The 72,089-nt window shown below is 42.1% G+C and overlaps 1 protein-coding gene and 1 pseudogene across 6 annotated transcripts; both read right to left on the bottom strand.

The window, feature by feature from the left end:
* Nucleotides 1-613: 613 nt before the first annotated feature.
* On the bottom strand, nucleotides 614-19,570 carry OGFRL1 (opioid growth factor receptor like 1). Of its 6 annotated transcripts, none has more exons than XR_016395121.1 (8): nucleotides 19,192-19,570; nucleotides 14,772-14,858; nucleotides 14,313-14,394; nucleotides 12,597-12,675; nucleotides 12,441-12,507; nucleotides 12,191-12,336; nucleotides 2,622-7,906; nucleotides 614-1,716 (listed from the first exon to the last, which is right to left on the bottom strand). XR_016395121.1 is itself a non-coding variant. In XM_022590450.3 (7 exons), the coding sequence occupies exons 1-7, from the start codon at nucleotides 19,420-19,422 to the stop codon at nucleotides 7,240-7,242; spliced, it is 1,359 nt and encodes a 452-aa protein (XP_022446158.1). In that variant the 5' UTR covers nucleotides 19,423-19,570; the 3' UTR covers nucleotides 614-7,239. The 6 variants fall into 6 exon arrangements, 4 of the variants coding, with proteins under 4 accessions (XP_022446158.1, XP_022446159.1, XP_089777859.1 ...); XR_002646942.3 differs by having other exon boundaries at nucleotides 614-2,840; nucleotides 6,762-7,906; XM_022590450.3 differs by having other exon boundaries at nucleotides 614-7,906.
* Nucleotides 19,571-44,777: 25,207 nt separating this feature from the next.
* Nucleotides 44,778-46,591, bottom strand: LOC111183289 (coiled-coil domain-containing protein 112 pseudogene; annotated as a pseudogene).
* Nucleotides 46,592-72,089: the final 25,498 nt, after the last annotated feature.

The following is a 72,089-nucleotide window of genomic DNA, read 5'->3' as shown; positions in this document are numbered from 1 at the left end:
AGGTTGCCTTCTGACATTTGACCCTTGGGGAAAAGCAAACATCTCTATTTTCTGTTACCAGAATGTGTCCGTTCTTCCCTTAGGATGATAATTGCTTGTGTGCGTTGCTCTCTCCCTAAACAGCTCATCCCAAAGGCTGCAGTTAAAATCATGCTTGCTCGCCACCATGGCTGTGGTTTGTTCCCTCTCTCTCTCTGAGTTTCTCAATTATGCACAATGTGATTTCATTCTGACTCTTACTAGTTTGTTCTTAGTTCTTTCATACGCTCTTTTCCCGCCTCTACAGGTCAGCGCAGGCAAGCTCCAACGTGATGCCTTTCCTCACCTTCATCCCCGCTGTCCTGCGGCATCTCGAGCAACGTGCTCAATCGCATCTCACAGCTGCATTTTTCTTAATCAAAAAATTGTTGTTAGAAGACCAGCTCTATTAAGTGAAAAAAAATCTGTCCCCTCCATGAGTTATTCATTTTCAGTCATCTGTATTAAATATACTTTTAAAACTTTGCATTAGAGAAAACTGAGGAAAAGAGAGAACAGTAAACATCCAGGTACTTACACGTGTGATCTGCCCTCCAAAATCTCCTGACAAAAATAAATGCCTGTGTAAAGAAGATTTCACTCTTCAAAATACAATATTTATTTTAGGGGATAAAAGGGAAATAATGTTGATCTCACACCATAACCATAAAAACAGTCTAATCAGAGAAAAACAGCAAAGTCATTTGTTCCAGCTCTTTAAAAATATTTTAATCATGCAAAATCAGCATAATGCTAAAATGTTAAGTAAGATGAAGTGGCTTTCGGTCGTTTCACAGGATGTATATTTGGCAATAGTTATTAAAAATAACAGAACTCTAAATATATAGTTTCAGAAACGGTATTTTTAAATACAGCAGTAAACAACAGACACTACTGCACTTTATACATTTTCTGGCATAACACTGCCATACAGTTACAGGATTATAAAATAAGTGTTTCATAGTACCATACAGATCCAGAAACTGGTTACAGCTCCTACCACATACACATGGTATTGGTGTGCACAGACGTGCACGGCGTTCTGTAATTCATCCTGCAGGAGATGACAGAGCACAGAGAAGGCCCACGGCTGCTGGACAGTCAGCGCTCATGCAGGAAGGAAAGCACACATCTTTCTAAGAATCTACCCATTTTCCTGAAATACTCAAAATACAAAGGACACAATAGTTTCCCAGCTGAAGCGGTGACTGGACCCAGTTAGCCGTCTATCTTCTTAGGTCACACGGAAGAGGAGTGGACAGCGCACTTGGGAAACACGGAAACAGCCTTCTTATAAAAAGGACAGGGCTTCCCTGGTGGCGCAGTGGTTGAGAGTCCGCCTGCCGATGCAGGGGGCGCGGGTTCGTGCCCCGGTCCGGGAGGAGCCCACATGCCGCGGGGTGGCTGGGCCCCGTGAGCCATGGCCGCTGAGCCTGCGCGTCCGGAGCCTGTGCTCCGCAACGGGAGAGGCCACAACAGTGAGAGGCCCGCGTACCGCAAAACAAAAACAAAAGCAAAAAAGGACAAAGAACAAAACGCTTGTCAAACCCTTGCTCTGGTTTGTTGCTCTTAACTGTGGTGCCACACGAGGAAGGCGCCATCGCTCTCGCCGGCGTGGGGTAGACAGTCACATCGTTAGAAACAGCCTAGCGCGGGACCTCCTTTCCGTCTCTGCAGCCACTGCCTCCACTTAACTTCCTGTCAGTAGAACCACGGGCAGAGGAATTAAACCTGGTGGCACATCATGTGATTATTTCTCTCAGTCTGTGAAAGGTTTCCATCTACTGTGGAGTAAGCGGAATCCGGGCTGAAAATGCGAGCATGAATGGGATTGCTTCCCATTCACACCAGTCCAGATCTCCCTGGCACGGATAACACCGAGCACGTTCCCACCGTAAAGCTTCTGCATCCTCATCTATTCCTCATTCCAGTAAATTCTGGCACTCCACAAACCTACAGTCAGTTACATCTTTATTTCTATAGTGAGTTTCTAGTGACCGTTTCTAACTTTTTGTTTCGATTGTTATTTTCCTCTTCTCCACATGAAACTAAACCCACCAGCACTGAAAAAGGTGTTCATCTGACCAATGACTGCAGACCTTGGACACTTCTTAGGACCAAAGCTTATTACACAACGAATCTCTCTAGTTCATGTAACTGTTCCACAAACTCCATTATAATTTAAAAACAAAAATATGATAAACTTTATAGCTTCAACATATTTTTCATATTAAAATAGATAAGGTTTCTGATTTGTCTAAAAAAGGTCTCTCAGCATAACAAGTGCGCACTGGTGCCTTTTCCCTTTCACTTCGTCTTTACACTAAATCATTTTATGGAGAATTTTATATAGAGACCTCTGAAAGAACAACCCCAAATAATTTTGGATGGAAATCAGAAGTTTTGAACTGGCGAGAGGGGTAGGCAGAACTGGTATTTCAATGTTTCCCGAGACAGAAAGATTCAGCTGTAATTTACATAGCAGGTGTCCAACTGCTCACAATTTCCTAAACAACCGCAAAATGGTGACGAATGAATTATAACAGGTATTTTATGAAAATTGATACCCAGTGAAACTGTGCATGAAGTCCAAGGTGGCCCACCTTCCTCAGAAGACAGCGATCACGGGGTCCGACACCCTCGGCATCCAGGGGAGGCTCCGGAGACCCCTCCTCTACTGGAGAGGATGCAGCCCAGTGTACGTGCCCCTTCACCAAGACGCCCACTCTGGTTCTCAGCCACCTCCCCATCTCTGAACTCAACCTCCAGGCAAGAGTTTGGGCCATAAAACGAAGCAGTTAATTGTATCCTCCACGTGAACACTTTAATTCAAGGAAACAAACATATTAAGAAGTTATTTCCCACAAGTAACTAAAACAATAAACTTCTCAACAGATGAGGGAAAAAGCAGAAGATGACAAAAAACATTCTCTCTAACCTAGGGAAAAAGCAAGAACAAGTACTGTTTAAATGTTTCTAATAAAACTACAGCATAAAAGTCCAAATTAATTTCAGATTCCTCCAACTATCTACTGGAATTAAACTTTTAAATCATTTCTCTAGTAGAATGCCATTCTCTACATCCCTCTGTACCTAAAAGCAAAAGTAAAACACAGATTAATATTACTTGTAGTAACTGAGAGATGTTTACAATGAAAATTACAGGGTGTAGCAAAATTAGGCAGAAGCATAAATAAATGTAACAATGAAGTTAATCTTTCTGCTGTAAGATCTTACTTCTTTCTCAAATGTAACACATTTTTGAACACTGTGGCTAGTACACTTCCTTTTGAACTGATGTTACTGATACAAATGGAAATGTCTCCAAAATGAAAAAGCACGAAAGTAAATTTCATTAAATTAACTGATCTTCACGGTTTGGAATGTTTCTTATGGCAAGATTTTATAATGAAGTAAAAATTTAAACTTCTGAATGAAAAGCATTCACATTAGTTAAGGCACATCTGGACACCTCCAGGCATTCACATTTATAACTATATTATCTATTATTAACTTCGGTAATAAGGAATTTCTAAAACATGGTCTGTCCCTAAGCACAGTCTGCTGGGTGGGCTGGAACAGGCAAAGAGGCAGGATGTGCTCACTGTCACCCTAGAGATTACTCAACAGATATGCTCATGGAATAAACACTAAAGAATTCTAAATTGAAAGGAGTCAACCCTTTGTACACCCCTAATTTTCCAGATCCTACTGACCCAGGCCATCATTTTCTACAGCTGCACCTACATTTGAAATGATTCTTGCTTGTCTAACTTCGGCCTACCTTACACTTAATGGATATACCCCAAAGGAAAAAAAAAATTGGAACTTTTTAAGTGGGAAACAAAATAGAAATCTTCAAAACTACTCCTATAACAAAGAGTCCCCACTCACCCCAAATAAACTTGAGAGACCCACAGATGCAATTACAATCAAGCAAGATCAAGAACGCCCTTCTTGTCTCAGGTTAGAAAATAAAGCTTTTAGAAGAGCCTCAATTATAGAAAGACAAAGAAACTGGCTTGATTTAGTTACTCAGTAGATTATACACTCAACCATAACTCTACTATAAACCTGGGAAATTTAACTTTAAACAATTAAACAAATATTCCCTCTCCATCAGTTCAACCAATTTTTGACAACTCGATAAGGAAGTTTACTTTCTAAAATGATTTTTTAGAGAGTAACTCAAATGTAATACTGTACTACAATATTTTTCCTTTTTCACCAGAGCATTCCTTCTGTCAGGTTAAACTGTAAAAACTAGAAACAAAGTAGGTAATTTTTAAACATAATCTTTATATTTTTAATACTTAGCAAAAAATCTTAGAACTTCTCTGGTAACTCCAGAGTCATAAGTTTTGTTTTCTCCTTGAAACTGAAAAAGGTTGTTCCTCAAAACTAAAATCCAAAATAAAACTATACCAAATAATTTTTGAACTGAGAACTGTACATGACTTAGAGAAAGCAGACATATTTCCAGTTCTGTCATGATTCTTTTCAGTTTCTTATGAGATTGAGCATGAGGACGTATAATGGTACAATACTCTTAATGTTATAAACTTTTTCTCTACAGAAATATATCTTTTCATCATATATCACTTTACAGTATTTCAAAATATTTTCACATATATCGTCTCCTTTGGGATATGAAAGCACAAAATATTAGAAATATACTAGACTAACCAAGCGGTGTAACATCTATTTGCCTGAAATGCAAATTAGTATTTTATCAATAGCCAATACTTAGTATATTCACAGTCCATGGTACAATGATAAAGTCTATATATTCACAAAAATTCGATAAAGTTTCTAGTCATTTGGCCATGCTCCACTGCGTTTTTATAACAGCTTCTTAGTTTCTGCAAGCACATGGTAGTTCTTAAAAATACAAAACATCACAGTCAAACCCAGAGGGCTGTTTCATGTCGTAACACACACACCTAAAGACACACCTACAGGTCTTATTGTAAAACTATTGAATGTACAGAGTATTCTTAATAGAAAAAAACTCTAGACGTTCATAATTTTTATCTGCAAAAGGAATGCCATCCTCTCACTTGTTTCCACTGAAGAATTCTCTCATAAGTTATTTACAGATTAAGCGTGGGAATCATACCGTTTCACGTGAGTCTGCGTTTCAGAACAACATGGTAGAAAAAGGCCACTGTTTTAAGTGGAAGCCAGGCAGTTTTCCCTTGAGACTAAATATTCTCAAATTAAACAGTACAATCTAATCAAACCCCTAATTAGGAATACGCTAAAAGTTAAATTATTGAATGAAACATTTTTACTTCTAAGGGTTCTGATATACTCTTAGTTTCTAAGTGATTTAGATGATATCCATCTCTTTTAGTATCTGTCCACTTATTAATATTTTAATATCTGGTCACAAAATTTTAACATTATGCACTTAGAAGGTGGTGTGAACATTTTATCATGTGCGCAAAATTGGTAAGGTATTTCAAATGAACCATATTCCTACAATTCAGCCCAATGTGACAACCTACTCTCACGCGCTAAGCTGTAGAACTGTTTATTGAGCTCGATGGGGCCATTAGAGGGTCCATGTGAAAAAGCAAAGAAATGGAAATGCAAAAGCAGAATGGTTTCCCCAAATCCTAATGCTCACTTCACAAAACAGTAGAAAGCAAAAACTGTCACATTGTGAGAAATGATAGTGAAAAAATATTCTATATTTATTGGAATACAATATATAACATGAGCGTTCCTAACATTCATATAAAATAAGTCAGATTTGAGCAACCATGCTGTTTCATGTAAACTTCAAGGCAATGTAACCCTTCTAAAGCATACTACTTGTGTGTCTATTTTCTAGAAACCCTCTGCTAAAAGTCCTCTGGTCAATAAAAATAACAGAAGATGACATAATGTGATTTAAAAATAGGACATAGTAAAAATTCTCTGAGGGTTAAAGTGACTAGAACTTCCCTTAAGGGCCTAAGAAACACACAAAAGCCAATTCCTTTCTAAATGAAATGAAGTGAAAAAAAATTTTTTCTGTGAATTGCTTTCACTATATGTGTACGTATGCTCTGAAGTTCTCACCACAGTGTTTGACTGTTTTCGAATGTCTAATAATCAGTAATAACAGTATAAGCAAGAAAGTTATTTGCTCTTACCCAATATTAACACATTCAGTGCTTACTAAAACTGAATATACGGGATGTCCAGTCTGTTCTCAATTTCGAGCTTTGACAACTTAGAGAGGCAACAGATTATATTTTTTCTAAAGATATACTGTGGACTAAGCCACACTAATGTCATAGTCTACATAACGCTGAGATGTTCATGGTTTTAGGGACCACTGCCTTGTTGCCAGTGCCAGACGCGTGCCTTTTGAAAACGAATAATTTCCTTCCTTAATTTTTTAATTCTTTAGTCATTTGCATTCAGAAACAAGCACCAAATCTGTACAGAACAGCCACAGAAGGCAAAATTCTCTTCTTGGACTTTTGCATCAAAGCTTGTTTTTAAGCACTTAACACAGAAAACCATTTTTATTATTTTAAACAAATTCTTGAAATAATACAGCCGACAGTTCCCTCTACGCCACGTAAATGTCACTGTAGTAGATCATCCGAACGTACACTAGAAATGCACGTGCCCGCCGACACAGGTGGCCAACGAGGGAGAGAATGGAGAGGGGAAGAGGAAAAACAGCAGGACCGACAAACGGGGAGGGGCAAGTATATCTCCCCAAGAACATCCATCCCACTTACCAGAAACTAAAGATAAGCATGCTGAGGTGCTGTAATGAAAAAACTCCCAATTTCTTCCGAATACATCTGAGAAGACCAAATTCTTTCTCACAGCTTAAAAACAAAGGAATCCAGAAAACGGGCAAAGGGGTGGCAACCTAACGAAATTATCCACTTGATTTTCTTCATGTAGAGCGGAGTCTCTCCAAAGAATTTATTTGCTGTATCGAAGACTACATGGTTATTTCCAGATACACTGAAAATAATTTAAAATTGTTGTGTACTGGATTCGAAAACTCACGTCCCCGAAGTGTTACAGAATGCATTCGTGAATTGGGTCCTGTCTTCAGACTTCTGGTTAGATATTAAATTCACTGTCATCCAAAATCAAAACCAAGTGACAACTAAATGCTTACAACAGAGATCACCAACAGACGGCTACCCTCCGAAACGTGGCCTCTGTTCCTCACCCACACGGGTCTGTGGGCTTCCTGATAATTCACTGAAAGAGTGCGTCATCGTGGGAACCTGTCTCTCCGGGACTTTCACAGTCCTTGTTACGGTTTTCACGCTCTTCATCTTTTTCAGAGGGAGACGCACTCTCCTTTTTCTCCAGCGCATGCGCAATTGTCTCTTCTGGTTGAGGACTGGAATTGTCGGCATCACCCTCTCTCTCTGGGTCTCCTGACCTGGCAGCTTCGCTGCCGGCCTCTGAGCTGGGCCAGTCTGTCTCCTCCTCCGGCTCCCTAGGTGTCACTTTTTTGTCTTCGGCAGCTTTGCTATTTACACGCCCAGCTGCGGAGGGATTTTTGGAGTCCTTGGGTTTTTTGTGCATAGACGTCTGGCTGTGATGCCCCGAGGTGGGCGGGGCGGGGGTCTTCGGGGCTTTGCTGCCCTCGGGCTGTTCCCTCCTGGGTGGTCCCCAGATAAAATTCTCCGAGGGCGTGTAGTGTTTCTGGGCGAACCGCAGGAGTCTTCTCCTTTCCCTTCTGTCTCTAATTGTGTACACGAAATACTCCAGTGCGCTCTGTTTAATATTGGGGATGGTATTTTCCACAAGAGCCTCATGAAGAATAAATTTTACAAGAGGAGATTTAAAACTTTCATATCCAAGCTCGCCGAGGCTTTTCAGAATACGAGTGATCCTTAAATAGTTGTGCTGAGACCTGGAAGAGGATTGAATACAACGAAGGGGGAAAATTAGGTGGCGGAAAGCAGGGGCATAAAAACCACTGGGAAACTATTTCTGATGGAAGAGTAAGCTGGGAAAACATGCCTTGTAATGACTTGGCTAAAAGTCATAGTAGACACCGCTAAGAAGAATAAAACAAGATGTGAAACCCCTGTACCTCAGTGTAACGCCAATCTATGTAAAACTCCAATGCATAAAATAAATTCTCCTTTTTCCTTTAGTTCTTTGTACTTGAAAAACATTTAGATTTTCAATGTATTCCCATGGATGTCGAATTGCTGTTTGTTTGTCAAATACACTGAGGATGACTATCTACTACACAAATGTATCATACCTGTCACAGGTAAACAGTGCCGAGCATTGGTTACCAGCCGAATGTACGACTTACAGGGTCAGCGGGCCAGCAGAACCCACCATATCAACCAACTCAGAAGGAAAGCAGCAGAAACCATTCTACCTCGCTGGAACAATTCTGACAAAGGAGGCAGAAGTGACTTATTTAGCAGAGCAAAGAGTATAGGCTTTGGAGTCAGAACCGAATTCACACCCTAGCTGTGCCACCAACAGCTACATGAAATCACGGCACCTCTAAGGCTCAAGTACCCTCATCTTTAACGTGGGGGAAAGGGCCCACACCTCACTGCACTTGTAAGCATCAAATTAGCTGACATATATGCAGAGCATGTGGAACTCAATAAATTTCAGACACTATTTAACATCAATATAATTATTGGTATTGGTATTATTCAGATTTGGTACTAAGGACTACCTTATGTGTACCTATCCCACCTTAATCGCCTCATTCTCTTCCGTCTGTGGCCTCTCTCTCACCTCCTCTTTCCCTATCACAGAATTTAAAATTTTACTTTTAATGGCATGGACTGCAAAGACTCCTCTTTCCCCAGATTGCACTAACATCTTTCTTTTCTTGTCCCAAAACTAAAGCCATTAGCAGATGAAAACTTTCCAAACCTATTTTGTCACGATTCATAATCTTGCCCCCCTACCTCACTCAGCCCAAGAGTTGCTTTATTACAAATACCTGGCTGCATCCTAAGGGAACCTTCAGGTCCATGTATTAATCATGTATGTCATCACCAGCCCGGGTTAGTTACTCACCCAATATTGCACCACTTATTCCCCACTTCCCCAAACCTGTCTATACCTCAGACACTGAACTTTAGACAAGCATCGCATACACCTGCCTTGGCTTCCACAAGTGCTTGGTATTCGCTTAGGAATAACCAGCAACTTATCTGGGAAGCATGGAAGAGGATACTGAATTATTTGAGGGATGGAAGGGCGTGGCTCCATGGCCTTATATTTTAAGAAGAGAGTTAGTTTGGACAAAACTAAACCCTTAATGATGTGGGCTCACCAGACGCTAGAAATGACAAGTCCAGCAGTTTTCATTATCTCCAGCCTCCTGGATGTTTACCAAAATAGTGTTCTCTTACTATTCGACTCTTTGAAGGCCAAAGGGTACAATGTAGCACAGATACATTTCGGTCTTATGAATCTGTATTTTTTAATAGTTAGGAAGTACCAGTCTTTTGAGACAATACAAATTTGAGTGAAGTTAAGACAGTGTCTTTATCAGCAAGGCTGATCCAATGTAGAGTTTGCATACTCTAAAAACTTGGTGGTAAAAATCCCGACATCTGCTTCATAAGTCTATGAGAAAGAGAGATACGGAAAAGCGGAAGAATGTTTTCCTTTAAAAATCCCAAAGAAAAAAAAATAAAATAAAATAAATAAACATCCCAAAGAGTTACACGACACAACAAAATTTACTATATTTGCAAGCAGCTCAGTTTCACATATCCAGTCCGGGATGAATGACCAAGATAAAATTTCTGTGCACACTTAATCTGTATCAACACGTTCTCCAATTAAAAAGGTTACATAACAGTAGAAAAGGACAAACACTGGGGTTGAAGAGAATGGAGATCAGGATTATAGAACAAAATTATACAAGAAAGAAATCGGGTGTTGCAGTACGATTTGAAATAAATGTCACAAAGAAATACAAAAAAAAAAAACACCCCACACTCCTAGAGTCGTGAGTAGACTTTGGGGTCGCGTAGCAGATCAAAGAGAGAAGCTGGGCTTCCAGACAGCGGTAAGGGTAGTAAGAAGGACTGAAGCTGTCAGGAAGAGCAGGTTAGCGAGGAAAGGACACACAAAAGCCAAGAACCAGGAAGACAGAAAGTAAAAGTGAGAGGGGATTCCAGGGTCTAAAATACAGCTCCGTAATCCAAGGTGATTACAAATAAAATTGGAAATCCATCTTCGTGGTTGGTCTATATGTCTGCACTCTCGTGTTTGAACATGTTTTACCTCTTTTAGTCATGGTCACTTGTTCACTAAACTTTATTTCACTTGATTTTCATCCAATAGTTTTTATCCGCTAGGCTACGATAAGTGTATTGAGTTCCCTGCTTACTGTGAAAAACTCAAGATGTCATACAGCTTAAAACACAAGTAAAAGCTGTAAGCAATACCCACGGAAAGGAAAAATGATGGTGGAAAGGGAGCAGCATGGGGCAGTAGGGGTCAGGTTCCCCTCCCCACACCAAGCTAGGACATCCCTCAACGACAGCCTTCAGAAGGGCGGCTTCCAGCTACTAATCGGAGGATCTGACAATAAAACCCCAAGGAGGATTTAGGCAGGCAAACCTGTTTTGTTCCTCATTATTCATTCAACAAACGTTTACTAAGTATGATTGCTATTCCGACCAAAACAAAACCAGGTGGAAATTCTCTAAAACGATAGTCGTGGGTACATGGAAGATGAGATGCTACCAGATCCTCTTCAAAGGCTGCCTTCTGCCATCCTTCATGTCAACAGGCTACTTGCACACAGCTTTCTGTGACAGTCTGACATAAGTGCTTAGAAACTCTGTCCAGAGATAGCTACCTGCATTGCCTAGGCAGAGGCATATATACTTCTGCTATAAGTGCTCTGCAGAAGTCAAAGTGGACTTGAGTTATGAGTTAACGGGTCTTCTCGTCAAGATCGTAATGCTTTATGCCCATATCCTGCGTGTTTTAGTGCAAGCTACCATTTTAACAGCGTTGATTATAACTAATAAGGTAAATGGAAGGCTTAAACGTTAATATTGTACCATACTCATTTTCCACCAGCAAGATAAGAGTTCCAGGAAAGCACAAAAAATTTAGTTAAGCAAAAATGCAAGAAATTCTGTTTGGGGCAAAGAAAAATTTCTTAGGTTAGTTTTAATTTTTTTTTTCTCTTAGTACTTGCCCAGTTCAGCTAATTACAATGTGCTAAAAATGTTTAAAGTTGGTTTTATAGTCCAGTGCTCATAAGTCACCCTATAATTAAAAAGAAAAAAAAAGCCAGTTTGCATGCAAAGAAAATAATAATAAAAAAAAAACCAACTTTGGGCATATGTGTTAATGAAAGTTATAAATATCCAAGCAAAAGAACATAGCAGGGCTTCCCTGGTGGCGCAGTGGTTGGGAGTCCGCCTGCCGATGCAGGGGACACGGGTTCGTGCCCCGGTCCGGGGGGATCCCACATGCCGCGGAGTGGCTGGGCCGGTGAGCCATGGCCGCTGAGCCTGCGCGTCCGGAGCCTGTGCTCCGCAACGGGAGAGGCCACAACAGTGAGAGGCCCACGTACCGCAAAAAAAAAAATATATATATAGCAAATCAATTCCAAATAAACTGGTAAAATTTTCTTCCAGGTGTTTGGCTTTATTAACCAAAAATGGGCTTCCGGTTTTGACCTAAATGGCGAAGATTCTAATTTTCCCTCTTTCTTAGTAAAATGTATGAGTACCTGTCAGTCTTATGAAATGATTTTTATATGTCATAGGCTTAATTCATGGATTTAATCTAAGAAAGCACTGTGCCTGAGAAGCGTGCTGAGCTAGCAGAATCTCACAACCTAGGGGATGGGTCTGGAAAAGTGTACACAAACAACAACCGCAAAGGTCAAGCAACGTGGTGTAAAGAGGGGGCGAGGCCACACTTGGCTGGGGGCAGCAGAGATGCTTCAGGAAGAAACAGCTCTGAAACCGAGCAGCCGCGTTTCTACCTGGAATGTCATTCTTTTTTGGCTGCTACTTTGTTTTGCTTTAGAATACAGAACAGGAATAAAGTGCATTTCAGACGAGCTTTTGAATTCAAATTCCTGAGCCCATCTGTTGCTTGTTCTATGAGCCACAGAGAATTCCAACCCGGGGAAAACACCATGCCAGCCGGGGCTGCACTGCGGGGCTTTACTTACTCGTTCAGGTGCTGAAACCTTTCCTGCCAGTTAACAGCCCGAGCAACATTTCCAGTTTTATCTATCAGTTTTATTCCAAAAAATTCCAACATCATTTTATAAGCCAAGAGGAATCTTCTAATTGCCTCTTTTGTTTTCTTGAATTCCTAATGAAAAAAGAAAAGCCAGCTGGGTGACTCGGACCTACCAGGGCCATCAAATGGCAATATAATTTGGCTAATTCACACCAAATGAAATGAGCTGGCCTTACCTCAATTTCATACGTAGTTAGTTCTTTAGCGTAAAAGTTCAAGCCTTGTTCTCTCAGGGGGAAAAGCCTACGTTTTAGAAAAATAATATTTTTATATTAATGTTGCCTGGGAGACACACATGATGAAACAGGTGCGAGACAGAGCACACGACTGACCATTGGATGTAGGTGTGGCTGTATTCCAGCTTCTCGTAATCTCCTTTCCACTTACTGAGAACTTCTTCAATGTAAACACCTAAAGAGGAAAGATTTAGAACACGAACCAGACGTGTAAAACATTGTTGGAGGCATTTTAAGACTGAATCGCTTGAGAGTTGATGTAATTTATATAATAAACTAGAATAACATTTTATGTGACCTTAGCTAAAACTTCAGACCTCCACCAGTCTTACAAGATTTTCAAATAACTTTTGTGATAAAGATTACAAAAAATTAATGCATTGCTTTAAGTTATCGCTCTAAATTACCACCTCAAACATAAATTCACTGTTAGAAACATAAAAATAATTGAGTTAAATACTGTCATTATCTCTATGTTCAATGTTTTTAATATTTTGAAGGCATTCCTTTGGGGAAAATCTTTTAAATTCACATCAGAGTCAAATTAGCTACCTATCGTTGCATTTCTTCAAAAGGTTTTCTTACTCCACGTCCTAAAAAACTAACTAATTTAATTAATACTATTTCAATTAGTAAATAAAGCAGTGCCTTTCTACCGTTAGTCAATACAACAGGGCATTTTTATCTAGAGGGCTCCTTCCAAAACAGGGCAGACTTCTGGGACACCAGAAATCAACTAAAGATAAGGGGATCTGGCCATTGCAGCAATGTTCTTACATCCTAATTTCCAACTGGTGCGTCTGCCAGTGCACAAATATAGGGAATTCCTTAGATATTCTTCAGCCAGTTAGTTCATCAAAGAATGCAAGGTCCTGCCACTCGGAGAGCTTTGCAATCCATGACCCTCGTTCCCTGACTCACGCTGCTGGGGATTTGGCTGGGTTTCCACTGAGAGTAAAGGGCAGCCGCCAGGGCCATCTGGTCATCTCACAGAGATAAGGGCTCTACGGACGGGGAGCAGCCAGCTTTCTGGTTTGACCTGGATAAAATGAGGGCGCCCACCACGAACCACGGCCTGGTGCCTGGGTGAATCATGCGTATTACCACGGAGACTGCACCCTCCCACTAAAGGTTTAGGAAAGATCCTGGGAGGGCAACTGTAGAGTGTGGAGGAGGGCCAGTATATCTGACAGAGTTGCGTGGAGATCTACAGTGTGTGCAGTTCCCTCCCTGGGATGTTGGAACGCTGAACTGGGGCTGCTCTAGCTCCCTGACCTTGAATCTGAAAATCGACAGGAAAGATTATTCTAATAGAAAAAAAAACCACCTTTCAATTATGTTCCAAAGATTTTCCGGGTTTGGCACAGTGAAAAGAACACCGAACTCTGGAGCCCAGATCCAAGTCTATGATCAAGTCTATGATCAAGTCGGTCATCAAGACCCAGCAACTTCATCTTTAAAATGAGGAAACTGAATTTGATCTCCCTTTTGGGTCCTTAATAATCTAATATTTTATGGTTCTCAAAATCTCCTCTTTTCCTCTCACAAAAATGGCCCCCACTACCTTTCAGATAGTAGCCGCCACTGTAAACAGGTGGTGGGAAGGATGGCTAATCCTCAAGTTACTCCCCCAGAACCTGTTGAGCAGATGCTCACAGCTCAGTGGTCTAGGACTCTGGGGACACAGTGGACGGCAGGGCAGAGTAAAGCCAGTCAATGAACAATGAATGCACCGACCATGGAATGAACAAAGAATGACTAGCGGTACTACTATTTAAAGTTTGCTTTTTACCAAGGGAGCGGATTACTCACCATCAGGCTTAAATGGAATTTTATTCTTATAAAAACGAAGGTTGCTCAAGTCATTTTGATATCGGATATCTTTGAAGTTCTGCTAAAGGAAAAAATAAATCAATCTCCAGCATATGGACATATAAAAAAAGGCACAAGGGGCTTCCCTGGTGGCGCAGTGGTTGAGAGTCTGCCTGCCGATGCGGGGGACACGGGTTCGTTCCCCGATCCGGGAAGATCCCCCGTGCCGCGGAGCGGCTGGGCCCGTGAGCCATGGCCGCTGAGCCTGCGCGTCCGGAGCCTGTGCTCCGCAACGGGAGAGGTCACAGCAGTGAGAGGCCCGCATATCACAAAAAAAAAAAAAAAAAAAAAAAAAAGGCACAAGGACCTTCCTTGCACATTTGCTCACTGGCACCACAAAGTAACAAAAACAGAAGGGAAATATTTTACATTTTAGAAAAAAAAATTCTATAGTCTTACTGGGTACTGGTGTCGGTATTTGTACAAATCCCTCGCAGCATAAAAACTTCTCTTCGGTTTGGCAGATACTTCAGTGGAATCAGCCTCCTAAAATAAAAAGTGAAATTCCATTTACGTGTTGAAGCAAGATAATTTCACCAAGAAGTTTCCAGAACAAACTTAAAATAATGAACATCCATAAAGAAAGCCTGAAAAGTGTGAAGATGTCCAGATAAATGAAGGATATTATAAATGTCCTCTTAATAATGCTTACAAGCAACATTTGTTGGCATTCTCGTTTCCTGAGTGGAAGCCAATAACATTTGTCCTAAGGTGTTTCACTAAATAAAAAACTTTATTATTCGCCAAAAGCCTATAGAGGCCAAATGTTATGGATCGGTATCCAGTAGAAACCTTAAAACCTTAGAATTCTTAAAACGAATTCAAGACCTATATTTTACCAGAGGTTACACAAGTGATTCTTTGACCAAACTTATTTTAGAATACTTTACATAACACTAAAAAAAAAAGTGTTAAGATAATAAATCAATTCCTCAAAGAAAACTGTCATTAATTTTGCAACGTTTAGCTGTACTTGGAAGTCAAGTAATAGTAATGCAAGGAAAGGGGGCTTTTAACACAAACTAAATAGCTTTCTAAATTCCACCCTTTACAGCACCATAACAAGTACACAAAGGTATGAATAACCTTCCATTAATTCAGTGATAATACAATGTGATTAAAGCTAGAAATTTTCAAATATATACACAGAAAGCAATAAAAGCTCTCAATTGGAATGAACTTCACATTACATTGCAGTAACTTATATGTGGTAGTTTACTCACACTATTTAAATTCTAAACCAAACTCCCAGCCCCATGGCATAATTTTGAAAACATAAGATACAGGTCAATAGAATCAGTTCGCATTCTCGAACTCCATGTATCAATACTATGATAACGTGCAGGAACGTGCTTCGGGTCCAGGGTCACGCAGAAGGGCAACAAGACTGGTGACAATGATGAAACAGATGACAAAGTTTAGGTCTGAATATTCATTAAGACCTTTGCCCCTACCCTTCTCTCCTCAGCCCCCACCCCCATCTGTGCTGACAGACTGGCATCCTCTAGGCAGTTTTCACACGTTTCTGAAGTGGCGTGATCCTCACTATTACTACAAGTACAGAGATACTTAACCAAACTCGCTGGTGTTTAACACTGGCTACTCTGTCACATTACATAAGCGAGGCAAAGCTTACGTTCTGGTCCTTGCCACACGTTTCAAAATAGCTCTGCCTAGCAGGTTTCTGGATCTATTTAGCCTGAGCTACAACCCCATGACTCATCATCCAACGTGTGTATAGAAAGCACTTTTCCATGCACAAAGCACATATATTATTTCCTTTGATTCTTGTAACACACCTGGCGGGCAGTTAGGAGTGCTTCCATCTTAGAAACAAGGTAACGCAGGCTCAGAGAATTTCACCAACACCCAGTGACAGCGGGAGAGTGAGAACCCCAGGCTCTGGGCTCCAAGTCTGACTAATTAGGTCTGAATCAGTTTCAGCTCCACCAAATGCGAAGGATCATTATAGACACCGTGGTGTCATTTCAACAGCCCCAAACTGGGAGTCAGGATACTTGGGCTGAGTCTTCACTCTGCTGCTGCTCTGTGAAGCTTTTAACTGAATCCTAGTTTGATCATCTTTGAAAGGAGGAGAATGACTCACACCCTGCCTATTTCCCAGGATTATCACGGGAACGCCCACCTCCTCCATCCTCTAAATGTGCCAACCTGCAGGCAATGTCCCTGCTCCCCCCCCACTTCCCGCTCCTTTGGTCTCTCTATCCCACCCCCTTTCACCTGCTCAGCCACCGATTTTGTTCCTTAACATATTATTCCTAGTTCCTGTGTCACCAAAATGTCCCTTTCTTTTTTTTTTTTTTTTTTGCGGTACGCGGGCCTCTCACCGTTGTGGCCTCTCCCATTGGGGAGCACAGGCTCCGAATGTGCAGGCTCAGCAGCCATGGCTCACGGGCCCAGCCGCTCCGCGGCATGTGGGATCTTCCCGGACCAGGGCACGAACCCGTGTCCCCTGCATCGGCAGGCGGACCCTCAACCACTGCGCCACCAGGGAAGCCCTGTCCCTGTTTTCTGGGTCATTTCCTTCAGCAAACATGCTGTAGTATCTCTCATCTTAAAACAAATATACGCAAATTGGAACTGACCCAAACCCCATCTGAATGACAGATCCATAGCTCTGCTCCCTTTCACAGTAAAGCCTCACTGGAGAGTTGCCCAGAGTCCCAGTCCGTCTCCTCTTCTCCCATTTACCACCCCAACCAGGCTTCCTTCCTCCGCATTCCATCCACAACCAAACGACTCTTGTGAATGCCACCTAACAAATTTCCATCTCACTGAGCATCCTTCTTGGTGCTCAACTCAGGCAACCTCCCAGCAGCATGGGGCCAGCTAAGCCCTGTCCTTCCTGAAACACTGTCACCTGCCACAGCTGCCCTGGTTTCCGTCCCATCTCTTCGGTCGCCCCTGGTCAGCCTCATCTCTGGTTCCCCCTCCTCACGTGCTCTCAGTGGAGGAGTGCCCAGGGCTTGACCACATTTCTCACGCTCCTTGACGACCCTGTATCTTCCCAGGACTTTCAATACCTCCACTCTCACATGCTGATGACTCCAGGCCTGGACTGAGGCTCCACCCGTAATTAACTACTCACCAGCTCCACTTGGATGTCTCATAAGATAGTAAACCCAAGAGCATTCTTGACCTAACCTCAGATGCCGCTTTCCCCCTAGACTTCCCCATCTCAGTGAATGGCACTGTCGTTTGTCAGCTATTCAGTTGGACTAGGAATACAGCAATGGAGCTGGTGAGAAGTCGTCGGTCTGGGATAGACTTTAAAGGTAGCTCCAGTAGTTCTTGCAAATGACTGTGGGGTGTAGGGAACACAAGAGGTGGACAGTCAAAAGCAGCATTAAAAAGTAGAAGTTACGTCAAAAAACAAACAAACAAACAAAAAGTAGAAGTTACATGGTGATACAGAGAAGAAAAATTAATCATTCAAGGGGAAAAGGAAGGGTTGGTGCCATTTACCATTTACTGGGGTTGCAATTAACTGACTGAAACATTAATTATAAAACTGTTTTATATAGATGGACCAGGTGAGTTGGACTGAATCTGAGCGGGTGTTTTGTGACATCCCAAACTTCTTCAGAAGGTTTCTTCATTTGGAGACAAGTGGGAGAGAAAAACACTGGAATACAGTGTCTCATACTTCCCTGAGGTTGAGCTCCCAAGGCAAGATGACCCAACAGCAAGGGGCAGAGTTACATTCACGACTCCAGCACGTCCGAAGTTCTGATGCTGGTGACAGGCATACTTGGGTTTGCACCTCTCTCTCTCTGGATGATCTTGGGCAAGCTTCTACTAAGCCTCAGTTTTCTCTAAAGTGGGGACTCCAAACAGGAACTCCCACCGCACCCCACCCCTGAAACTGCAGTTGATGGAAATGACCTGGATAGCATAGAGCTTGCACTAAGACTGTTTCCTCCTGACCCAAAAAGAAATGATCGTCAAGATGTAGAAGGCAGCCTTCCTATAAAATATACCGCTGATTCCTCTCCTCAACCCAAGAGCCCGTGGTTACATCAGATTTGGGGCTCCACTTCCCACCCTCATCCCCCCATGGCTGATGGGAAGGAGGGCCTGACCCGGGACCACCAGCCTGTCAGAGCTCCGCCAGGCGCACTTCTTCAGAGGCTTGGCCACGCAGCTCCTCCTTCTGAAGTTTTCTGGATTATTTTCAGTCCATCAGAGGTTAAAAGGGATATTTATCTCGTTACTAACCCCTCCTCCGAATTGTAGTGGGCAAATGACTTCAGCACAGCTGGATCAACAAGTCTTCTGGGTGAAACAGGAATTTTGAAGCGTGCCCTGAACTCCTGGGTTGGAAGGCCTGACTTGGAACAGGAACCCTGGTGTTTTAACGTCGGATGGGGACTCCCGCCTTAGGGAGACGGCTCGCTGCTCCATCGTAGTCCCACCTCATTCCGGGTTTTTTTTTTTTTTTTTTTTAACCAATAACACGCACTAGATGGGTTTTCACAATCCTCTGTTCTGAGGCAGGTTCCTCCCACCCCGCCTTCCATCACCCGTCTGCGGAGGCAGAGAAGACAGCCCTCCAAGTTGGGCTCTGCCCGGAGGGACCGCCTCGTCGCGCCCGCGCTCAGGCCCCAGGCCGGCAGCGGACGGCTCCGGGCGACCGCCGCGCGCAGGCCTGGGTCCCGGGGCAGCGGGACGGCGGGGGGAGGACAAGCCGCCCTGATCAGCCCCCGCCCAGGCCCCGCGCGCGTGGGGTCGCCCGGGGCCGCCCCCTTCCCGGCAACGTCCCCCCCATCCCGGCCCGAGGCCCCCCCCGGCCGCGTACCTGCTCGGCGCCCGCCGCCTCGGCGTCCCGGTCGGGCGCGGGGCTGGCGCGGGGCCGGCCGCCGGCTCGCTCCGGGGGCTCCGGGGGCTGCGCGGGCTCCCGCCCCGGGCCCTCGCCGCCGCCCGGCCCCGGTTCCTCGGGCTCGGGCTCCGAGTCCGTCTGCCAGGTGGAGTCGCAGTCCTCCACGGTGGTGGGCTCGCGCACGCCGACCCCGCCGAGCAGGTTGCCCATCGGAGAAGCGGGCGCGGGCGGGCGCGGGGCTCCGGACTCCGGCTGCGGCGGCGCTAGGGCCCGGGCAGGGCCGCGGCCAGGGCGCTGGGCGGCACCTCGGCGCCCAGCCCGCTCTGCCTGCTCGCGGCGAGCGGCGGGCGCAGGGCGGGGAGGAGCCCGCGGCCCCGGGACCGCCGCCCGCGCCCGAGCCCGCCCATCGCTCCCGCCTCCCCGGCCCCGCGCGCCGCGCCCGCCGCTCTGCCCCCCGGAAGGCCCGCCTCCCTCGGCCTCGGACGTGCCTGGGGGGCGGATCGGGGTCCGAGGAGGCGTCGCCGTCTGCGGGTTAAGTCCCGTCCACCCCTCTCTCCCGGCTGTTCCGGGAGGAAGACGGATTGGCCGCGGCAGAAGACAAAGCTGGTGGTGACCGGGCAGCACGTCAATAGAAACCCCGAGCTACCGAGACTGCATCTGGGCAGCCACCCAGAGTCCCCGCGGACCACAGAGTCAAAGCTGTCTGCTACCTCATCCAAAGAGCAAAAGCAGCAATAACCATCAGACTTTCACCTGCATCCGTGGATGGTTTCACTAACACCCACTCCGCATCTGTGCTCGGAGGAAAAACTCAGAATCCTCGGCCCCTTGGTCTGTTCTGTAAATGGAAGGACAGCCGGGGAAAACGTGTTTTAGAAGGACCTAAAGGTGAAACAGCACGATGGAACAAGTGACTCCTGTAAACTTTGCATTGTGGCCTCCGGCTACAGGAGGCCACGCCTGCACGTGCGCAGCCCGGCGGGTGCTCAGCTCACATCTACAGACTGTGGGCTGAGTAGACAGGTTCGACGTACACGTCTAAAGCTTCTTTCTAAATGTTTCGTGGTGAAATAGGAGACCACAACAGGGACGATGGGCTGTTTCTAGGGCGAGGATAGGTGAACAGGATGCCCATTCCACAGGTAAATCAGGACTGCCCGTCTTCAAGCACTATGGCTGTGGCTCTGCCCCTAATCAGTTTCTGGCCTTGGACAGGTCACACAGCTACTTTAAACCTAAATTTCCTATCAAATAGGACCCGATTTTCTCTTCCACGTCCCTTGCAGCCCTGACTTACTATGATCCACGAATGATCTAAAACTAATAAGTAACAGACACACAAATAGACCTGACACACAAAAAAGACTTGTTGGTCATAACGGTTTAGTGAAGAAAACATGGGGCAGGAGTAGGCCACATGAATAGAGCTGGTCCGATCTGGGAGTTCGGAGTCATCATCCAATAGCAGAGGACCAGAACACGTTGCAGAAGTAAATGCTGTCCGTCTAGCCGTAAGCATCCCAGAAAAGAAAGTCTAGTGATAGTTGCTGTGCCCTTGTGCTCCTGGTCTGGCTGTGTGTAGATTACAATTGGCCTCATGTTCTTTGCTCACCTCCCCTTGAGAGGTACAGTCTAACTCCCTACCCTTTGAATCAAGGCTGACCACAGGGGCTTGCTTTGGAAAACACACTGCAGAGGATTTTCCAGAATATCTGGAATTTGCAAGGTAAAGCCTATAAGGAATCTTGCCTCTTCTCCTGAGGTCTCAGGAACGTACTATTGTGTAGCCCTGAGCTGCCACATAAGAAGTTCCACTCCCCGGAGACTGCGGGAAAGGCCGCTGTGTCTGTCTTTTGGTCGCCAGTCCCGGCGAGGTCCTGCCTCCCAGCATCCCCTGCTGCACCCTGCTGGGTTTTACTGGATACTCCAGACCAGCCCATCTGCCCGCTGAATACCTCTCAGTGACCTCCACTATGGCCATACGGAACAAAGGAGCCACCCAGCAGAGCCCTGCTCAAATTCCCGACCCTCAAAATAGTGAAAACAATAAAATGGCTACTGTTTTAAGTCACTAAATTGTGCAGTAGTTACACAAACGATGGCACAATGAAAAATGTCTGTGAAAGCCTGTATGTATTTGTATGTATAACTGCTGCAATTGAATCTTTACCTTTTCCACCACCTTTTGGCAAAGGTATCCGTTTTTATAGGGCAATAGGATTTTGTGCCAAGTTGTGCAATATATTTTCTAAAGAATATAATTTTACATGAAGTATTACCAAAAACCTTAAGCAGTGATTTTTAAAAGTAAGTTTGGAGCAATAATTGATCACACTGTGTCCAATCTATGTTAAGAAAGTTAATCCTGGAGGTCTCTCATCTCCAGGTTCTGTATAGGAGTTACCCTACCGGAAAACCTAAATTTCTTCATTATCCCTACCTTTGAGAGCATTTAACATTCCCTCATTGACACTAAAGAAGTATGTCTTTGCTTCAAATAAAAAATCCAACACTTAGGGCCATGCACATATTAATTTATCAATACATATTAACTCTAATCATTATTCACCAGTATATCTTCAAAGAATATTGAACTCAGCAATTAAATAGATGTACATGGAACGAGGAGAAACTACTATCATAATGTCCTATTACAAAGTATAACTTCTGACTCCCTGTACCCAGAATCTACCCTAAGCTCTCCAGATACTATAGCCATGCTCCAGTGTAACTGTTTCAACCTTGTCATGGTTTCAACCATGTCCTTGAAGGGTAAGGCCATGGTCAGGAGGACATGGTACTTCAGGAACTAAACTTTTTTGGCTAGAATCCAAGATACATGTGACATAAATTTTTTTATAGTGAATTGTGTTTTAGGGACTTTAAGAAAGAAGGTTTATTGTTATAGAATTTCCTTTGAGAGCCTTTCATATAAAAGGAAAAGGTACATCAAAGGCCATTTTATCCAACCTCAGGAGTTAACTTCTCAGTAGCTCCCGGGAATTTTAGACCCATGGAGAAAGAAAAAAAAAAAGTTATAAAAAAATCACCCGCTTTTATCAAAAGCCGCTCTATTTCCATTACTTCCGAGGGGATACTTTTTGTTTTATCATTTTGTATTAAGAGGAAAAGTGTAGGGAGTAGATAAATGACATCCTGAACAGAAGTAGGGAGTCGGAGCTGCCCTGGCGGTGTCCATCACGTGTCCTCTGCAGCCCTTTCCAGGCCACTGGAGTATTTGGCTAAAACCCCAAGTATGAACGTACCATATTCAAGGAACCTAAGAAGCAAATGATTCTAAGATGCATCTTATACCAGAGATACTTAAATGTGGAAAACTGTACGTTCTACAATTCATGCAATATGGCGGTTTGCTACAAGAGAGGTTTAACATTTTTAAAGGACTCATTTATTTCTAAGAAATAGTTTACAATTCGGAGGCCAACTCTAGATTCATATCCAATACTGAGTATTTTCACTGCTTAAAGCCCTTTTTTCCCAATCGCACGAAAATTATTAACAAAGCAAAGGTAAAATGCTCATAGAATTTATGAGTATTGAATTAGTGGATAATAAGATATCAGTGGAGGTAAGCTGAAATTAATGTGATAAGAATTTGGTAATAAATCATCATTTGGATAACGAAACAAATAAATTCAGCCTGTAGACTAAAATTAGAGCCATGTTTAAAAAGTAATAACATTTGTTCAATAACAATGTTTGGAGTCCTTAGTTGAACAATTCAGCAGCATTTAGACCCATATTTTGGGTTTTGATTTAAGATGCTGTGCTGAAAATAGAAACTGAAAAGATCTTTTCTAGCCATACTTTAAGCAAAACATTCAAAATTTTTAAAGAAAATTAGTATAAAAGCTATTAAATATAGGAATTTTGACGTCAATCAAAAAAGGAAAAGAAATGTTGCCTATCACCTCCAAAGTTATTACTTATTTTCCATGAATAAAAATAGATACGTATCCCCACATTCCCTTTTTCCAATTATTACCATTAAGTATTTGTTATTATTTTATACAATTCTTTAAATTGTGTGGCCCTTTAAATTTATCTGATCACTTAAAAGCATTTCAGTAGCTGAATAAGAAGTGGATATGTAAACACATTCTGGACTTTTCCCCAGCTCAGGAGGGTGCTTGTTATTAAATTTACAGCCAAGGAATATGTGATTCTTGTGCATTCCTCCAGTCTTCCTCGGAGTTTCTGCCCTTCTCATTTACAGTTACTCTTAACCTTGTGAAAAGACTCCCCGAGGCATGTTGGAGGAATGGATCTCTTCCAGGCTTCTCAGAGCACAGGTGCCCCTATGAGGACACATCAGAACCAGCAGACGTGCTGTCACTGAGCCCAGGGACATGCCAGAGAGGATGCAGAGAGACCCAAAGGCAAGCATTCGGAGCTCTAGCCCAGGACTTAATGGCGCCTCAATATAGCAGAGGAAACGAGTCTTGCTTCTGCCCAAAGACAAGTATAGGCTGGCTAAGCCTCAACCAACCCCGGACTCTGGTCTGGCCTTCCATGAGATGGCTGTGCCATTTGGGAGGTTAAAGCGTCATTTCTCATAGACTGTCAGCAACTCCATTGGGAGAGAACTTGGGCCTGGGTGTTGGTGAAAAGGCACACTCCATCCAGATGACCATCTCTTCACAGAGAGGCACTGTCCTATTTGGCAACAACTGTTTCTTCCAGGCTTCAGAGCTCACAACCACCTTTAGATGAATGCCAAGGGATAGCTTTGTCTCAGTTTGAAACTTTGTTTTCTGATGGCTAATCATCTATTCTACCCCATTTCCGAGATAGCTCTAATCATCCCCATTTCTTGATATTCATGCCCTTGCAAAGTCCCTTCCCGCACTGGATGAGGACTGACCCTGTGTGGGCAATAAAGTATGGCGGACGGGATAGCACGTGACTCCTGAGGCTAGGTCACAAGCGGCATGGGGGCTTCCACCTTGATCCGGATCACTTGCTCTGGGGGAAGCCAGCCGCCATGTCCTAAGGATGCTCAAGCAGCCCTATGGAGAGACCCACAAGGAGAGGAACAGAGACCCAGCCAACAGGCAGCACAGACGTGTCACCATGTGAGTGAGCCACTTGGACGTGGGTCGTCCAGCCCAGTCATGCCTTCAGATTCTTGCAGCTCCAGCTGGGCGCTGACAATGACCACTCTAAAGCTGCGGCCAGATGCCAGCTGAGGCTTCCCTCCAACAATGAGAATGATCCAGCCTAGCTCTTCCCGAATTCTTGGCAAAACAGAAACCGTGAGAAAAACCATGAGTGATTATTGTTTTAAGTCACTACATCTTGGGGTGACTTATTACAAATCCCTGGGGTAACTGGAGCACCATCACCGAGTCAACACCAGTCCCCAGCTTCATTTATGCCACAAACTTTTACTGAGCATCTACTACATGCCAGGCCCTGGGCTAGGCTAGGATACACTGGATGCTCTCAATCCCTTGGGAGCACAGATGAGTAAATACAAATGGCCACAGAAGATCTTATAACAAAATCCTAAGAGAGTCCCAAAAAGGGGGTGATGATTTTCTTTCGTTCGTCAATAAGAACTATTCTTTCTTTCAATAAAATGTATTGCATGCATTCTGGGAACCAGTCACTGTGATCTGTGATAGACACTGGTGAAAACGCTCACTCCTACTCTCAAGGTCAGCATCACAGGCTGAGGAGATAATGTAGGGAAGGAAATTGAAGACGGGGGAGCTGAGTTTGGCACACTGTGACCTTAGTGAGAGCAGTTTCTGCAGAATGCTGAAAATAGATAATAAATTAGAATAGAAAGAGGAAGCTGAGCCTGCTTGGGGTAGAATTTTTTCTTCAAAAATGTTAGTGGCTGAGGTCAAAAGCTTGGTTCTCCTTCCCGCCTGTACCCTGGGTTCCGCCAGCCCTACTGGTTTCACCCCATGCTGGTCACTGCCTCTTCTTCGTGGTCAGCAGACTGAGATCATTGGAAACGCTGGCTAGCTTTTACTCTGAGAACTTCCTGGGTGGCACAGGCAAAGTCTGCAGGGCTGAGAGGCCATCCCAGCCACACAGGCCCAGGATCTCTAACTTGTCAGCATCACCCAGTTGACCTAAGGACTGAGACAGCATGACATCAGGGCAGGGGACACTAGGTACTGGGGTCAAAGCCCACTGCTTCCTCTCATATGTGATGGGGACAGAGCCGGGCACCCTCTAATCCAGGCACTGTTCTTTTAGCCCCCTTGTGCCTCTTAGACACTGGTTCTATCTGAAGATCCATCAGGGATCAAACGATCCAGGTGGATTATTCAGGGAGGATATTCCAAGTCTCTGAGAACCCATCCAACATGGGCTGTAGCCAGGCTGAACGCCCGCAGGAGGGCTGGAGGGTCCGCCAGCTGCTGACTTGTGGGAGCTCCAGGGCAGCTGGAAGAGGGCCCTGGGTAGGGCCAGGGGTGGATCGTGACAACATGACAACTGCGGGACGGTTTCAATTTCCAGCTACGGTCAGGCTGACTGTCAATCTCCCTCGATTATGTGAACACCTTGGTGGGGGACAGGCTCCCTTGGAAGTCCTTCTCTTTACGGTAATCGCTCATTGCAACCCAAGTCCATTTAATGCTGAGTCAGAATTTTGTTCTCAGAGGAAAACTCTATTTCTAAGTTCTTGAAGACACTCCATTGTTGCCGCAGGTATTATTTCTAAAAAAAGGCAGCAAATTGCAATAGGGTTGATAGTTTTCTTCCTCAGAGTTCTCTATAGTAGGTGATACATTACAGGCATTTTTAAATGCTCTCTAACAAATTATTAGATTAATGAACAAACAAGCCTAACCCAGTAGCAGTGTGTTCCTTTAAACTGATATCTATGACTTTCATCAAAATCTGTTAACGAACAGAGTATTAACACAAAGTTAACTCACCGAGCTCCTTGTCATTGGGAGCTCTTAGCAGTGCACGGATTTCAACTACAACACATTCACTCACTGATTGTAATGACATGATATCTCTAGCTGTCTTTGCCGTTACGAAAACACAGAAAGGGGTGATTTTTGTTTTGAGTTTCAAAAGTGTAACAAAAAATAAATGAGACAAACATTTAATTGTGTCTGTGCTATAGGTTCATTCAGAAATCCTTGGGGGGATCATAGACACAGCCCAGTCTGATCCCAAGTACATGAACCACAACTGCCAAATATAAAAAAGTAGATGCATTTTTTAGCTTCAAAATAATTATTAAGTCATCTTGTCATTTCTCCTCCCAAAGTAATGGCATGACTCACTGGTTGCGACCAGCTCTTCTATTCATGTAATGCTGCACCTAGCAATCCATTTAAGTGGAAACTTTCCCCTCTAATTTCTTCTTTTATATTTTGTAAAATAGAAGGAACAAAAAACTCAGAGTCTAATAGATTTCTGGGCTTGCACTTGGGAGTCGTGGGAATCTATATGGAATAATTCCCAAGAGGGCATTTTCAAGGTTCTACCTTAATAAGTAAAATGCCATTCCTAGGAATTTATAGTAGAAACCAGTCAGCTGCACTGTCTTTAATCCCTGATACGAAGGGAGTTTCTCAAGGAATATTAATTGATGGTGACTGAGAATATTACATGAAATGTTTTAAGGTGAGGAGAAGCAAACCTGGGTAAATTCAATAGAGGAAATTGATCGAGAAGCATTAATTCCACTTCAGAAGAATATAAATACTCTAATAGTTGTACAGTTTGGTTACAAATCCAGAGGTGAAGACTGAGGGGCAAAATAGAATTTTGCAACCTCCCCCCAGCCAAGACCTAAGGGACCTTGCTATAATTTCTCCTGCTCTTCTTCCAACACTGTCAACCTCTCCCTCTTTACTGGCTTACACACATGCCCACACACACACATGCACACACGCATGCACACGCACACACACAGATCTTCCCCAGCTTAAAAAACAGTAACCTTGACCGGATACTGCTACAGCTACTATCCTAGATTTTACCTTCCACTCATTACCAAACCTCTCCACAAATGACAAATGATCTACGTGCTTCCACATCTTCATGATTCGCTCCCTCCAAAACTGCATTCCATTCCCCAACACTCCATGGAAACTGGAAGAAGTTACTGCATAAGTTCTGTGACGTGTCACTCTGCTCGCTGTATTTACCTCTTGGGTGACCTGCTCCATCTTTAACCCTGTTCAGGATCCCACCCCATTCCGGCTCTCCTTATACCACCTCCCAGTCTTGCCTTAGTTCTCATTTCCTTGGATACCCACTTATTTCTCTCTGTACTGACTCCTTTGAAAAAGTCATCCGTTGTGACAATATCAACTCTCAAAATCTAACCTCTCTGCTGACGGGCACCATTCTATACCTTCAGTCTCATCCCCTCATGGGGGTTCTATTGTTGGCCCAAAAGTCTGGAAATAAATCTTGTTACTTAATGTTTTCACAGGTTGAACTCTCTTGATCACTTCTTGAGTAAGTTAAAGGTTTGTTAGTGAAAACCAGGGACGCAAATCTTCCAGGGAAATGTATGATATGCATACGTGCATTGATGGAAATGCTGCATTTTGTGCAACATTCACTGCCATTTTGAATGCAACATGCACTGCTCAGAAGGAGCAATACAATGAATACATCATCAAATGCTACTGTATGTATTACAATACCCTAAATGATTTATTATGCATATTTGCTTATGTTTACAGACCTTCTGGCCATCCTATACTGTACCTTTGAACGATTACGATATAATTCCTATGGGTTACTTCTCACCATCTCAAAGTCTCAATGACATTTATTTGGAGAACAAGCATTGGGTAGCAGGTGCTGGGCCAAGGGCTGGGACACAAAGATGAATGACCCATAAGCCCTGTTCAAGATACCGTAATCCAAACTCATGACCTTTCTCTTCTGAAACCAGAGGCTTTCCTAACTTCTCTGCCATTCTCCTAATCACTCAAGTTGGGGACTTCCCTGATGGTCCCGTGGTACAGAATCCGCCTTCCAATTCAAGGGATGCGGGTTCAATCCCTGGTCAGGGAAGTAAGATCCCACATGCCACGGGACAACAAAGCCCACGTGCCACAACTACTGAGCTAGAGTGCCTCAATGAGAGAGATTGCATGCGGCAAACTACAGAGCCTACGCGCCCTGAAGCCCACACACCACAACTAGAGAGAGAAAAACCCACACATCACAACTAGAGAGAAGCCCGCGCACTACAATTAAGAGCCCGTGCGCTGCAACTAAGACCTGACACAGCCAAATAAGTAAATAAATAAATATTTTTTTTAAAAATCACCCAAGTTAAAAATCTTGGCATTATCCTTGATTAGTTCTTCCTGTTTATTTCTCATATTGGTAAATCTTCAATATTGGGTTCATTTCTTTTTTTTCTTTATAGTGGTTGTCCTAACTGTTTCTTTATGTTTCCATGGCCCATTGTCACAATGCTAGTTTAAGCTCCTGACACTGCAAACCTGAATTACTTTGATAGTGTCCCAATTGCTTTTTTTTTTTTTTTTTTTTTTTAACGCGGGCCTTTCACTGTTGTGGCCTCTCCCGTTGCGGAGCACAGGCTCCGGACGCTCAGGCTCAGAGTCAGGCAGAGTCAGCCCCCAATTGCTCTTTGTGGTTCTACCCTCTCCCCTTCTTCTAACCCATGGAGTATATCATTGCCAGGATTATCATCCATAAGAGTCCATTTAGGGCTTCCCTGGTGGCACAGTGGTTGAGAGTCCGCCTGCCAATGCAGGGGACACAGGTTCGATCCCTGGTCCGGGAAGACCCCACATGCCACGGGGCAACTAAGCCCATGGGCCACAACTACTGAACCCCATGTGCCTAGAGCCCGTGCTCCACAACAAGAGAAGCCACTGCAATGAGAAGCCTGTGCACCGCAATGGAGAGTAGCCCCTGCTCGCCGCAACTAGAAAAAGCCCGCGCGCAGCAGCAAAGACCCAACGCAGCCAAAAAAACCATGAAATTAATCCTAATGAATGTGTTTAGTAAAAACTATTCTTATAGCAGTTAAAAATCTTATAGTCCTCTCTTAAAGGATAGCTTCTTTGTAAATATATTTAGTGCCTTTTATATTGAGATAAGGAATGCAAATGTTCAATAAACACTTTCTGAGTAACTACAAAAATACAGCAAATGGTATCTGTAATATTTATTTGCAAAATGCAAATACTTATGAGGTTTTTTTTGATATTTATGAGTTTAAAATGATAATTATGAGACAGAAACAACGTGCATAGTACTAGGTAATAAAAATAATTATGATAGTGGTTATAATAGCTATGAATTAACAGATCAATTGTAGGTATAAAGACCACCATATTAGTTAATTTAAAATGTTATGTTAAATGTTCAGTGAGGATACAGACTGTAAAGAAAACCTGTACATGTTTGAGGATGTGCCACCGTGGAGAAATGCCAGGTGACACAGATAGCAGAAAAATCTCTATGAATTTGCTTGTACAGGTCTTCCCAACACAGAGGCTTGCACAGAGTTGAAAATCACAGAAGATCAACCTTGATCCCCAAAAAGAAGATATCAAGTTTTTCATAAAAACTCAATATACACTTTATATCTCTAATATGCCTTACTCTCTGTAAGACATTCAATATGTATTTATTGAATACATTTGAATTAATCTACTGCAGCAAATATAAAGCTAAGTAAACAATGCAAATTGAATCTGTGAGAAAAAAAAAAAAGAAGCCCTGATGTGTAGGGAGATAGGACATCACCATGGTGACTGCATTCTAGATGCCAAGAACCTTCCACAGTCTTCCTGGCCTGCATGTAAAAGAGACACGGATATGACTCTTCTTCAGGACAGTCCAGGGAAACTACAACCAAACCTGCCTGCTCTGAACTGGACACGTGACTTACGGAAGCCAATTACGAGTCTGCTCGCCAACAGCAGTGATGAGCTGGGCTTGTGGAGTCTGCGTGTGCATGCAGTGTGTGTGTATGCAGCTGAAGTTCTTTTGTTAGTACAACTGTTACAAATCAAAGATTTGGCTCAGGGATGTAGAGAACTTAAAAGAATATCACTTCTTCATCGCTCATGACCAAAAACTGTCAAAATGACCGCAAGTCCATCATTTTTCTTGAACTCATCAGAGAGCTGAGGTTGCAGGACAACCAACCAGCCCCAGATGTAGGGAGAGACAGGTTTCTGCAGGGAGGGACGAGCCATGGCCGCCTGCTTCCCCAGGGCAGACACAACAGACCCTCAGCCGGACTAGTTAACAAACAGGAAGAGGCTGAACATGGGGTAGTGAGAGACGTGGAGCCCCTGAAAACTGGAGGTGGACGGCGTGCGCCTTTGCTCTCCACGTGTGCTTTTCTCCACGAACCCCACCCAGAGGGGACTGAGAACGCGCCCCTGGCTGCCAGAAGAGCAGCCTCTCCTGGAGGGGTCAGACCGCCCCACCCGGACACTTCTTCCTCATCTCACCTGTGCAACAAAAGCCTTAAGGTCTAAGACAGGCAGGGAACAAGCGCTGTCACCCTTAGGACGTGGGTGGAAACCTGTTCCAGCTGAGAAAGGGAACAGAAAATAATCCTTGCACCCCTAGTTTCAGTTCGCCTTGGACAGACAGGGGACTTTCAGCACCGAAACTGGGGAAGTCCCTGCAAACTGGGAGGAGGCAGTTACGCTAAGCCCGGCGAGGCTCTAGAATCCCTCTTGGGTGAAGGACCACAGTGTGACTGAGGGCAGGACAGGAGCACAGTGAAGACCACAGCCCCAGACATGGTGCCTGCCTGACACGGAGGCTTCACAACACCCTTACCACCCTCTCCCACCCCCAGGCTCACAACCCGAGTGACAGGTAACGGGGATGCTGCTGGAAGAGGGCCTGCAGCTGCAGACAGACCCTCCCAGAGGTGCAGTGCAAAGGGGGAAACTACAGCAGAGGGTGGAGCAGACACCGAGAAAAGGTACCAGCAAACTCGCCCCCAGCTGAAACACAAGGAGTCGCTGAAGGGATCTGTTGAGTGCGGCACACCAAACAGGGAAGCTCAGACTCCTCCAATCCCAACTTGAATTCACACGCTGAAATTCTAGTTGAAGGACGGGTGTGTGCATTCCGAGGCATAAAAACAATTTTTCTCACCTCTAGTGTCCTCAACATGGTGTCTGGCTTTCAACAAAAAATTATGAGGCATGCAAAAAGGTGAGAAAACACGACATGCTGTCAAAACATAAAGCAATCAACAGAAGCAGATTCAGATATGCAGAAAGGTGAGAACTACCTGACAGGGGATTTAAAATAACTGAGTAACGTGATAAAGCTCTAGTGGAAGAGGACAGTATGCAAGACCAGAGGGGTAATTTCAGCAGAGAGATGAGAATTATAAGAAAGAATCAGGGCTTCCCTGGTGGCACAGTGGTTGGGGGTCCACCTGCCGATGCTGGGGACGCAGGTTCGTGTCCCTGTCCGGGAAGATCCCACATGCCGCGGAGTGTCTGGGCCCGTGAGCCATGGCCGCTGAGCCTGCGCGTCTGGAGCCTGTGCTCCGCAACGGGAGAGGCCACAGCAGTGAGAGGCCCGCGTACCGCAAAAAAAAAAAAAAAAAAAAAAGAAAGAATCAATCCAACTGAAATGCACAACAAAACCACAGTAACAGAGGAAAAGAATGCCTTCAATGGGCTCTCAGCAAACTTAAAAGAAAACCAGTGAACCTGATGAGTGGTTAGTAGAAATTACCCAAACTGAAACACAAAGAGGGAAATACATGTTGAATCTCCTAGGTATTTACCCAGGAGAGTTGGAAACTTGTGTCCGCACCAACACCTATCCTATCCGTATTCATAATCACCCCAAATAATTTCCAGTCCGTGAACAGAAGAACGAGGCGTGGTACACCCACGTTCTGGAAACCTGCTCAGCAATTAAAAGGACTGAACTATTCACATTGGCAACAACACCGATGACTCTCACATATATGTGCCAAGTGAAAGGAACCAGACCCCAAAGGCCATACAGTATATGACTCTAATTAAGTAACTGGAAATAACCCAAATAGAGACAGAAAATAGAAGCACAGCTGCCAGGGACTGGAGTGGCCCGAGGGGACTTTGCGGAAGAGAATTACGCTGCCTCACGGCTGTGGTGGTGGGTACATGGATCGAAGCATTTGTCAAAACCCAGAGAATTCTATACCACGACAAGTGAATTTTACTCTAAACCAAAAGAGACCAGGATGTGGGAGGGCACCCCCAAATGGAATACAAACTCTAACAAATGCTGCTCTCCTAACCTATGAATATGTCACATCACCACCTAACACGGGGGGGAAGGAAAGACCCAACCCAATAACTTTGGAAAGCAGTATTTTGATTGATGCTATTAAGGCTAAAGACAAAAACGGTTGTACAGATTTGCCATACTCTAGTTAGTAAATGTGCTCCTCACAGAAGTATGAGTTAGCAATTCTGCACATACTTGTGTGAGCTAGACTGAACAAAGAAGTAAATATACTGTAAACCCTGAGAGCGAGGTTTCCAAATGTCAGGGAAAGAATAAACCCCGTCGTATTGGTATTGGATTGAAACTGGATTGGAAAGGTAGAAAGATCGATAGATAGATAGATAGATAGATTGATAGGTAGATAGATGATAGACTGATATATTATATACAGGCCAATAAAGATATAAACATAAATGTGTTTATTTACACATGCATAAATGTGTATCTTCATTATAAGTGTGCATGTGGGGTTAATTTTATACATATTATGTATATACACACGTATATATGTACCTACATATTATCTATTTTTTGTTGATTCAAATTCATGTGTCTCTTTAACGCCAGCTCAGTGCCACCTTCTCCATGAAGCTTCCCAGTTATAACTTTGTAGATTCCATGCACTTTATAGCTCTTACAGCACTGATCAGATATGTCTTGTACTTTTGTTCATATCTTACATGTCCTTCCAGAGAGCAAACTCTGAAAGGTCTTGCTGGACTTTTGTCTTTTATGACACCCATGATCTCTTAAATGATACAGGTCCTCAGAAAATTTCCTGAACGGAATTCAACGCAGAGATATCTATACACCAATCTGAATGTCTAGGAATCAACGTGCCCTTGGGGTAATAGTTCTCTTTAAGCTAGACTGCCCAGGGCCTTAGAAAGTCCAAAGATACTCTCTAGGCTTCAGTCCTGGGCCCTCAGCTCTTCCCATTCTCTTCAGTACCATCTGGTGCCGATGGCCATGGGAATGAAAAGGCAATCCTGGTGACCCTGAATGTACACAGCCAGCCTTAACTTCTCCCCCTCCTCCTGTGCTCCTTCCCCATCCCTTGGTCCTCACCCACCTCCACTCCACCAGGAGGGCCTTGCCAGCTCTCTTCCAGTTCTCCCCAGGGACACCCTCTTTCTCACCACTGCCGGAGTCTTTCTCTGAAACTTCTGAAGGCTTTAGGGCTGATCATACTGTCATACACTCTTTATTTCATTTCAACTCATTCTGTATGAAGCAGTTACAAGGATTATTTAAAATCTAAATCATATCACACATCGGTTGACAATTCTTCAGTAGCTTCCCATCGTGCTTAGAGTAAAATCCAGTCACTTTATTTGTTTGTTTGTTTATTAATTTTTTGTCCTCAAGTTTCTGCACACAACTGCATGCCCAGTCCAGAGCCTCCTGTCAGTTCTCAAATTCAACTGCCTCTTCCCTTCCTTAGGGCTTCTGCATCCTCAGTACTTCTGCTAGAGCACAGCTTCTTAAATGGTCTACAGTAAAAGATCAGATCTCTCCCCCCCGCTCAGTCTATCATGGAATTATACTTTGTAAAATATGGTAAAAATCAAATACCAGAAAAAAAATTTAAAGACGTTTTATTTTTAGGTTCAACAGACGTCAGGGTAGTCTATCAAATTACTATAAATGTTTTCAAATGGTTATTCTCAATTTCTGTACAGATCTCATTAGGGTTCAAGAACAGTTTGCTGACGTGAGCTACTGAGTCACTCTGTGTATGACGGGTCCCATCTTCTCTTTAAGGTCATGGCTTAAATGTCACTTCCTCCAAGAATCTGCCCTGACCATGCTGTCTAACTAGGCCCACCTCCCTCTATAACATTTTCTATCACTGTATCCTATTTGTTTCATTCATAACACTTATCTAAATTACACACACACACACACACACACACACACACACACGTTTCTCTGCTTACTTTTCCCCCTGCCTCTTCCTCGTAAACTCCATATGGCAGGGACTGTGACATTCTTTTTTCGCTAATGCATACCAACTGCTAAGTCAAAAATGTCAAATTCTATTGGAGACTAATGAATTTCTCGGAGACTTTACTATGCTAATATGAACTGTGCAATTCCAAGAGAGGGTTATAAAGTACAGAGTTTCCCAAACTCATCTGACCAATAGACCCTTTCTTAAGATGTATTCTGTAGAGTACATTGTAGAAAACAATGACCTAAAGAAACACCCAGAAATGTTGTATATGCTGACACTACTTTCACCAGGTTATAAAGTTTAAGTTGCATTGATATTTAAACTTAATCTGCCATCATTATTTCGTGGGTGGAGAAAGTAGAGAATTGCAATCATACCACAGACTTGGGGGGATAGGGGTGTGTGACCCTCATTGGCCCATTTTGCTCTCAGCTTCCCTTCTACCTTTTCGTATTCTGGGGCTGAAACACTTATAATTAAATTTCCCAGACTTCTCAGCTAGATGACTTCTCTGGATGGGCTCTTCCAAAAAGAGGAACTAGAAGGAGACTGGGAAAGCTGAAGGAAAAGGAAACTTCTTTTAATTCTGTTTCTGACAGCAGTGAGTGGCCTCAGGCTTCCCTTGCCCTGTGAATGACGGCTGGTGGCTGCAGCTCGGGCACGGTCCACAGGTCCAGCAGCACAAATCAGCCAGCCAGCTGTGCCCTCCTCAGCCTTCTGCAGCTGCGGCAGCAGCGACAACGGGTTTTGCGGTGGCGTGGCTTCTGGGCTTCAGCAGTGTCTGCTGCGAGCATCCTGCCGGGTCTGGCAGCACTGCCCCCTCCCTTGTGTCCCCCCAGCCAGGGCCGGGAGTGACTTGTGTCGTCACTGACTCTTCATTAGCCTCTGCCTTTGGCCTCTGCTCCATCAGATCTTCCAACACTGTTGACACCGATACCCTGTGTGAAATCCCCTCCATTTGAAACACCTAGAGTGAGTTCTAACACTGATTGATACGGGGTCAGAATGGGAAAAGGTGATTCTATCTTCCAAACTGTTGGGAAGCAAATATCTTGAATAATATCCCCCAAACTGAGAAAGAACTTTAAGTCTGAAAATGAAGCAGGCAACCCCATGAAGTGCAATTATGAAGTTTATCATGGAGAACTACATAGGGGCAGGACTGGGCGGACGATGACCCAGAGGCATTTGCAGCTGCAGTCCCTGCACCTCCAAAAAGGGGTACAGGGGGACTTAAAGGGACCAAAGCTAACATCAGAATCTGTCTACTTGGGAGAAGTTCCCGTGTCTGCGCCAATGAGAAGAGGGGCTTTTCCTCTTCCTGGGGGTTCTCATGACTATTAACCATCTGAGTCAGCAAAAGGCACTCTTCCAGTTTTCATATCAGATGAGGGCAGAGGTAAAGGTTGATGGGGAACTTATCTGGCTTTGCTCGGTCCCTCGTGAGTTAGGCTAAAGCTCAGTCATGCAGAGGGGGTGCGGGTGTGACTGGGGGCTAAGATGGAGCTGACAAAATGCAGTCAGTGTGGCTCAGCCACACACAAACAGATGGCATGAGGGTAGAGAAGTGTCACCTGTTCTGCCTGATGTCAGTATGAGTCAGGAAGTAAACATTATGAGAAACTTCCAGAGCAAAATTGAACAATGAATCATGGGAACAAAACCATGAGTGGAGACAGAAGCCCAGGATTCTAATCCCCATCAATCACGGAGTGACTTTTGCAGTCACTTCTCCGTTCTCCCAGCTTGTTCCAACACCAAGGGGTGTACAGAGGCCCATAGCCACGCGCCCACCATCTCTATCAAGCCCCCCCAGAGCCACGCCAGATAACCGATCTAAGTAAATGCCACGTGTTCACCCTGCCAATGCAGCTTCAGGACAGGGCTCCTAGCTCCCAACTCTCTCTCCAACTGGACTATCGCCCCAAAGCGCAAGTAGAAAAGCTGGAGTTGCCTCTATTCAACATCTATTAAGTCCTTCTTTTGTGAAGCACTGGGCAGGGATACAACTCACATAATGATATGTGGGAGACAACGATGTGTGCAAACAACAGGAAAGCTCTGAGTGAGACAAGACCTATCACTATCGTAGAGGGAAGAATAAAGGCAACAAGGACTGGCAAGGGGGAGCAATGAATTCTGTGGGGATCCTTCCAAAGGCTTCACAAGACAATTCATTGCATGCAGTGGAGCACAGGGTTCACGGGCCAGAAAGGGGGCGGGGGAGTCTGACTGAGTGGGACCATCAGAGGCCAGACCCACAGTACCATCCTTTATGGCACTAGGAAGCTACATGAGGCTTTTAAACTGAAAAGGAAAAGAAAAAAAAGACACTAAAAAGGGATGTGAAAGAGTTTTAAAACTTGAAATATATAAATATAGGAATAATGTTACTTGAAGAAGAAAATACTGAGCATTTAATGCTATTCTTATGCGTCTGCTACACTGAAGAGTATATGTATGGTATCCCACCAGTAGGATGCCCGAGACATAATCAGCAAAAGGACTGTCCCATAGCAATGACACAACCAGGTCAACTGACATGTTGTTGGAAAGAAGTCATTATGCCGAAAGACTAAGAATGCAGTTGCAAGAATTTAATGTCTCTTTGAACAATCTAGAGTGAAAACAATATTTTTTAAGCTTCCAGATGTTACTGATTTCGAAGGACACTGAGAAATGATAATAGGTTATGGATGTAAAGAAGCTGGAAATGTGATTCAGTATTGCATAATAAGAAGCAAATCACAGAAATATATTCCGAACTGCTTGAATTCCTGCATGTTCCATGATCAGGTAAGAAACGGTAATGGCACAGAGACTTAGAATGCCACTACATGGGAAATTAGTTATGAGCTTTCAAAGGGAAATGGTAGAAACACTGATAAAGTCGGCACTCTTCTGAGCTATATATAAATGAGGATGTAAATGAGGAACTCTAATCTAGGTGAGGAAATTCTAAACCCTCTCAAACAACCTTAGGATAAACTGCGCCCAAAATATCTCATTTACCTTTGATTAGCACTTTATCAAGAAGATGGAGACAAGCTGAATGGGGAACTAAGAAAAGTAGCTTAGTGTTGAGGAAATTGATTTATGAAAAATATTATAGGAACAAAATATGTGCAACTTTGCAAAAAGATGACTAAGGAATTACGACAGTCTATAAATATTTGAAAAGTATAAACATCCAGTAGGGGAGGAATTATTTAGCATGTTATAAAGAGCTATAATTACGGTTATGGAATGAAATTAGACAACCAAGATTTAAAGCATTAGAAGCCAGTTTCCTTGGGATACTGGAGAAGTGTATTTGAAAAGGTAAATAGTGTGGCCTTTTGGGACATCTGAATGCTTCTGTCTGCTTTGGTTGTTTCTATTTTTAAAAAAATATAATTGGGGCTTCCCTGGTGGCGCAGTGGTTGAGAGTCCGCCTGCCGATGCAGGGGACACAGGTTCGTGCCCCGGTCCGGGAGGATCCCACGTGTCGCGGAGCGGCTGGGCCCGTGAGCCATGGCCACTGAGCCTGCACGTCCAGAGCCTGTGCTCCGCAACCGGAAAGGCCACAACAGCGAGAGGCCCGCGTACCGCAAAAAAAAAAAAAAAAAATAAAAAAAATATATATATATATATATATATATAATCAATGTCATGAAGAGAGATAGGCATAAATCTCTTCGTAAGTGTATTTTATTTTGCACACTCCCTTGTTCTAAAAGAAGATCAGGTGGCTCACTCAATTGTTTGGCAATAGAATACAGAAGACATAAACAGAATCCACTAACTTCTTCCCCAATCAAATGTTAATCTTTTCCACTAGACCTACTTACTAGCAATGAACAAAACTCACTAACTGGAACTTTGCCTAAACATTACTAAGGGATTGTAAAATCACTGATCTGGACTAACTGGAGTTATGTACCTAATTGAGGTAAAGACAAATGCCCGCTCCTTTATGTTGAAAAGAATGAAGACTTGATTCACGCTTGACACTGATTACCGCCTCTTTCTTGAATTGTTCCCGTCCCTGTGAAAGACCTAAATATGCAGCCACAACGACTTTGCAGTGCCAGGTTCCATATCTTACCCTGGACGTCCTGCGGTCTCCTCCCACTCAACAGGCTCCAGATCAAATTCATTTGACAAACAAAATTAAATGTGCTGCTCACTTTGTGTGTGCTGGCCCTGTGGTGCCCAGTGAGAGATAAAACCATGACCGTGAAAGAATCCCTAGGGGAGGACCCCTGGATCTTATCCCCCTGCATCAAGAACCATTTCCCAGTATTAACCTACATCGTTCTGTTATAAACACTATCTAAGGCTGGGTTCCCAAAAAGTACATGATTTGCTGAGACTGTGGTTCATGATTTATTGAGACAGCATCTTTGGATAAAAGGAGTAAGCGAGATACGGCGGATGAAGGAGCTATTCGATAAGGCTGTGGTACCAGGTGGAGCCCAGCTGTGGCCTGATCTGTGGGGAGCTCCGGAGTATTAATTGTACCAGTGAGTTGACCCCACCCTGAGGCCACAGGGACTGAGTTTTGGATGTGCACGTCAGTTATCACTGACCATGGGCTGCTGTCTCCCTGTGAGCACAGTATGCCCCCTCTCAACGTTTATACTCCCTTTCTTTTAGCAGATGGCAATCTTCTGGAGAAGAAGGCAACTGACAGTAGTTATAGCCAGCACTCAGAGCAACTGGGCACGGATGTATTGATATTATCCGATGTAGGACACCTCACTGGCCACCAGCCATGCCCACTATAAACATCACCACTGTCCAGCCACTTAGGGTCACAACTGCTATTCCTATCAAGCCATACTGGAGTAGTCACTGAATCTTGAAAAGTCTTCCTGTGCACTTTGTTTCCCATGTTCTTCCCTTCTTGTTTTTTTCCCAGCCACCACTCAAAGCCATCCAAGTTCTTATGGACTCACACTTAAGTTTCAATCACATTTTCCTACTAGTCTCTAGACTTCCAGAGGCAAAAAGGTATCATTGGTGGGCAGAGCCATGAGGTGGGGATGAGGTATCCTGGAAAGCACAAGCTCTGATGAAATCATAGACACCAGTCAGCTCCAGACGTGGGAAACTGCACCCAGCACTGCAGATCTTCTGATATTTTAAGTCAGAAACCCAAAATTTTCGTGAAGTCTTCTAAATTTCATATGGGGTAAGTGATCTCAAGTTGTTTTGTTTTTACGTTGTATGTGAGGTAACAAAGAAAAAACATATCTGCAGGTCAAATGGACCCACCATAGCCATTTTGCAAATTCTGGCCAAAAGCCCAGGAGAAGAGATGACATTTAAGTTGACAACTATAGTTCAAAGTGAAGAGAGACAAACATTTCAAAGGAGACCCAGGTAAAGTACTGTAGAGGTCCAGGAGAAAGGAACCAGACCCTGAGCCTTCCTGAATAAGGATCTTGTCTTTATTAGGGTTTCCATCTCTGGTTTCCAGCACAGTGCATGGAAAAAATCCTAAACAAATGTTGAGATGAATAAATGAACGAAGGAGCAAACAAGGGAACGTATATCTCTGTATGTCCTTGAGAGGGAAAGGAGCGATGCTACAGTCCACAACCAAGCAGCCATCCCAGCACCCGCCAAGCACCATGCTGACACTGTCACAAAGTCCTCTGGCAGTTCCGTCATCCAGGGTCACTTAGAACCCCCCCAAACTCTCCTCCTCCTCTCAGCCTCACTTCTAGAACAGAAAGCACAGGTCAGTGAAGTGTTGCTGGATGCTGCTCCGAGCCTGCCAGCTACAGCAGCAAACAAAGAAGACTCTGGAATTCGTCTCCAATCGTAGACTTGGGTCAGGTCCGTTTGTGGCGCACGGCACCGGCACCCGCCACTGCTCACCTCTGTCTCCACAGAAGTGCCCTGCATCTCCCAGCACACCCCAGCATGGGGAGTCCTTGGTTTCCCTGCCTGAGAACCCTGACTCCAGACCTTCTTAGAGGACCTGAGTCAAGAGCAGCTCTGGGAGCCACTGCAAACAGACGGTGACTTTGGACCGAAGCTCAGCATCACCTCTCCTCCTGAGTGAGCACCATCCTCTAAGTCCCTCAGATGCCTGAGGAAGGGACCTGAGCTGCCAAACGCCCTCCTAGAAAAGCTGAGCGGAGCTGAGGCCAGGAAAGCACTGTGCCCAGTTGGCCACTTCAGTAATCTCAAGCCCTTTTCCAGAACAATCCATGTTCTAATGCATCTTTCCCATCACAGTGGGGCAGTTCCACAGCAGTGTTCAGTCCAATGTTCCTCTGCCCGAACTGGCATCTACGCATGAGGCTTCTTCATCCAGTGGGCCCATCTCTTTGTTGTCTGGACCTACTTCCCTAGAATGCTTCTCTACTGCCTGCTAAGACTGAGTTTACGTAGGAGAGAATCCCTACATTCTGGAATCCTCAATTGCCCCAGCTTTAGAAGGGGGCATTCGGGGCTTTCCTCTAGCCCCGAGTTAGATTAATAAATCCTGAAGTGTCATTCAAAATGCAGCTTACAACCCTCTTGCTTCTTGCTTTGCATTAAAAAAATAATAGGTTTAGTTCATTATATAATTGAAATTCTTTTCACTATTTACAGAAGTAGCTTTTGACGAATTAGTCTTCTACTAATTGGCCTGCCTCTGCCTTCCACCCTTTGCACTCCCAGAAAATACCTATTCACCTTTTGCACCACCTGGAAAAAACCCCATCTTGGGGAAAAGAATTTGAAAAAGAATAGATACATGTATATGTATAACTGAATCACTTTGCTGTACACCTGAAACTAACACAACCTTGTTAATCAATTATACTCCAATATAGAATAAAAAAATAAAAAAAAATAAACCCATCTTGGATGAAGCCAACCCTCCACCTGCCTGGCCTCTGCCTGGATTGCTGAGCACTGAAACAAAAAGTCATGCAACAGAAACAAACCGAGTGCCAGAGTGCTTGCTTCTTCTCTTTCCACAGACAGGGGCAGGCCTCTTCCTTCCTTCACAGGAATGAGAAGCTGTCAGTAAGGCACTTCCCCAAATTCCTGCCCCAACGCATCCAACGGTAAGTACATCACCTGCCCCCTCCTTCCTCCTGCTGTGTCAGGGGAAGTGCCCTCTTCTGCGGAATCGCTCCCTGCTCTCTGGAGTCTTCCTTTCCACATCCTTCCTCTCCAACTGCTCCCTCGTCACGGCCACCTTCCCATCAGTCTTTGAACACGAACACATCCTCCTCGCTCTATACCTGAGCACTACAAAAGGGACCTTTGATCTGGTGTCACTGTTGGGTTGTTACCCACCTACTTTCCTCTCCTTCACCCCTAACTTCGGCATCCCCCAAGCCTGCTGCCACTGTGCCTCACCTCCCTAGTCCACACACTGCTCTCTGGCTCCAGCCCCCATCAACCTCTGTGTCACCAGACCCAGTGGGAGCAACCATCCCCACCGGGCTTGCTTAACCTCTGCAGCATCGGATACAGCTGCTCTCATGCTGGCCCTACGGCTTCCTGGTAACAAACGCTTTCCTCTTTTGCCCTCCTGTGCCCCTTTTTGCGCCTTCCTTTTAACTTTTGATTTGCCTCGGGATCCTATCCTGGTATCTCTCTTCACTTTTCACTGCACTTTATCTCAAAGTAACTTAATGAATTCTTGTGATTTAATTTGCCATATGTATGCTGATAGCTTTTGAAATACTTTTGTATTTATTTTTTCTAACAGTGAGACGTGCACAGGATATCAAACAGTTCTGAAAGTTTACGAAAATTCTCTGCTCTCTTTCATGACTCTCACCCAGAGCCCCACAGATCAGAAGCACCCTCTTTATTTATGTTGGTTATCTCCATCACTCTAAGTAGTATCATTTTATTCCTAAGTTATGATTTATCACATTTAGACAATTTCCCAACGTGAAAGGCAAAAATAAGGCTCACTGCACCCTCATTTCTTTCTCCTCTTCACTTTTGTATCCATCATTTTTAATCACTTTTTTCTATCGGTTATCCTTGTAGCTTTAAGTAATAAGAATGAAATCTCTAAATTTTTTCCATCAAACTTCAATGGTATTTCTTAACTTCCCATTCTGTAAGATCAGAAGATGAGTGATCCTGTCTTCCCTTCTCCCCTTCCACCTCCCATCTTGCACCAACTACACTGGACTACACGTTTTAACCTTTCCACCATAACCAAATCTCTTGCTTCATTTATAGCTTCATGCTAAAGGATGGAGACCGAAAAACAAACATTATATTACCATTACTCTGTAAATATTGTTCACAGTTGAGCCAAATGGTGGGCTGGAATTTTACTTCCTTCTCCAATTTCATGACCCCTATGCCACTGCTGGACAATCCCAAGCACCAAGGTCAGATGGATTACTGACCCCAATTACTTAAAAGTATGCAACATTAGGTGACTAGACCTTTGGAGGTGATCCCTTTGTAGTGTATACTGATGTCGAATTAACGTTGTACACCTGAAATTTATATAATTATTACCTAGCAATTTTACCTCAGTTGAAAAAATTATGCAACATTCTAATTTCCTTCATTTTTAAATAATGACTTTCCTATATATTTTTGCCTAAAATTTTGAATTGCTTTCTTGATTCCTTGCATCACTTGCCTTGATCGTCTCCTTCACATTTTCAGACTCGACCTCCTAGTAGTCCACGCACTCCCGTTGTCCCCAGACCTCCACTCTCCTGCTCAGATCTGGCCGGCTTTGTCTTTAGTCTCCTGCATACCTGTTATCCCAGAACTTCGCTTTCTTGTCCTTCCGTGAAATCAGTCTCCCGAGCCTGTCTTCCTTTTTCTTGGTTATGCCTTTGTTTTCCTGAAGTGTACATTCCCAGGTAACTTCTTTCAAAAAGGTATGTATGGGGTAAATGATCTGATTCTTTCCGTGTCGGAATGTCTGGTTTGGTTTGCTCTGCTTTCGCCCTTGCCCGGGAGTGTGGCTGAGTGTCATCTTCGAAGGCATCCCTCCTCTGCCTTCTAGCCTCTGGAGCTGCGGATGTCAGATGGATTCTTGCTCCTTTCTAAAAGAATTTTTCCCAAATGAAGCTCTTATAATCTTTCTTTATCTGGTGCTTCGAAGTTTCATGCTGATATGTCTAAAGAACCGTCTTCTTCGTTCATTTTCCAGCAGGTCCTGGAAGGCTCCTGGGGCTGCAGATGGCTCAGTTCACTCCCGGCGCTGGCCCGGTGGGCCAGAGCCATTCCCCCACACCAGTCTGATCCTCCTCCCAAGAGGCGCCGCCGCACTGTGACTCGGAGGAGGAGCGAGCCACAGGCGGTGTGCCTGATGGGTGGTGTGACCACGCTCCTGACAGAGGTGCTGGAACTGGGAATCACGCCGGGAGCACTGCTACTTCTCATCCTGGTCGCCACCTGGCCCCGCGATCCTGCGAGAACTCCCACGGTCCCGCGAGATCTGGCTTCTCTCGGGGAGAGTGGTCCTGCTGCCGCCACAGAGCTGACGCAGGTATCCTCTGAAGTCTCCTGCCTTGGACTGGATTTCCCAGGACACGGCACCTAGGTAAAAGCTTACTGCTAGGCAGTGTTTTGCCAGAGAAGCAGGGAAAGAAGACGGGGTGTGGCGAGCAAGTTGGGGGAGCATGACTGAGAAGGCTGCAGCCACTCGCAAAGCTGACGGCTGGGACCTACGGGGCATCTGCACCGAAGAAGCGTGAAGCTGTGCATCTCCGCAGGGTCCCTCTGGAGGGTGCGTGTATTGCCCAGTCCCAGCTCCTCTTGGTCAAGGATGGTCCCATGGGGTAGCTCCTCCACCATGGCAGGTCACGTATTTATTGGTGCCGAGGAGTTCCTTGGCAACTACAAGGAATCCCTGGGGTTGGGGGCAGGGTGCAACCAGCTGTGCCCGTGGGGGACCTGAGGGGCCTGGGTGACAGCGGGCCCCTCTGTAGTAGCAGCAGCAGCAGCGACCTGATTCCATAACCATGGGACAGCGCCAGTCGCCTTGGGGGTGGTGCATAAGCCAGTTTCCATGCAACTACTATTTTGGTAACTAGGATATTGTGGTCTTGTCCTTTAATTGTTTGGTTTTTCTCATTCAAATTTTTAACAGCTAAGAGCGCTTTCCAGGTCGCTGTTTACACTTTTCTCAGAGCATCCTTTTCTTGTTTTAAGGCAGTAATACTTTCTCAAGATCCGTGAGAATATTCGTTAGATCTTTAAAGTTTTCTGCTGTGGGGAGCAATCTGCATAGTGGTTAAGAGGATGGACTCTAGAACCAGACACACTGGGTTTGAATCTCAGCTCTGTTATGACTTTGTGGACTTGGGGAACTTTCTGTCTTAGGTTTTTTTTTTTTTTCGTTTTCTTTCTTTTTCTTTTTTTTTCTCTTCAAACAAATAGATAATGCTTGTTATACAAAAGTTCACTAATTGCCAAGCTACCAGTTTGTTAAACTTAGAAAAAGTGTTAACTTATTTTACAACTCTAAAAGGAGAACTTTACATTCCTATGACTCAAGCTAACTGACATCCGGGTTCTAAAAGTTGTGAATCAGGGGTTTAAAAAATGTCACTCTAACATTGTCCCAATTAATTTTGATATGCCATAAACTAAACCTTCTAAATGTTTTGTGCATTCAGTGAAATAATGTTTCTAACATAAACTTATTTAAATAGTTTTGACATCAGTAATAGGCCAACCTGTAAACTAACTGCCCTCTTAGTATAAACAGGAAATAATAACGGCAATGTCAGTGTGGAATGTAATATCTCCCAATTCACATGCAATTGTAATGAATAATCAATCGATTAGGCTAGTGATATTTAAAGAACGTAGTTGTCACTGTGTTTCCCAGAATAACTGAATATTAACATTCTCATCAACTGTGTGCCAAGTTCATTATCTCATATTCTTCTCTAGTCTCTTTGTCTGCAGATTGGAATAGCCCCATGTGGAATATGAAGCAGTGGCCCAGAACTTGATGATCCTACATCTTTGGGCCATTCTTTCCAACCTTTGGTAAAAGTTTTGTAAAACCTAGAGGGATCTACTAACATTTTTTCACTCTTTTCTTGCTTTTCTTGTAATTTTTCCAGTCTTTTTTGTTCTACCTTTACCTTTTCCTTTGCCTGTCTATCTAGAATTTTCAGTTCAAGTTTATGTAAATCTCTTTCTTGAAACCTGAAAATTGCATCGGCAACAGTTTTCCTTTTTCTGCCTTGTCTAACTTTTCACTTATTTCTTTTTCAAGCCTCACAAGTTCTTCCTCTTTTTAATTCTTCTTCTCGATGTAACGTGATAATAGTAATCTTAGTCTAAACTGGCATTGGTGCTCCTCTGCTACTTTTGCTCTTCCTTTTCTTCTTCTTTTAAGTTCTCTTAAATATGAGAAACATATCTCATTGACATTTAGATACTTTTCTATTCTTCCCAAGCTTCAACTGACAATTTATGATTCTTCTTTGTTCCTGTTTTTCCTTTCATCATCTTCTTGTTTATTGTGAAAAAGCATAGTTATATTCTCTTTCTTTAACTTGACCATTTCCTCTTTTTTTTTGCTGCTTTTAGCGTTCCAATTCTGAATAGACTCTTTCTTTTTACTACAGTCAGAAATTTTTGTATAATTTCTCATGTTGTTGCACTTAATGCTGTGTTCTTTCAGGATAAGGTTCTAGAATTTCTCCCATAAATATTGTCTTCTCTTTATGTTTGTTTCTCACTTTTACAAAGGTCTGATGATCCAAGTCATCCAGTGCCCTTGTTGCACTCCTGTTTGCTGAAAGAATTTTTCAAAATCTACCATTTCTGCTAGAAGAGTATGTGATGGTACTTTGTCTACATGAACCTTACTTGACATTGTTCTGAAAGCTCTCTGCATTTCTGAGTGACCCAAAGTCCACATGTCAATTTTTCTGGATACGGCAGTCAACTCAGTTTTAGTTGTTTTCTTTAATAAGCTCTTCATATATCAGTCTCTGCTCTTATCTAAAAGTGCTTATTGCATTTTCCATTTTTTCTATTATTTCTCTGAGCTTTCAGCAAAATCAGGTCTAAGTGTCACTTGTTTTAACTGATGGTGAAGTCTCTTTACATCATTATGTATTTTGGCCAATTGTTGCTGGACTCTTGCTTTTTCAATTTTTCCTGCTGATAATTTATTTAAAATTTTTCCACTACACTATGCTCAATAATGAAGTCTTTTTTTTTTTTTTTGGTGGTAGAGATAACCGTTTACCTTTTTCTATTAATAACTTGATTTTTAAAATTTTCTGCTGCATGTATGTTTTTTGCTTTTTAGTCCAACTAGATTTCTGCTTTCAGATTTGAAGCTGAAAAGGTTGAATTCCATCCAAAGTACTAAAACATCTATCATTCTGTGTCATGACTACCGTGAGTGTGGCCATCTTTCTGGTAGAGTGACTGGGGCCACAGAGGGCCCACAGCCTAGAGTGTCATACAGGGGGCAGTACAGAGCCAGCAGATAGTTCCCTGCGTGCAGACATGGGACTGTGGATGTGCCAGAGGGAGAGGGAGAGCTGTGCCTTAGTTTCTTCATTCATAAAGAGGAGCAGGAAGACACTGAGCCCACCTCCTCCCACAGGCACAGAAAAACTGCAATGACATACAGAGCAACTGTTGATGAGAACGACCTGAAGACTTTCCATGACTAAAAGTTTAAAGAAGGTACCACAGTGAGACGGCTAAGAGAGGAGGAGACACTATATATGGTCAAGACCCACACTCCCAGGTAGGTGATTAACAAATGAGGGGATAACCACAATTTCAGAGGTTCTCCCCAAGGAGCAAGGGGTACAAACCCCACCACAGCCTTCGCAGAACGTGTGGCTTTGAGGACCAGAAGGACTTGTATATGGCAGAGCCAGAGGGCTGTGAGAAACAGACTCCTCTCTTAAAGGGCGCACACAAAATCTCACATGCTTTCAGGGAAGAAGCAGTAATTTTAAATTAAGTAAGTGGCCTGGGTCAGACCCACTTGCTGTTTTTGGAAAGCATCACAGAGAAGCAGGAGACAACTGTGACCCCCCCTGGGGATATAGACATGGCCACAGCCGTATTTGGGAGCTTGTTCTACCATGAGGAAGCTGGTACTGCCAAGTAACATTTGGAGTCCTCTCTTAGCCTATTAGCGCTAAGGACTTGCCCACCCACCAGTAGGTGACAATAGCTCTGGCATGCCCCAGGCCACACAGCCCACTGCACCAGGACCTGGCACCACCAACCAGCAAGCTGGCATCAACCCTGGGGGCAGTACACCAGGACCTGGTCATACTTACCAGTGGACTGTCACCAGCCCTGGGGCCCCCTGAGCCTCACAGCCAGCTGCTCCAGGACCTGGCCCTGCCTATCAGTGGCTTGGAAGCCACTCCACAAGGCAGAACCTGGTAGTAAACTGGGCAAGAGGCCAGCCGTGCATTACCAGCACATCCAAAATAGTTGGCTCCACCGCAGTCGAAGGGCCCACACAGCCCACACAGGGGCACCCTAGAGCATATAGCTCTGGTGACCAGAGGGAAGTGTGCTGCCAGGCATCAGAAGATGACTCAGACCTAAGGACATTCCTCAAGGATTGGAAGCGTAACCAATATATGTAATACACAGAAATAAACAGAGAATTAGGCAAAATGACAAGACAAAGGAATATGTTCCAAACAAAGGAACAGGACAGAATCTCAGAAAAAGAACTAAATGAAGTTGAGATAAGCAATCTACCAATAAAGAGTTCAAGGTAAGAATCATAAAGATGCTCAATGAACTTGGGACACAGAAGTTTAACAAAGGGTTGGATACATAAAGAACCAAACAGAGCTGAAGAATATAATAACTGAAATAAAAAATACACTGCAAGGAATCAACAGTAGATTAGATGATACAAAAAAACAGATAAGCAGCCTGGAACACAGAGTAGTGGAAATCTACCAGGCAGAACAGAAAAAAAGAATTTTAAAAAATGAAGATGGTTTAAGGAACCTCTGGGATAACATCAAGCATACAAACATTTGCATATAGGAGCTCCAGAAGGAAAACCGAGATAGAAGAGCAGAGAAATTATTTCAAGACATAGTTGGTGAAAACTTCCCTAACCGGGGAAAGGAAACAGACATCCAGGTCCAGGAAGCACAGAGAGTCCCAAACAAAATGAATTCAAAGACATCCACACCAAGACATACTATAATTAAAATGGCAAAAATTAAAGGTACAGAGTCGTAAAAGAAGCAAAAGAAAACAACTAGTCACTTACAAGGCAAATCCCATAACACAGTCAGCTGACATTTCAGCAGAAACTGTAGGCCAGAAGGAGTAGCACAATATTTTTAAGGTGATGAAAGGAAAAAGAATAATAGAACCAAGAGTATTCTACCTGGCAAGCTGTTATTCAGATTTGAAGGGACAGACAAAGAGTTCTATAGACAAGGAAAAGCTAAGAATTCAGCACCACTAAACTGACTTTATAAGAAATATTAAAGGGACTTCTCTAAGTGGAAAATAAAAGACTACAACTAGAAATATTAAAATTACAAAAGGAAAATCTCATTGGTAAAGGTGAACATACAGCAAAGGAGTAGTACAACGACTTGTAAAGCTAGTAGGAAGGTTAAAAGACCTTTATAGGTGAAATAGTGAATAGTGAAATGATCTGAATTTGTATCCCAAATAAATAGTTAAGGGATAATACAAAACAAAAAGATATAAAATATGATGTAAAATACATTAAACATGGCTGGAGGGGGCAGGGAGTAAAAGTGCAGGGTTGTTAGAATGTGTTTGAACTTAAAAGCTCATCAATTGAAAATAATCATTCATATTTATACAGTAAGTCCCCTACATATGAGTTGCAAACTTTCAAAGATGCAAACCTGTGTTCACACGTCCAATCACATAAGCTAGTAGACATGCCTGGTGTACATTGTCATGGGTGTGCATCCTCTACAACTGGTTGTGCTTTTGTGTACTTTATAGAACTGTACAGAGTACAGTAGTACAGTATTTCAAGCCCAGGATGTCTGGAAGCAAGCGTAAAAGCAGCAGTGATGTCACTGGTACTGAACGTCAGTCATGAGTGAAAGTGCAGCTTGCCCTCCATCTGCTATTGCTGACGATCCTTCAGCTCTATCTCCCACCTCCCCTCCCTCCTCCAGTCAGTAACTCTTCTTGCCTGTTCACTTGATGCCAGCTGTTGTACTGTACTACTGTAGTTTTCAAGGTACTCTAAGATTAAAAATGTTTTCTTTATTTTTTCTTTGTTTTTTATGTATTATTTGTGTGAAAAGTATTATAAACCTATTGTAGTACAGTACTACATAGCCGACTATGTTAGTTGGGTACCTAGGCTAACCTTTTTGGAATTATGAACAAATTGGACTTACGAATGTGGTCTTAGAGCAGAAATCATTTGTATGTAGGGGGCTTGTTGTGCATGAACCTCATGATAATCACAAATCAAAAACCTATAATCAATACAAACAAAGAGAAAGGACTCCAAACATAACACTAAAGATACTCATCGAGTCAGGAGGAAAGAGCAAAAGAAGGAACAAAACACTACCAAAACAACCAAAAACAATTAACATTTTGGCAATAAGTACATACCTATCAGTGATTACTTTAAATGCAAATGGGCTAACTGCTCTGATAAAAAGACATACAGTGGCTGAATGGATACAAAAACAAGACCCATATATATGCTGCCTATAAGAGACTCACTTCACATCTAAAAGCATACGCAGACTGAAAGTGTGGGGATGGGAAAAGGTATTCCAGGCAAATGGAAATGAGAAGAAAGCTGGAATAGCAACACTTATATTTGTTAAGATAAACTTTAAAACAAAGACTGTAATAAGAGACAAAGAAGGACATTACATAATGATAAAGGGGTCGATCCAACAAAACATAACAATTGTAAATATGTATGCACCCAACATTGGATCACCTATGTAGATAAAGCAAATATTAACATGAAGGGACAAATTGACAGTAACAAAATAATATTAGGAGGCTTTAACACTCTATTTACATCAATGGACATCTGGAAAATCAAAAAGGAAACACTGGCCTTAAATGACACATTAGACCAAGTTAAATTAATAGATATATATAGAACATTTCACCCCAAAACAGAATAATACATTCTTTTAAAGTGCACATGGAACGTTCTCCAGGATAAATCACATGCCAGGCCACAAAACAAGCTTCAGTAAATTTAAGAAAATTGAAATTATATAGGGATCTTTTCCAACCACAACTCTAAGAGACTAGAAATCAACTACAAGAAAAAAACTGCAAAGAACACAAACGTGGAGGCTAAACAATATGCTACTAAAATGGATCACTGAAGAAATTTTTAAAAATACCTGGAGACAAATGAAAATGAAAACACAATGATCCAAAATCTGGGACAGAGTAAAAGCAGTTCTAAGAAGTTTATAGTGATAAAAACCTACCTCAGGAAACAAGAAAAATCTCAAATAAACAACCTAACCTTACATCTAAAGGAACTAGAAAAATAAACAAAACCCAAAGTTAGTAGAAGGAAAGAAATAATAAAGATTAGAGCAGAAATAAATGAAGGAGACTAAAAAGACAATAGAAAAAAATTAATGAAAGTATGAGCTAGTTCTTTGAAAAGATAAAGTATTGATCATTGATAAAACTTTAGCCAGGTTCATGAAGAAAAGAAATGAGAGGGCTCAAATAAATAAATTCAGAAATGAAAGAGAAGGCATTACAACTGACAACACAGAAATACAAAGGATTATAAGAGATTACCATAAAAAATGATATACCGGTAAAATGGACACTCTAGAAGAAATGGACAAATTCCTAGAAGTGTACAAACTCCTAAGACTGAATCAGGAACAATTAGAAAATATGAGCAGACTGATTTCTAGTAAAGAAATTGAATCAGCAATTTAAAAAAAAACCCTCCCACTCCCAACAAACAAAAGCCCAGGACCAGATAGCTTCACAGGTAAATTCTACCAAACATTTAAAGTATTCCAAAATATTAAAGCGAAAGGAACACTTTCAAACTCATCCTACAAGGCCAGCATTACCCTGGTACCAAAACCAGACAAAAAGACACCACAAAAAAAGAAAATTATAGGCCAATATCCCTGATGAACATAGATACAAAAATTCTCAACAAAATATTAGCAAGCTAATTTCAATAATACATTAAAAGGATGGATCCACTTGATCCATGATCAAGTGAAATTTATCTCAGGGATGCAAGGATTTTTCATATCCACAAATCAATCAATGAGATACACCACATTAACAAATTGAAGAATAAAAATCATATGATCATCTCAATAGATGCAGAACAAGCTTTTCACAAAATTCAACATCCATTTATGTTTAATAACAAACCTACAGCCAACATCATACTCAGTGGTGAAAAGCTGAAAGCATTTCCTCTAAGATCAGGAACAAGACAAAGATGCCTACTTTCACCACTTTTATTCAACACAGTATTGGAAGTCCTAGCCACAGAAATTAGTCAAGAAAAAGAAAAGGAATCCAAATTGGAAAGGAAGAAATAAAACTGTCACTTTTTGCAGAGTGACATGGTATTATATATAGAAAATTCCTAAAATGCCACCAAAAAAGTATTAGAACTATTAATAAATCAATTCAGTAAAGTTGCTTTATACAAAATTAATATACTTAAATCAGTTGCAATTCTTTACAGTAACAATGAATCAGAAAGAGAAATTTTTAAAATTCCCACTTACAGTTGTGTCAGAAAGAATAAAATACCTGGGAATATACCTAACTAAGGCAGTAAAAGACTTGGACTTGGAAAACTGTGAGACTCTGATGAAAGAAATTGAAGACAGCACAAATAAATGGAAAGATATACTGTGTTCGTGGACTGGGAGAATTAATATTGTTAAAATGACCATACTACCCAAGGCAATCTACATTCAGTGCAATCCCTATCAAAGTACCAATGGCATTTTTTATAGAACTAGAACAAATAATCCTAAAATTTGTATAGAAACACAAAAGACTCCAAATAGCCAAAACAATCTTAAGAAAGGACAGAGCTGGAGGTATCATATTCCTTAATTTCAAACTATACTACAAAGCTACATTAACCAAAACTGAATGGTACTGGCACAAAAACAGACACATAGGTCGATGGAACAGAATAGAGATCCCAGAAATAAACTCATGCTGATATGGGCAATTAATCTATGACAAAGGAGGCAAGAATATACAGTGGAGAAAAGACAGTCTCTTCAATAAGTGGTGTTGGGAAAACTGGAGAGCTATATGCAAAAGAATTAAACTACACTGCTTTCTCACACCATATACAATATAAACTCAAAATGGATTAAAGACTTTAAATGTAAGACCTGAAACCATAAAACCCCTAGAAGAAAATATAGACAGTACACTCTTTGACATCAGTCTTAGCAGTATTTTTCTTTTTGGATATGTCTCTTCAGGCGGGGGAAACAAAAGCAAAAATTAACAGATGGTACTACGTTAAATCTAAAAGCTTTTGTACAGCAAAGGAAACTATCAACAAAACAAAAAAGCAGGCTGTGAATGGGAGAAGATATTTGTAAATGATATATCCAGTAAGGGGTTAGTATCCAGAATATACAAAGAACTCATACAATTCAACATCAAAAAAAAAAAAAAACCCAAACAACCCATCAAGAAAAACAACAACAACAAAATGGGCAGGGGACCTGAATAGACTTTTTTCCAAGGGAGACATAGATGGTGAACAGACATATAAATAGATGCTCATCATCACTGATCATTAGTGAAATACAAATCAAAACCACAATGAGATATCAGCTCACACCTGCCAGAATGTCTATCATCAAAAAGACCACAAATAATAAGCATTGGCAAGAATGAAAGAGAACCCTCATGCACTGTTGGGATTGTTAATTGGTGCAGCTGATATAAAAAACAGTATGGAATCTCCTCTAAATATTAAAAATACAACTGCCATATGATTCAGCAATTTCACTTCTGTATATTTATGGAAAGAAAACAAAACACTAATTTGAAAAGATATATACACTCCAGTATTCATAGCAGCATTGTTTACAGTAGCCAAGATATGGAAGCAACCTAGGTGTTCACTAATAGACAAATGGATGAAGATGTGGTATATATAGCCAAAAAAAAAAATTCCTGCCATTTGCGACAACATAGAAGGACCTAGAGTCTATTATGCTAAGTGAAATATTTCAAACAGAAAAAGACAAATACTGTTTTATTTCACTTATATCTGAAACCTAAAAACTTACTAACAAACAAAACGAAATGAAAACAGTCATAGAGACAGAGAACAAACAGGTGGTTGCCAGAGGGGAGGATCTTGGGGGAGGGAGAAATAGGTGAAGGGGATTAAGAGGTACAAACCTCCAGTTACATGACAAATAAGAGGGGGATGTAATATACAGAATAAGGAATATGGTCAATAATATTGTAGTAACTTTATATGGGGACAGATGACTGTTAGGCTTATGGTGTTAATTTCATAATGTATGCAAATATAGAATCATTATGTAGTGCACCTGAAACTAACATAATATAGTGCGTCAATTACAGCTCGATAAAAATAAATAAAAATAAAATACAACAAAATGGGGTAATACAGTGCCTACCTCATAAGCTGTATAATGATTGAACTTATATGTAAACTTAGAATAGTTTATTCCAAGTGTATATTTCTAGTTATTATTATCTGTAGCTCCTCATGTCAGTTTTTCTGCATATTCGCCTTGCTTATTCTTTTTAATGCTGCTGGTATTTCTCACATGCCTCCTCATCCTTGGATGTCTACTCACTAGAGTTTCTTCTGCTCTTGTATGAATGGGATGAGAAGAGTTCTGACCCAGACCTGCATGCACATGAGTGACAGGGCACATCCACTATGAGCCTTCACTTTAGGGGCTGGTGAACAGGAGAGGAATGTCAGGCTCTGGATCCCCAAATACGATTGGCTTTCATACACATCATATCCCTTTCATAGATTTTCAATTAATATGGTATTAAAGGGGCATGGTAATAATATCCTAAAGTGGTGGATATTGTGAGCAGAAAGTACAAAATACAAATAAAATCTTTACAGAAGTCCTGCGCTTAGGTAAAAGAGAAGAATCAATGGCTTAACTACACATGAAGTGGTTTTTTTTTTTATCACTTTGAAATAATGTCCTAAGATTTTTGGAAAGTGACTTGCAATTTGACTCTCTAGAATGCAGGGTAATTATAGAATCGCTGTGATTTTTTCTAGAATTCTAAGATCACTTGTGATTTATTGTAGATTCTGTAATTTTGTTGATTCAAAAACAGAACAATAGCTTTTTAATTTTTTTTCCCTAAGGTAATGGTGTGTGTCTGGGCCACTTGCAAACTGTGGAAGCCAGGAGAGGATGAGGAAAAATAGAGGAAATATTCTTCAGTAAACAAGCCTCATGACCCAAATGTGGAGTAAGAAGTTTGTGTCCCAGTCTTAGGATGTGGTCAGTAGATTTGCATACTTCTGTACTGAGTTAGATTTCACAACTTCCTGGGATGTCATTTGTTTTCTCCCCCCCAGCTTGAATTAAGACTTCCCTTCCAGGCTCTGCCAAGCCAGTTTCCTTTAGACCAATTTGTAATCAAGTATTTCTACTAAAGTTTCGTGAAAAGAGCACTGAATTCAAAACCAGGATAGATTTCTAAGTCCAACTTTCCTTCTTACTGTCTGACCTTAGGGACCAGTGTTCACACCAAGCCCTTATTTCCCGAACAATTCATATTCTTGGAAGGGAGAAAGAGCTTTCTTACAAGTAATGAGTTTCCTGTCACAGAAAGTGTCCAGAAGATGCTCGAAAAACCACTTCTTAAACTCTTGTGAATGTTTATGTAATAAGAAGATTGGACTTAATTGTCCTGAAAAATCCTCTGAACCCTTCTGAAACTCAGTAATTTTCTGTTCCAGTTCTAGGAAAAGAAAGGAGGTGGCGAGGGAATGAGGAAGGGAAGTAGCATACTTATCCACATCGCGTGGATTTCAGCCTTGGCATCTGGAGTCACTCCAGGCTGCCCGTTCTGACTTGGATGCACACTTCCTTGATGTCTGTTCGTTCTCTTCCAGCAAGTCCCTGGAAGAATGTGTAAGTCAAGGCAGGCCGATGTATACCATCCGTCAGAGGGGTGGCCACATCAGTGCAAACATAAGATTTCTTTGCATTCTTACTCTTCACTTTAAAGAATCTATGGAAATTTAAAACTATATCATATATCTGTTTCTGTTTTAATATAAAATAGTATTTTAAATTATCAATCACTGGGAATGAGGGGGAGGGTAAAGAACTTGACCCTCCATCTAGGAACACGTTCCTCAGTTTCTTCGTATACAACTGCACTCCTGGTTAGGAAGCTCGGGTCAACACACTGGACCCGTTGTCTGGATTCAGGTTGTTATCCATGATCTTCCCATAGCCCTGGGAACCTACCCCCCTCCAGCACACCAGGAGAGCCCAACTGTGATTTCAACAGCCCCTCTTGGTTCATTCATGCTTCTCTTTTCACTTGGCTCTGTTTACAATGACATATTTTAGTAGAATTGTTTCAGAACCTGCCTTAACTCAACCTGAATGTGCCTCACTGACTGATAAAACCCTTGCCCCTGAAAAAGGGTATTACATTTTGCTACAATTCATGATACGTCTTTGGAGAAGAATTGTGCATTTTATACAATTTGTCAAGGACAGCTTCAAAATGTGTAACATCATCAGTCTCACTGACAGCATCTCTAATGGTTTCACTCTGTAGTCAGAGTTTTGCCAACATGCAGACCATCACATACCTGCTCCCTACCTATGGTTTCAGATGTGTTACCTACTGGAAAGACAACCAAGTTTAGGGAAAGGATTCATCCTTGAAGCATTTCTTTCCTAATTAAGACAACAGATGTTGCTTGAAGTCTCTACCTGGGGAATTGATGACTTTGGTTTTAAAAAGTAAGAGGAATTCACAGATCTGCATTCATAATAATAGGTTTTTCTTAATCAATGTAGCCAGCCTGGTGGTGACTTATAATAGTCAACAGTTAGTGATGGTTGTCATTTTCAACAATTTAATGGCATTTTCTAAAAGTGCTTTTACTCGAGTTGTTATTTAGACTTGTTTGCTCCCCAGCTGGGTGTCTGATCTCCCTCTTGTGGCAGGAGGCTGGACAGAGCTGGCCTGGCTCAAAGAAGCTCTAGGGACCAGGGCAGCCGGCAGGAGTGGCTCTTATGGCCTCTGTGGTTACGTGGAGGCAAAGAGCAAACAGCAGGGTGAAAGGTCACAGCCAGAAATGCACGGCTAAACCAATCGACAAGGCAAGAAGAGCCTGAGGTGGGCAACAGACTCACCTCAGGTGGGTTAACTGGTGCAGCCTGTGGGTCAGAGTCAGTGAGAGTCAGAGCCAAGACCCTTCACTAGGAAGAGGCGCTCAAGCCAATAACCCCGGTGAACAGCCGAGAGCTGAGCTGGCGCCCTCCTGTGAAGTGTGAGGCCAGGCCACAGGGCACCCAGGGACCCACTGAGGCTTCAGTTTCTTTACCTGTGCACTACTCTCCCTGCTTATAAGCATGTGGCAAAGATTAATTCAGTCCTGTATGTGAAGTCTAACTGTCATTATTAGTTGTTAAAATTATATGGTATGTGATATAATTGAGAAATATATGGACAGATAACCTAAAAAAACTCAAAAAAAAAATAAAAAACCAGCTGCATGGTGAGAATATTTTCTTTTTTGTGGCAGAACAAAATAGAACAGAGCACTTTGGAGTGTTATGTTCTTTAAATTTAGTCTGCCCTTGTGAGTTTTTAACCAAAGTGTTTAATTAGCATCTGATTGCCAAACATTTGCGATAGTTATAATCTGTGAACAAATTATTGATTCTTACTGTGGCAAGTTTGGGTAAACTCACATATCAAAATTTACATACAAGGAAAAATCCCAACATGAAAGAATTAGATTTTTTTAAACACCAGGCCTCAAATTATCCAGCTACTTTGACAGGTTTAGTGCCTTGACTAAATATTTTATGATGATACTACTTTTAAGATAAAACATAAAAGCTAATTTATAGTGACGTCTCTTTATGTAAGAGGTTCCCAAGCTGATTTATTACCAGGTTGAAGCATGTCAGTGAACACAACCGTCCCTTAAAGTAAAGAGACTTCACAATTTTCTCCCACACTCCTAGTTAAACAATTTATATGAAAAACGGGGTCTTTAATTTTACAAGACTCCACTTCATTTTCCTATAATATCTCCTTTAGTTTCATTCTTCAATTCAATTTAGTACCTACTATGTTCTGTACTAAGGAGTTTGGAACACTGTGGCCAATTATAATTCACTTTAATATCTGCACATTTGAGGAAACTTAATGCTGAAGATTCAGACTTAGTTCTTCTCAGGCTTGATTATTCACTTATCATCCTCTACTCACCAGAAAAGTAGTTCATCACCTGCCAAATTGACATTATGTTTTTCAGTTTTCTAATTGCCTCTCACCATCCCGGTTTTGTCTTCTTCTAAATGTATTACATGACATCATCCTGAAAGGACTTCGGGGAAAATACACACCTATATAATTACTTAACCATATTTTTGGTTGGGGTGGACGGGTTTAAGGGACTACTTCTAATGCTTTATTTACAGTTACATACCGCTATTCGCCAATACAATTAATAAAATAAAGCATACAATGATGATCTATAAATTCAGAACATTTGTGTAATGATAGATGTGTATTATTCCTGAGGCTTAAGAGGATTTTTATAAGTAAATGGATTTCAAGGATTATTAAAGAGGGGAAACAAATAACATGGGATTTTATATTGGGAGTAGTTTTTGTTCCAGGAATATTGGAGGTGTTGTAAAATAAAGAAGTTGAAGAGGATGCTATAAACAGGACAAAGAAGAGACAGCAGAGCTGGGCAGCGGCTGGAGGAGCCCTTGCTCGTGGTGCATCACAAGTTCCTGCGGGGCAGCACGTGATGCAGAAGGCGGCAGCAGCAGCGGTACCACAGGAAAGAAAGACGTCTTTGGTGGCAGCGTTTTGGTGGGAGGGAAAATATTAAGGACAGAGAGACCAGATGGTGATAGCATGGGGCCCCAAACCAAAATGTCACAGACTCAAATCTGAGCCGTAAAGACCTAGTAGAATGAAAAAATAATAACACAAATAGAAAAAAAAAAAGGATTTATCTACATCCATTTAATGTACTTACATTTTATTTCATGTAGAAGGTATTTGAGATGAATTCTTCAAAAAGAGAAGGAGGAGATATTTACAATAAGGTTCATAAAACAACCAAAAGAGGGAGGGAGAAGCATACGCCAACCATTAGGGTCAACAGAGTGGCTGCGTTTGAGCAGAAAACCTGGAGCTTCCTCCCAGCCATGATGAAGAGGGAGACTGTATACATTACAAAATCTTAATTAACTACTGTCATCTGAAATAATCGCCTTCAAATATTTGGGGGATAAAATTAAAAATGGTTAGAGACATGGCTCCTGGGTGACAATAGAATAAGATATAATCAATAATAACCTCAGTATTGGCTTCACACCAAATAGATAAATTTGCCTGACTAGTTTTGAGAGCAGCCTAAGATAAAAACACATGGCCAGCAACTGAGAGACAGTTCTACAGAAGCAGTGACAAAAATGGCATGGTCCAAATGGGTAGCCTCCTTGCGATATGGTTGATCCAAGGACATTGGTTCATACTTGACGCTGGGTCGTGGGACACATCTGTGAACAAAATAGCCATAGTCCCTGTCTTCAAGAAGCTTATGTTTTGGCAGGGGAGTCAGGAAATAAAGTTAACAAGATATAAAAATAAAATAATTACAAACTGTGAGAGATGCTAAGAAGAAAATGAACGCTGCTGTCAAGAGTTAAAGCGGTGGAGGGGTGTCCTCTTGTTTCACTCTAGTATCAGGGAAGAGCTTTCTGCAGAAATGACATGAGAAGGAGACTTTGGGGTCCACAGAGCAGTGAATGATGCGTAACCCAAGACAGCCTTTCCCCACTGCCTCTCTCCCAGACTTTCAGTGTGCATCATCTAAGCAGGGTGTTTACGACTATGCACTCTAGGCAGTTGACCTGCAGTGCAGACATTCTGTATGGCTAATTAAGGAGATTTCAACGAGCTGGTGATTAGGTTAATATCCTATTATAAAAATTAATAAGCTTAACCAATGTTTTAGCTCAAGTGAAGTTTAGAGACGTGCTATGGACTGAATTGTATTCCCCACCCCATTTCATATTTGAAGCCCGAATCCCCAAGGTGACGATATTTGGATATGTGCCTTTTGGTAGGTAATTAGGTGTAGATGAGGTCATGAGAGTCAGGACACAGTGAGAAGGTAGTCACGCGCAAACCAAGAGAAGGGCCCTCACCACGGAATTAGGGAATGGAGTCAGCCAGCACCTGGCACCTTGATCCTCAACTTCCCAGCCTCCAGGGCTGTGAGAAATACATTCCTGATGTTTAAGCAGCCCAGTCTGTGATGCTTTGTTATGGCAGCCAGAGCTGACTCACACAAAGATGGGGCTGAAGAAACAGTAGGATTTAGAGAGGAGAGTCATAAGGTAGGAAAGAAATACAGAAATGTGCTCCAGATACTTGTTCTAAGTCCTGATTATGCTGCAGACAAAAGTGGAGTGAGTCCAAGTCGCTCTCTCACACTCAGAGGGATTCTCTGGGTCTCAGAAGGGACTCCAAGCTGCCCTGCACCGAGCAGCCTGATTCTCACAAGCCCCCAGACTGCACAAAGGGTCCTGTCGCCCTGTATTGAGGGGTCATCTCACCCACCCACCCACCCACATACAAGGAGCCAACAATTCTCCTTAGTTCGTAACGCAATATGGTACCATTTTAATTGGTTCCTTCTTATTGAAAAGAATTTTTTTGCATAAAAAATTAAGTGAAAACAAATGTAAAGTAATTCTTCTGCCAATCCCAGTCCCAAAGTCTCCAACCTCCTTCTCCAAAGGCTACCAACGGTAAACGGTTTTTTATGTATAATTCAAGATATACTTAAGGCACCCACAAGTACCAATATTTGTATTATATTTACACACACATTTAAATCCAAACGGCAGAACTGTACAAATAATATCCTATACCGCCTTCTCTTCCAATCAGCATGTATCTTGGAGGTCATACAGTGCATTTTATCTTAATTTATTTAACCTGTTCCCCCATCGATATTTGTGTTCCCAATCTTTGCTATTCTTAACAACGATGACGTGAACATCCTGTGTAAATACTTTGGTGCACATGTGTGAGTATATCTTGAGGATAAATTCCTAAATCAAAACAGCTGGGTCAAGATAGATATGCGTTTTAGATTCTGAAATTTAGAATTTTTAATTTTTCCATACATTTCTCAATTCTATCACTAATTCTAACAATTATAATAATAGTGGTATATCAGACTTCACATTTAAGCAATTGCCTTCCAAAGAGGGAACATCCATTTATACTCTCACCAATGACATGAGATGCCTCTGTGTCCAACTATGCTGTGAATGTGTTGCTTCAATAACTCGTAACAACCTTAGGAGGAGGTGTGAGAATTATTCCCAATTTAAAGCTGAGTTAATTGAGGCACAAGGTGAAGCAACTTGACAAAAGTCACACAGAATTAAGTGACTAAAGTGAGAGCTGTGCTCCCCCGACCCCTCTCTTACCCGTTATGCTCTATGGCCTTCCAGAGTTTCAGCCCTAGCTCACACTTGAAGATGATGACCTCGGCCAAGTTACTTACCTCCCATCCATGATTTCTGTATATGTAAAAGGGAGATGAAATTGATACGAGATAAAGTAAGACAGTGTAAGGAAAATTCCATGAACAAGGGGCTTTAACATAAGTTCTCCTCCTCCCTGTTGAGATAATATATGAATCTGGGGGAAGAGTAAACCATGGCTAGTAAACCCTAGCTAATCCTGTTCAATGACATGGAAATTAAAGAAGCAGCTGTGACCCTTTTCGATGTTAATGGTACAGCAACAAAGCCCACGGAAATGAGCGTTTGTGGCGTACCTCCCTCCCTCCCTGTCTTTCTTATTCAGTATTTAATTCTGACTGGTTAGCCTTGGCCCAGCTTATTCACAGTGTTACATAAGATTTCTAGCCCCTAGAAACCAGGCATTCGAACCTCCTAGAACTGGTCTTTCCACCTATTCAGGGAATTTCTCAAAGTTCTGTTTGCTAGCAACAGTCTTTGGCTAATGATAAACTGAGAGCAGTGTAAGCTATGAAGAGGAATGAAAGGGAACACATTTCTGTTCGGCTACAGAGTAGGCTGTGGCTTAGAGCCTACAATTCAGAATTCAGGGGAAACTTTGTACTGCTGAGTGAGCCTGCCCATCAAAATATTGTCACATCCCCTATTGTTAAATTTTGGGTTTTTTAATATGATAAGGCAATTGAGTCAGTATTGAGTGAGCAGCTCTTTTCTTGGGAGTGAGTCTTAAGAATAAGCAATCCAAAGAAAGGTCCTTGTTTCCCACAGGCCAGTTTAGAAAGGGTGGCGCCCCTGCTCTCAGGCACAGGGGCTGAGATGGGAGCAGAGCATAGGCTGGGCTGCAGTGACTCGGCCATAGTCATTCTGTCTGGTTGATTCCCTCAGATCCAGCCTTATTTCCTTGTTTCTCCTCTAGGGGCTTGGGTGGGAGAAGGATTGGTAAAGCTGAATTGCCTGAAAGTGCTAACCACCCATTCCAAGACAGCCCTGAATGGACCTTCTCTTCAGGACCCACAGTCCAGAGGCCACACTCAGGGCGATGACTCATGCACTCTTTCCTCCATGCCAGTCCCTTGTACACTGTGCAGGATGTCCACATATAACCTCACGCTGTGGCCTGTCTCTCCTCACCTCTGAGTGATGAGCAGAGCTCAGTAAAGTAGGCTCAAAATGGGAGGCAGCATGTTTAGACATGGCTGAGTTGACATAATGGTTTTAACGTGACTCAGGAAACTCGCCACCACATAAAAATGTCAAAATCAAAAAAAATCACTGTTTTTTTACAACCAGGTTATAAAACAACCAACACCCTGACAATTACACTAACTGTATCCTTCACTTCGCTCAGCACTCTCACCTGATCCATTACCCTATGTCTGAGCCCCAAGATTGTTCTGTCCTTACCCCGTCCCACCCCCAGCATGCTCCCTGACCCTTTCCCTCTGCTCCAGCGGTGCCAACCAGCAGTGGGTGAGGCTCAGACACTTATCCAGATATTTTGGCCACAGATATTTGCTAAGAGCCAGGCACTATTCAAAGCACTGCAGTGAATGTGCTCTTTCTTCCTCACTTTCTTTTTTTCTTTCTTTTTTTTGGGGGGCGGGGGGAGGTTGTGTTTGGTTTTTCTGCACGTTACAACTTTTTTGTGTGTGTGGAAAATTTAATCTTTTGTCTTTTTTAACTATGTGAAATATGTCTAATTTCAAAATAGACAAGTCACAATATCATATAACAACAAAAAGTGCTTCAGCTCAGGAAAAGATTTCTATATGATGTAATTTAGGAAAAATAAATAATTGCAGACAGGCAAAAAATATTTTAAATGACCATATGGACAAAAGTATCTGTTCTCATTAGTACCACCACTATTGTACATTTTTAAAAATGTTTCAGGGACTTGTACAAAAAATATCTGTCTCTGAATGTCCTACAAAATTCGGTAAATCTGGATATCTTACGACCACCTGTTTTAGCTAAAGAACAAATACAATTTACTTATTCACTTATAAATTTTATGTACTCTGGTCAAAATAGAACAGTTAGTTCATGATTTAATATACCTCCCCTGATCCAATACATAGCAAAAGTATAAAAATATAAAAGGAAAAACCCAAAACACATGTCTGGGTTCAAAGCCTATTAAGCATCCTTGTGCACCAGGAACAGAGGAGAAACACAGAGCTGAGCAGAACTGAGGCTGCAGCCGTGCTGGGCTCGATGGCAGAGGCAGCTGGAATTCAAGGGAAGGAAAACTGAGGGTGTCCTGTGGAAATCAGAGGACTGCAGCCAGCTTGTAAACAGGGGCTAGATGGGGCTCCTTCTGGTGAAAGGAGGGTGAAAATCTGCACCCACCCATTGCTGGGACCATGACATTGTAGATGCTTCACAAGCAACAGGACTAACCACACCTTGCACCTGAGAAGCTGCACCAAATGCCCCTCACCTGGGACCTGATGTCATATCTCTGCTCAGACAGTGAGCAGGTGCTCTGCAATCCATAAAATATCTGGGTTCAGGAAGTTGAGAGAGTGAAGCTGCAAATCCACTAGACAGAGAAGTGTGAAGAAAAAGAAAGAAGGGGAAATCTTTCATTCAAAATGAGGCTGCAAAACAAAATTTCAAAAAGCATGGAGAATTCTAATGCTGTGAAAGTGATCCAGCCAAAAATCAACAATTGCAACATAATTTCATTACAGGTGAAATTTTAGGAAACTGTCTAGCCAAAATTTTAGAATAAGGATGCTTTCAATGCTTAAGGATAAAAATGAAAAAAAACTACATGAATTTTTTTAGAAAACAAAAAATATGAAAAACAAAAATGAAACAAATCAAGTAAATCAAAAGCAGAATGACTAGATAACCTAGAAATTAAAAATCTATTGATTGAAATAAAAAATTCAAAAGATGGAGTAAATCTTGCAACAGAGAAAATAATAAATTGGAAAATATTACTGAGGTTTTCACCTCAGTTCACAGCATAGGGAATAAATTATGAGAGAATGTTAGGTAGAGAGATCATACACCCCAGCATATCTGGGAGAGTTCCAGTTTACATCTGTGTCCTGATGTCATTATTAGTGGCACTCCTTTTAACTCCCAAATATGTCCCAGTTTAGACAATAAATTATATGGACACCCAAGTGTGAAAAATATCTAGGACAGACGGAAAGACAAATAAGACTGGCAGAATGAAAAATAGAATCACAGACAAGCAATATTTGAAGTAAAAAGAGTTGTGAATTTTCCAAAACTGAATGAAGACGTGTGTCCTCAAATTGAAAGTGAACTATAAGAGCCAAGAAGGATCTATTAAAATATATTCACACCTAGACTCATCACAGTGAAACTGGAAGACATCAAGGATTAAGAGACACTCTTACCAGCTACCAGGAAAAAGGGAGATTACCAACAAAAGTGGTAATTAAACATTAAACCAAGCAGGATTCTCACAAACAACATTAGATGCCATAAAACAATAGGGAAATATATTCAACATAATGAGGGGAACTGTCAATTTAGAATATCATACTCATTTAACTAGGCAACAAAAGCAAGACTCTGGAAAATAGATATTCAACCTATAATTGACATTCTTAGTTTCTTCAGTTTGAGAGGAGGATAGTTCTAGATAACTTCACATATTTTTAGAAAAATTTATAGTTTACTTATAATTCATTAATTTTACCCATTAATTTATAGCTTGTATGTTGAAAACTTTAAGCTATTTTATGGAAATTAACAAATAGGATCTAATTTATCTATACATGGAAATGTAAAGGACAAAGACCAGCCAAGATAATTTTAAAGAATAAAGAATTAAGGAACTTGCTCTGAGAGTTATCAAGATGTATTGGCAAAGCTACAATACATAAGACAGTGTGGTATGAGCACAAGAATAGACAAATAGACACATGGAACAGAATAGAAACACATATGACCATTTGTTTGATGATAAAGTATAAGACAAATGAGAAAAGAACTGTTTTTTTTTTTTTAATAATGATGCTGGGTCAATTGGTTATATGGGAAAAATAATCTTGATATCCTACTTCACATAACACACAAAAACAAGTTCCAGAGCAGAAAGCAGATATATGTCCACGTGAAAGGTAATCATAAAACATCAGAAAAAAACAGAGAATATCTTGACTTCAGGATAGGCAAATAATTTTTAAATATTAATAAATGAGACATAATTAAAATTGAGAACCTCTGTTTATCAAAAGACCCCAGTAAAAGAGCAAAAGAGAAAGCCAAAAACTGGAGAAGATGCTTTCAATATTTTATCTGACAAAAGATTATTATCCAAAATATGTAAAACGTTCCTGTGAAGTAATATAAAATAGCCCATAGAAAAATGGGCAAAAATTTGAACACTGGAGCTTCCCTGGTGGCACAGTGGTTGAGAGTCCGCCTGCCAATGCAGGGGACATGGGTTCGTGCCCCAGTCCGGGAAGATCCCACATACCGCGGAGCGGCTGGGCCCGTGAGCCATGGCTGCTGAGCCTCTGCGTCCGGAGCCTGTGCTCCGCAACGAGAGAGGCCACAGCAGTGAGAGGCCCACGTACCGCAAAAAAAAAAAAAAAATTTGAACACTGAACAGCTAACTCATGAAAGAGATTAGATAAATGGATAATAAGAATATGAAATACTCAACATTATTATCAGTCAGGGGATTGAAGATTGTGCACATATTCATGCACTGTGTATGGGACTATAAATTGGTACAACCACTTCAGAAAACTCTTTGGTGGTAGCTACTAAAGTTGAACATATGCGTAGCCTATAACCCAGCAATTCCAGTAATTCACTCCTACAGGTTTACCCCACATAAATGTGAATGAAAGACAGAGACAAGCACATTCAAAACAGCATTATTCATAATCCCCAAACACTGGAAACTGTAAATAGCCAGTACTTGCACGATGGATACCTAAACTGTGGTGTGTTCATACAGTGGGATGCTCCGCAACAGTGAGGTGAGTTGGGGGTACATCCAACAGTATAGATGAGCCGAGCAACATGGCATGGAGCAATAGGCGTCAGACACAGAGTTCATATTTTACTGTTCCATTTATATAAAGTTCAAAACAGGCAAAGCTAATCTATGGTAAGGAAGACACAGCAGTGATTAACCTTAGGAAGGGGAGGGGAGAGACTGGGAGGGAACATGAGGGGGGCCTTTGGTGCTGGTAATGTTCTACTTTTTTTTTTTTTTGCGGTACGCGGGCCTCTCACTGTTGTGGCACAGGCTCCGGACGCGCAGGCTCAGCGGTCATGGCTCATGGGCCCAGCCGCTCCACGGCACGTGGGATCCTCCCGGACCGGGGCACGAACCCGCGTCCCCTGCATCAGCAGGCGGACTCTCAACCACTGCGCCACCAGGGAAGCCCTGATGTTCTAGTTCTTGATCTGCATTGTTGCACAGGTGTATTTACTTTGTGAAAACTCATTAACATACACTTAAGCGTTATAAATATGCTCATTTCTGTATATTTGCTATACATAAAAGAGGGGAAAGGCAAACCCCAGGTAACCAATATAGAAGTAGAAATCATCTTGATACCTTCCAAACCACTAGATAAATCCAAAGGAGGACAAAATAAAAGGATTTGGAGGAGGAGGAGGAAGAAGAGGAGGGGGGAAATAAAGAAGAAAAAGAAAAATACAAAACCCTTTATCAATGCAACAGAAGGTAGGATAGCAGGGGCGAAAGATAAAATGGATGGTATGCAGAAAACACAAGGAGGTGGTAGAAATAAGCCCAAAGAGTGAATGTACTGATAAATAAATAAAATTCACCTTTAAAAAACAGAGATTATCAGACAGAATAACAATAATATAAATTCAGCTATGAAAGGCATACTTAACAGCAAGTCAAAAAGAAAATTTGAACATTAGGTTTTTTTTTTGTTTTTTTTTTTTTGCGGTATGCGGGTCTCTCCCGTTGCGGAGCCCAGGCTCCGGATGCGCAGGCTCAGCGGCCATGGCTCACGGGCCCAGCTGCTCCGCGGCACGTGGGATCTTCCCGGACTGGGGCACGAACCCGTGTCCCCTGCATTGGCAGGGGGACTCTCAACCACTGCGCCACCAGGGCAGCCCTGAACATTAGGTTTTGAAAAACTAACTAGCTTTTATAGTAAGATGCATTACAAAAAATAGACAATAATCCCCAAGACAATAAAACAATTTTGCACCTAATGTAACATTACATTAGACAGAGCAAGCTGACAGGATTACAAAGTACAACTGACAAATCCAGAACTATCGTCGGAAGTGCCAAACCCTTCAATAAGAAATATATAGCTCAAGTAGAAAAAGCTATTAAGAACATAGAATATTTTAACAGCTAGGCTGTACCCAGGCCCAGCTTAGCTCGCTCCCTACTCCTACCCATTTCCCAAACCTTCAGGCCACTGAGAAGTGGGTAGAATTCCATAACCAGCTCTCAAACTATATCTTGTAAGGAAAGATTCTCAGATTCAGAGAGTGTGAGAAGGGACTTAAGGAGAATTCACCCAGAATAACAGAAACAAAGTCTAGATATAGGACTCATTGGGAACATGATGTTGGTGAGAAATAACAACATGAGAATTATGCAACCGGAACAAAGAATAATTATGAAAGAAATTCTACAGCAAACAGAGTCTAAAGGACACAGGAAAACATCTCACCAGTGTTTCATACTATAGAAAAGCTTATGAAGAATATGCGAATTGAATAAATAAGAGCTTAAGTGTAAGGTGATAACAACAGAATGAAATGGAAATGGAAATGGAAAATATAAGGAAATTGAAATTCAAACAACGCCATTATGGAACTAATAAACAAATTACATACAGAAAGGAGTTGATGGGTATGGCTGAAAATACACAAAGGAAAGGCTTGAGATAAGCACAGTAACATCAAAGGAAAAAGACTAATGGAAATAGAAGTTAATGGCTATGGAGGGGTGACAGTGTGAACTGAAGAACTCAATGGATGAATCAGAACAATAGAAAATAGAAAAATAATCCTGAAATACAGGAACAGGAATACTGAAAACTTCATGTCATATTTCAAGACAAATACATTTAACACTATCAATTCTAAATCATATTCTTGTTGTTATTAAATTTTGAGGATGAGAAAAAAATCCTTCAGACATTCAGACGCAAATATTGTCTCTTATAATTGAGAACAAAAACAGACTGACCTCAGTCTTCTCCAGAGTAGGACTCCAGAATGGAGGCATTGGGAGCAACACCTACCAAACTCTAAAGGAAAAAATGTGCTAAAAAATACTGTGTCCAACCAGGATTCCATTCAAGTATGAAGACCAGAAACAGATATTCTAAATAGGAAATAATACAAGGGTTACAGCATACGCCAGCTTTCTGGAGGAGGAGAAAAGGACTAGGTGATAGAATCTAACTAATCAAGAGCTGACAAGAGACCCATGGTAAGAGGTGTTCCACCATGTTGAATTCCACAGCATCCTGGAGCAAGTAAGTGTGACCAATGTGTTCTGTAACCTGCCAAGTGGTTCTTCAGGTAGAAAGGCAATAGACACATGTCTGCTCTAGCATGAAAGAACTCAGGGAATACTGTTATAGTATTTTTTAAAATAAACTCCTTGAAATAAAATCCATCCAGTAAGAGGAGAATCAAAATGTGGAGCTTAGGAATGAAGATGTAGGGGGAAAGAATGGTGAGATTTATGGTTACGAAGCATAAGCATAATATGTCATAAAACTTTTTTTTTTTTTTGCGGTATGTGGGCCTCTCACTGTTGTGGCCTCTCCCGTTGCGGAGCACAGGCTCCGGATGCACAGGCTCGGCGGCCATGGCTCACGGGCCCAGCCGCTCCGCGGCACGTGGGATCTTCCCGGACCAGGGCACGAACCCATGTCCCCTGCATCGGCAGGCGGACTCTCAACCACTGCACCACTGGGGAAGCCCTACTGATTCCTTTTTTAAGGAAACAACTTAAACATAATTTCCAGTCCAGTTTTCCATTATTCTAAAGCAATGAACAACTACGAATTATGTGACATGTGAGGGAAAATGGTTAAAGAATAAGACCAAGATAAATGTGATAAACTACCTCAGAGAAACAAACATAATTTAAGAAATGAAAAAGAACTTTTAAAATATTCTAATCAATATACTAGAAATATAAGAGAAGATTTTGCATGCATATAGGAAGAATAGAATCTAGGAAAAAGGAACAGTGAAACAGCAAAAAAGAACACTTAGAAAATTAATATATGTCTATTGAAAACAGTGAGACCAGGGAGAAGAAAAATATCAAAACTGTAATGGTCAGGAACGCCCCACAGCTGAAGATAGATGTAGGACAGGACCAAGGAAACGTCCAGCACAAGTGAAATAAACATCCATTCCTAAATATAATATTGAGAGATTTGAGAACTAGATTCAAGAAAAGACCCTAGGAGTTTTCAGAGAGAAAAGATAGCAACACTGACCACAATCATGCAAGGCGCACTGCCTACAAAATTCCAATGAAAGCCAATGTTGAACTTAAAAGTCCTGAGCTACCAAATTATTAATCGAGTATGATGACAGAATAAAAGTATTTTCAAATATCTAAGAACTCAAAACGTTTATCTCCCATGCATCCTTTTTCACAAGGTTCCTTAGGCTGGGTCAGAAAATGAGAAAATCAGGAAGAACGAGAAAAGATGCAGGAAACAATGATTCTAACCTGGGACAGGATTGAGGAGAAGCCCTCAGATGGTCAGTGGGCAGCAGCATTGGTCCCCAAGTGGGCTCTAGAAATAGGGATGCAGTTAAAGAAAAAAAAAAAAGGAGGGGGAATGTTCCATGGACTTGACAGTATCCTTCAAACTGGAAGAACAAACCTAAAGACTGCATAAAGAAAAAGAAGAAAGGAAGTTAGAAATTACATGTTATTATGTAATCGGTAATCACTGCTTGTAACGAGCCCCACTGACATAGTTATGATCATGTGAAGCAATACTTGTCAAGTTTTCAACTTTTAAAATCTAAACAAAGGCCAAGCATGGAAAACTTCACTGTAGTTATAGAACAGAAGGCAATTTTTTCAGTCTTGCCAATATAAAAGTAGAAACAAAGCTTGCAAAAGTCAGGGTCTGGAATGGGGGAGGGATGGAGGACCCCACCTCACAGGGTAAGGAGTCAGGATTGAGTCTCTCTCACTAATGGAACAGACAGAAAGGGAAAGTATACAGTATTGGAGGTACCAACGTGATTAAAAGAGAAACTAAGAGTAGTGAAATAGTTACTGTGTCAGGAGGGAGCAAGGGAAGTGTAAGTGAGCTAAATTCTCATTTGCCGTGGCCAGAAGTCAGTAGACAATGTTTAAAATAGATAATCCAAAAAACTCATGACTAATCATTTAGTATTTTAAACATCCAAAAATAAAAATATATGATCCTATTAAACAGTATCTCTTTTTATAAAATAATTTCTGCTGTCTTTTAACCTATCTAAAGAAATGTATCAAGATATTTACAATAATATTCATCTAATATTTCCAAATGGTGGGACTTGAGAGAGTTTTTACATCGCTATTGGTATCTTTCTGTATTCTGTGGATACTTTGTACCTTTATATCACTTTTATAACAGTGACATCATTATTTTATACTCTGGATGCTGGGAGGGTAATTGGTTATAAAAGGATAAAAGTGGAAGCAGGGAGCCCACCTGAGAAAATGTAGTGGCATGTACTAGGTGCTTACACTGGGAACAAAGAGAAAGCGGCCTGAGGGAGAATCAACAGGCCTCACTGGCTCGAACATTGATGGTAGGCAGATGGGGAATCAAGGGTGATGCTGAGGTTTCTCACTCTAGCTCCTGAGAGCTTGGAGGTCACAGATAGATGGAAATGGAGTGTGTTCTGTGTCCACGTTGAGAGAGGTGGAGAGGAGTCCAGAGTTTGGCTTTATAGGACCTAACCTTGAATATCTGAGAAACATACAAGTAGTAATCATGCAGTTGGTTTCTTACACAAATTGGAGCTCAGATAAGTCCATGCTGGGCATACAAATTTGGAATTTGTCAGCAAATAGGTGGGATGTAAAGCTACGAGAATGTATGAAATCTCTTAGATACAGGGATTGAAAAAAATATAATAGGACCTTGGACCAAGCCCTGAATTCTCCCAAAAATGACAGGTCAGAGGGAGAAGGGAACCCTGGAAAGGAATTGAGAGGAGAAAAAGAACAATTTGTAGATTACATTCCAGGAGTTTGTGGCTTCGGGGATGCTGAGGGAAGAGGCTGTAAGCCTTGAAGTCCTTGAGAATGTGAGTAAGATGGGGCTACAAACCCAAGTAAAGAGGGTTGCTTTTCACTGGAGAAGGGACACCGTGTACACTGTAACAAGAGGAAAGAAGAAAAGGTTGCAGGTATCTTTTGCAGTTTCAGCAGTGAGAGGATGGGGTCTGATGGGGCGCTCTCTCTCTCTCTCTCTCTCTCTCTCTCTCTCTCTCTCTCACACACACACACACACACACACACACACACACGCTCCCTGCATTTAAAAAAAATCAGAAAGGGCTTATCAGACTCTACTGATTTCAAGTAAAATCCTGGTCTTTGTCAGTTTCTTTCGGCTGGAATATGAGAATATATTGCAATATTGCATGTGCCGTGCTTCAGGAGACTTGTGTAATTTGTAAGTGTAAAGAAGAAAACTCTATTGAATGTATTGTGAAAGATAAGAATCTTTTCATTGCCTATATTACTGAACGATTCATCTTTTTTTATGTTGGCAATTATGATCTTAGATACATAGTATATCGTCTCCCCTAATTCCAATACCTTTGTAAATTTCTACACAGAAAAATTTCCAAGAGGAGGGGAAAATTGTTCCCCACTTGTATTTTTGTCATTTGATTAATTTTTTCAGGTT

The sequence above is a fragment of the Delphinapterus leucas genome, chromosome 12, assembly GCF_059928025.1.
Source record: "Delphinapterus leucas isolate spDelLeu-1000000601 "Yukka" chromosome 12, BTC_Dleu_Yukka2, whole genome shotgun sequence".
NCBI lineage: Eukaryota > Metazoa > Chordata > Mammalia > Artiodactyla > Monodontidae > Delphinapterus > Delphinapterus leucas.
Note: the sequence above shows the minus strand (reverse complement) of the source record. Positions and strands in the feature narration are given on the sequence as shown.

Excerpts from the sequence above, each read along its gene's own strand:
- OGFRL1 (XM_022590450.3), bottom strand. The coding sequence starts at position 19,422 with ATGGGCAACCTGCTCGGCGGGGTCGGCGTGCGCGAGCCCACCACCGTG. Across the intron at positions 14,859-19,191 it reads AGGCGGCGGGCGCCGAGCAG|GAGGCTGATTCCACTGAAGT; the intron begins GTACGCGGCCGG and ends TTTTTATTTTAG. Across the intron at positions 12,337-12,440 it reads TAACTACGTATGAAATTGAG|GAATTCAAGAAAACAAAAGA; the intron begins GTAAGGCCAGCT and ends TTTTTTCATTAG.